This window comes from Cololabis saira, chromosome 15 (genome assembly GCF_033807715.1).
Source record: "Cololabis saira isolate AMF1-May2022 chromosome 15, fColSai1.1, whole genome shotgun sequence".
NCBI lineage: Eukaryota > Metazoa > Chordata > Actinopteri > Beloniformes > Belonidae > Cololabis > Cololabis saira.
This window is the reverse complement of record NC_084601.1, coordinates 9,836,445-9,898,401: the sequence shown is the minus strand read 5'-3', so window position 1 is coordinate 9,898,401 and position 61,957 is coordinate 9,836,445. Positions and strand designations below refer to the sequence as shown.

Here is a 61,957-nt window from a genome sequence, read left to right as displayed (position 1 = left end):
TTGGGGATGTCCCTTTTTTTTGCGCCTGCTGAAATTGGGGCGTCCCTTATTTCTATTTCTGAAAGATGGCAACCCTACCCTAACCCCTTCACGACCACTACTCTTCACAAGAACATAGACTGGCCTTGCCCTCTCCTCACACAAGGTGATCTCAGTCGAGACTGTTCTCCCACGTTGTTCCTCAGTGACAGAACAAGATACCAGTGGCCGCGAGAGCAGTCGCCCCTCTCTACATTCAAGGAGCTGTGGAAAACTGTCCTCTTTTGCTGTGAACTGCACTCCCTGTTTAACTTCACAAGCCGCATGTAACTGTCATCTTGCTGACACTTGGCTGCACCTACTTTGTGATCTACTATGTTACTGTTGCTTGATTGTGCTGCTCTGCTGTAAGTCACTTTGGATAAAACCATGCTAACCATGCTAACCATGCTAAATGTGATGTAATGGGATGAAGCTGTGCAGGGTCAGGTAAACAAGATCAATTTAAATCTATTCTGGCCTGTGAAGCTGTTGCTAGGATTTGATGTGTGAGGTTTTCCCAAGATAGGTAGATAGATTATTGTCGTCCACGGCTGGACAACGAAATTTAGTTTCACTGCAATCCTTTACATAAAATATAAATACCACTTGTATAGTAGTTGAATAACTGGAAGTGTAGAAAGAATCATATATATGATGTATTTATAGCTATACAACATCCTGCTTCTATACATATGTATGCTTAGGAGGGGAGGTAATGAAAATGTCAGAGTTTCCATCTAAATCTAAAGATGCATATGAGTATAAGATAAGTAGAATAAATAAGGTGCAAAGTAGTGTAATGTGGACAGTTCTGGTTTACATGACAAAGTCTGGAATAGTTGGTACCATATTGCAAACAATTGTAGGTCCCTATCCATCTTCAAAAGTCGCTCAAGAGAACATTTAATTCAACAGTGTAGCCAAGAAAGCTCTTGCTTTTCCCACTGTTAATGTTTCTTTTGTACTTCATATTCTGTGTTGCCACTTGTTCAGCATAATATTATATGATATATATATAATATTTTCATGATTTATAGGTCAACAGTAATTTTTTTTCCATTCATGTTCTGCATGCATTTTTATGATGTATTATTTTTTATTTTTTATTTTATGATTTTGTATCCTCATAACTAATATTCATAACTCATAACATAGCATGTATGTTTGGACACGTGTACAAACATACATGCTATCTGGACTGTGAAGGATGAAATTAGACAAATTGCTATGTGGTAAACTATGTATCTTACTGAATTCTGTTGTTGATGTGATCATGAATCTTACATAGAACGGGGCGGGACTTTGATAAGCGTCAGCTTCTCCCGTACCCTTTTCGTCATGTGTTGAGTATGCAATGTATAATGTTCTGGAGATGAAATGTGTCTATATAAACATGCCGAAATAAACGAAATAATAATAATAAATAATAATATTGTTAAATGTTATTAGGTGGGGGCTCCTCATAAGTCTACTGGCTTGCTCGCTCCTCCCTGCACAGTTTCTTTTAACTTCACTTATTTGTGTGATTTTATTTTTATTGTATGTGCTAAATAAAACTAAACTAAACATGAGAGATTTCATAGTCCTAAGGATGAAGTTGTTTTGCAGCCTCTGTTCTTGCAACCCTGAGCCTGCCAGACAGGAGGGAGTCACAAGCGTTCACCAGGGTTGTTAAGTAAGTAAGTAAGTAAGTAAAGTTTATTTATATAGCACCTTTCACAGATATAAAATCACAAAGTGCTTTACATTTAAAAAAAGGCACACAAATTAAAAGATATTAAAAAGAAAAGATACCAATAGTATACATATATATAAAAACCTAGATAAAATTAATAAGGTACAGAAAACAGCACTGGGCTGGCATGTTAAAAACATAGTCGCAACGCACAATTAAAAACATAGCAGCAACGCAGAGACACAATAAACGGTTAACCAAAAGCCTGTCTGAATAAAAACGTTTTCAGCTGCTTCATAAAGCCTTCACAAGAGTCCAGAGAACGCAGTTGTGAGGGGAGAGCATTACATAATTTTGGCGCAACAGCTTGAAAAGCACGGTCACCTCTGGATTTGTAACGAGTTTGAGGGACAGACAGTAATGATTGGTGTGCTGATCTAAGAGCCCGATTTGGCGCATAAGGTAGGAGGAGGTCAGCGATGTATTGTGGTGTTTGGCCATGCAAAGCTCTGAAAGTTAGCACCAGTATTTTAAAATGGATGCGAAATTTAATGGGAAGCCAGTGAAGAGAGGATAAAATTGGAGTGATGTGTGTTCTCTTATTACTACTAGTTAAAAGCCGGGCTTTTAAATGGCAGTTTAACTAAGTTGGAGCCCTGTGGAACCCCATAAATGGTGGAAACTTTGTTGTATGAAAACCGATGACTTGATTACATAGGGACCAGAACGGGTGAGACTGATGAGGAGGATTAGCACTTAGGGAGCAAGGCACAGACAGGAAATCCAAATATTGGCAGTAGATTAAAATGTTTTTCACATCGATTTAAAGCAACTTAGAGTTTCAGCCGCCCTGATGCATTCTAGGAGTTTTATTTCATAGTTGAGGTTTGGTTCTACGTACAGAAAGTAGGCCTGACCCTGACAACCTGAGGGTTCTCGGTGGTTCATAATGGAACAAGAGATAAAAGATGCATTTTGGCCCGAGACCATTCAGAGATTTATAAACCAGCAGCAGGATTTTAAAATGTCCTGTGTGACAGACAGGAAGCCAGTGTAAAGATCTAAGAACAGGAGTCGTCCAGTCTCTTGCTCTTATTAAGGACTCTGGTCTCTTGGTCTTAGTGAGGATTAGATTATTTTTGCTAGCTCAGATTCATATCTCTAAAGACACAAAGTAGTTCCTGTCTTTAAGAAAGGACTCAAAGCACTTTGTACTCAAAGTGCTGGACCAGAAAGTTCAACCCAGTTTTTCAAACGGTCCAGCAGGATGTTCTGGTTGGATCGTGTCGAATGCAGCACTGAGATCCAGTGAGACCGACACTAAAACGTTTTCCAGTATCCATATTGGATACATGCTGTGGCTAGAAAAATAACTGGAAGACGTCAAAGCAGTCATTTAGTCTCAGGGGGTTGTAATGGATCGAAGTTTTGACAGTTTTGTAGGCTCTCATTTCTAAAACTTATTTTCAAATGTGTGAATAACCTTGCCCCAGAAATACTCTGCCAATTGGTAAACAAACAAAACAGTGGAATCAGAACTAGGGGTGCAACAAGCAGTAATTGTAGGATAGCAAAACACAGAACAACATTTGGACAGTCATCCTTCTCGGTAATAGGTACCAAATTATGGAATACACTGCCACCTGATATCAAAATATTGACAGAGCTCAAGGTTTTTAGCACACAAGTAAAACAATGGCTGAAACTGAAACAAGCTTGTGAACATTGACTTTAACATACTGTACCACTGTATTATTTTAGTTTTCTGTCCTTATCTGGTTTGTGTTCTTGCTTTTTGTCTTTGTATTGTCTTTATTCTGTTTATTCTGTTTTGCATGTTTTGTATTTTAATGGTTTTGTACTGTTTTAACTCTGCTTTCGAATTTTAAGTAAAGGCCTAACCAGGGACAGGGGTTGCAAATTAGCTCCGGCTAGAAACCTGTATGTATGACATCTGTTTTGTATTTTTTATGAAATAATGTTTGATACATTTGTCCCTGTTCAATAAACGTAATAATAAATAATAAAATAATAATACAACTTTTGAAAAACAGCTTTTTCTATTATCCTACTAAGAAAGGGGAGGTTTTATATCCAGGCTGTTCATGAGTGACCTTTATAGACTGTTCTCCTTTAAAAGTGACTTAATGATGGCTGTTTTTAGAAACTGAGAAAAGCTACCCAAAAGCCGAGATATACTGAGGTCATATAATGTTCAACACTCTTAAAAAACCCTGTTGGCAGAGCAGCAAGGCAGCAAGTGGTGCAGTTCAGGTAGTGTGTGATGTCATCCAGGTTCTAATGGGTGACTGGACATAATTGTGTCTTGGTTTCTCTCCTGCCTAACATAGGAAACTTACTGACTGTCTGATTTTTCTGAAATTTTTTCAGTAAAGAAAGAAGCAAACGTATCGCAGGCACGGTTGGATAGACGTTCAGGGGCAACTGAGACAGGGGACTTTATCAGCCTGTCAATATTAATCAATTCAGTTGTCATTATTGTCGTTTTTAGTGATGATATCAGAAAATGTGATTGCCTTACCTTGCTTCAGCTCCATATAATATACAGTATACTCACACCCGCGTTCAGCTCTTGGACTCTTGTCTCAGCTCTGACCCGTGCAGCATTTCTCCAGGGATGCTTCTCTTCAGCAGTGATCACCTTCACCTTGGTGGGAGCGATGGTGTCAATAATGCTCAGAACTTTACCATTTAATTTAACCACAAGCTCGTTAACTGAAGATGAGTGGAGGAGGGTGAGGTGGAAGAGATCTGAATAAAGATTTCTCTGGTATTTTCATCCAGGTACCGTTTCTTGATGATCTCTGCCCGGGAGCTTCTGTTGACATTAATAAATCTTGCCCGCTGTTTTGTTTTTTTTGTCAGCGGTGAAGCTGTGCCACATTCACTTCTAGCCTTAACATCTGATTTCCAACCCCCTGAACTTCTGTAGTATTTTGTAGCTGTCATTTGTGGGGATGCATCTTGAAGTTTTTGTGGTTCAGGCTTTTGCAGCTGGATAGGCCACATTCACTAGGTAGAACTGGCAGAAAGATTTGAGAGTAGCTGTCACATTCTATCTTAAATCAGATCCTTAATCATTTGTAAGTATCCAAGGCCTAGTTTTCCTAAATGTAGTAAAGAGGTGGAAACAGGTGGGTTTCTATAATTGTGATGCTGAGCTGCATGGGTGATGAATAGGCATCTCACCCAGGTCCCACTTGGGCTCATCAAATATGGCAACCCACATGGGCAACTTGGTCAATATGGAACCAGTGGAACCAGTATATATATATATATATATATTTTTTTTTTTTTTTTATGTCACAACCACTAGGTGGCATGGAGACATTAATTTGTGACTGAAGCAACATCAAGACCCGTTAATGGCTTTTTAATGGTCGAACTCAGTACTCCTACTATGTCTACGTTTTCTGTTTGCCTAATTAAACTATGAATCACAAGATCCAAGAGTGTTTGTGGGGTTTTTTTCTGGACATCTGAGTCCTGTGGCTGAAAGAAGACTATAGCTGAAGTGGGGAGCTGGGACTCAGTTTTACTATTAGTAGAAATGTTTCATATAACAATCTCACCACCCCGAAGAGATGGGATGTTGTTTGAAATGTAAAAAAGAAACAAAATGTGGTTTTAAGCTATTCAGTGTTTTTGACATTGTTTGCATTATTGCAGACTTTCACAGCATCAACATGTCACATGTTGTGTATCAAGTTCACTAAAACAAAGGCTTTGAATGCATCCTGTAAATTATTTACATTCACATTTTCTTCACTTCTTATTTGGATTATGGAGATAATTTTTTTCATAATTTATCTTTCTTGAAATGTACTGCATGTGCTTTATTCATTTATTGGTTGAAGCATTTCAGAGCATCCAAAAGTCAAGCAACAAAACTAACTTTCTGGGCGGGGGTGGTTTAAAAGTTCCTGAAGTAAATCAGAAGATTATTCGTGCAAATTTGCACTTAAGAGACTCTGTCAGATATCATTCTCACCTTTTTATCTCTCTGCTGCAGTGGCCCTCTCCACAGCCAGCTTTGATGTGAATGCACGAGTGTGTGCATGTGTGTGTGTTTGCATGTCACCACATCAGAGCATCAAGGAAGGCCGTGTGCAGGCAGCTGCAGATCAAGAGATTACCTTCTTTTCACTGCTGCATAATCGCTTCTCCTTTGATTTAAGGTGTCTTCTCCTCCCTCTCTCCACCCTTAGCCCTTTCGCTCCTCCTCTTCATCTGTGCTTGTCAATCCTCCTCTCTACCCTCCACCCCTCCAGTCACCTGGATGCTGCACGGACACACTTACATTTCCATACCTTCACCTGCTTGTCCTCCCTTTACTTCTCTGCTGCATCGCCCCGTGCTGTCAGTAAGACTGTTAAGTTAATACGGCCACGAGACATTTGGGCTTTCATTAAGCCAGTTCAGATCTTTGCTTCCATCTGCCATCATGTCCAGCACCAGGTGGCCTTTTAGCAAAGCGCTGACTCACTTGGTAGATGCAGCCCTTGTCTGTGCTTCATTACGCAGCGTTTTGCCTCATGTTCAGTGCTCCTCCCTGATGTCGTGGAAGTATATGACTCATCATGTCACATCAGGGGAAAGAAAACCTTTTTTACCTAAAACAACTGAATCGAGCATCATTAACATTCTTCCCAGTAATCACCCAATCATTTATTATGAAAGCATACTTTGTTTATAAACCACAGGCCCATCCAGACTCTCCAGCTCTGCAGAATTTACTTTCCTCTCCTATTTTGATATCTAAAAATAAGATAATTAAAGAATGCATTTGGTTTCGTTTTGGGGACTAGCTACTCCGTCTGATTTGAATTTCTTTTTTTTTTCTAATGAAGGTTTTATATTCATGTCATTACCGTCCCTCATTTTGAAATTATAGAATAGATGAATAGATACCTCTCAGGCCCGGGGGAATGATGTGCAGTGGCTAAAAAACGTGGTCAGTTACTTAACTGAAAAGGAGCTCTGTGAAAAAATACTTGAAATGAACAAAAGGACATTGTAAGATTGCAGGAAGTACTTTTGGGCACATATACTGTACGTACAACCTTACCACAAAAAATAGATGCAAGCTACAAAGAATAGTGAATCTAGCCTCAAAAATAATAGGGAAGACAGAGAAACTTAAGTGGCATTTATAAGGAAGTGATTGGGAAAAAAAAGTTGTTAGGATAGTAAATGATCCTACTCACCCACTCTGCAGCGAGTTTAATTTACTTCCCTCAGGTAGACGGTACTGTGTAAGTATTTAAAAACTCATTAATTCCCAACGCCATTAAGGCTCTGAATGAGGGCACGTCTCGGTGGACTTGTCTTTTATGTACATGCCCTTGTTGTTCCTCCTTTTTTGCCACTAAGATGTTTTGCGTGTAAATGTTAAGTGTTTGTTGATGTGTCATGTTACTGTTGGTTTTGTATTATGAGACAAAAGACACATCTCCACTTGTGGACAAATAATTTAACTAACTAACTAACTAACTAACTAACTACATTTTTTGTCATTCTTTTACAGAAAGAGAATGAATGAACAAATAATACGAATATTTGATTTTTGGGACGTCTCATGTGCATGACCCACTCCTCTTTGGCCTGCACAGACACTTAACAGATCAAACATTCCTGCATATTAACCACAATTATCCAAACATGAACCACATGTAACTCACTAAGGACACTAAAGGGACATTTCCTCAATAAAAGATCAATCTTCATAAACAGAGCCCTGTAGCACGTAGAAATGACAGTAATCAAAACAACACAGCCTTTGTATTCACGAGCCTCAAACATTTTACTGTTTGTTTATCTTCCATGAACCATTTCATCGTTAACTAGATAGCCGAATCATTTGAGCCCAGTCTCAGTGATATGTGGGCCAGGAGGGGTCCTGAGGTCAGAATCCACGCGCAACTTGGGTCAAGGCACGTGTTGCTTTGACCAGGTATGGCCCAAAGGACCAAGGAAGCATTGTGGATTAGAGTTTTAGCAGCGACACTTGACTCAGTGGCATCAAGGCCAAACGTATGAGGAAAAATGCAAAACATAGGCTGCATAATTGGTAAACCTCCTTCGCTTAAAAGGTGTTCAATTCTGTTGGTTTCGAAAATATGTAAAATGGATAAAATTTGATCTAAACTGCAAAATAAAATCAAAATTTTATTGACTGCAAATTTTCTGGGAAGCAGACAACACTACAATATACACATATATATATATATATATATATATATATATATATATATATATATATATATATATATATATATATATATATATATATATATATATATATATATATATATATATTTATATATATATATATATATATATATATATATATACACCGTATTTTCTGGACAATAGCCGGTACTTTTTTCATAGGTTTTGAACCATGCGGTTTATACAAAGGTGCGGCTATTCTGTGGATTTTTCTTCCACCACTCGGGGCGCTCTAACCGGAATTAGACTAAGACAAAATAAGCAAAGAAGAATACGCTACTTCTTCTTTAGCAGATAGTAGTAGGTAAAGGCAGGTTTCAAACAGATAAATAGATAAATAAATACCAGTTATTTTCTCTTGGTTCTGTCCCGTTTTAATCAGCAAAGTTGCTGCCGTGTTAAAAGACAGTGTTAGGAAAGGATCTATTTAGGTACAAACATGTACATCATTTACAGTTCAAAATCCTTCTGTACATGTAGTAAATATCTAATCTAACAACATAAATATCTGCGGCTTGCATATCTTTTTTTTTAAATAGAGCGGATGTGGCTTGTATGCAGGTGCGGCTTGTATATCTTTTTTTATTTTATTTTTAAAAATAGAGCGGATACGGCTTATAGTCCAGAAAATACGGTATATATATATATATATATATATATGTGTGTGTGTGTGTGTGTGTGTGTGTGTGTGTGTGTGTGTGTGTGTGTGTGTGTGTGTGTGTGTGTGTGTGTGTGCGTGTTACAGCTATGATTAGGCTTTCTTTACAACACACTTTGAGTGCAATTTGGCAGAATAAATAAGTGAATAAAATATTAATAAAAACACCCAACTTGAAGTAAACACACAAACCCAACTTGTATAAACAAGAGCACGGCTCTTGTCTATAAAAGTTGAGTGAGGACGGTCTGAGAATCCTCCCTCACCAGGACTGTCCCCTGGACGGCCTCAAAGGATTTCTCCTTCTTCAGGTGTTGCAAAAAATACGTGGAGATCTGACACCTGCGCTCCTCTGATGCTTTTGAAAAGCTCAGCATGCGACGCTCAGCATGTTCTGGATGAGAATAAATTCACCTGCTGGGTAATCCAGTTGGCCTGAGCATTAGTCTGCTGCTCATGACGCACACATTGTTTTGTCTTGTTTTCTGACTGCTGGGGATCACTTGCTCTTCTCTGGTGTCCACTGAGCCGTGCCTTGTTTGGTTTTTCAGGAGGAGGAGCCAATATTTCAACAAATCAAGCGCTTTCTTTTTTTTTTATACAGGATTGTGATGATAATTATTGTTATAGCTATTTAACTGTAGAACATGTTAAAAAAAATAGGAAATTAAGTTGTAAAGATGTTCCATTAAAGATGAATTTCACGCTGGGTGAAGTTATATCTGATAAACTATGGGAAGAGGCGCTTAAAAAAGCTGCACACCTCCTCCATCTGTGCTATGGCCTCATCCAATGCAAATTTATTCATAGGGCCTACTGGACCAGGATGAGACTGTCTAAGATTTACAAAGATGTGGACCCTAAATGTATAAGATGTGCACAGTCCCCTGCAAATCACCTACATATGTTTTGGAGTTGCCCATCTTCAGCTGTTTTTTGGAAATACATTTTTAACACACTGTCAGAAATAAGAAATATGCACATTGAACCAGACCCCATCATTTCATTGTTTGGGGTAGTTTCAGCCACACCACAACTCTCAAGAGCAAGTAAAGATACAATTGCCTTTGTTTCTTTATTAGCAAGACATTTAATTTTACTTAAATGGAAATCTTCTGCAGCTCCTACTCATGTCTCCTGGATCAAATCTATTTTACACTGTGTAAAACTGGAAAAAAATAAGATGCACATTGAATGGGTGCACAGACAAATTCTACACTACATGGGCCCCTTTTTTCTCATATATTAAGAAGCTTGATTTCCCTGCGGTTCCATAGTTTTTTTTTTTTATTACTATTTTTTTTTCTTTACATATGTTTGTATGTATGTTTATGTATGTATGTTTTACTTGTTTTCACTCTGCTGGATGTATGTGAAGATTAGACAGTCTAGTAAGTACCATATGGTGAATAGTCTGGTTAGGAGGATTCCGTTGTCTTATCTGGTCGAACTGTAGGTAATTTAGTCAAGGCGTATTGTTGATGTCTAGTTTCTTTGTGTGCATTTCTTTTTTTTTAGGACTGTTTTTGTTAATGTCCTTTACTTAAGCATTATAATTCATATGTGCATTTATACTGTTAATGTTTGTCGTGCCAAAAATTCAATAAAAAAAGACTTAAAAAAAAGATGAATTTCACTTAAGTGAACCTGCAACTTCAGAAATCTTTTCCCTCAGCAAGATCACAGTAGTCCGCTCATCTTGAACCTTTGGTCTGCTCTTCAGCGGGGTCAGAGCACCACAAGGTTGACTCTGCCTGGTTAGGTAACAGCTAATCAGTAAGAAAAGGTTGCCAGTCCTCTGCCGTGCGGCTCAGTGGCTTCTCCGACCTGCACCTCTAAACCTCTAAAGCTGCTGTTACCTAATGTCAGAACCCGTGCAGAGCCATGGGATGACTGATTTAAACGGTAGCTGTCCAGTTCAAAGAGTCTTGGCAGTGGCGCTGTGACACCAGGCCCCGCTGCTGTGTGAGGGTGTGTGTGTATGGATGTGTGTAGAGTTGGAGATCGCTCTTCAGTGGGCAGACAGTCAGATCAATGTTATGCAAACCTATTAGTCAGAGGATGCAGTACTCAGGGACTCTCCCTCAGGGTCAAACTAACTGATGAGCTCTTATCAGTTGAGTGTATTACAATGTTGTCTAGTGGTTAAATGCCTCTCACATACAACTACGACTACGTAAGATTAAATAATGTTGCAGCGTTCAATTATTTGCCCATTAGCTGGACGAGCTCATGCAATAGTGCTGGGAAATGTTACACTCAGTTTGCACCAAAATCAAACTCCACAGTTATTTAGTGAATAAATTATGTTTATTGTATGTATGTATTACCACTGTCTCTGTGTATTGTTTGCATAAAATTTATAATTTTAACATATTTTTGTAGCATTGTGATCAACATAAAAAATGTGCAGACTGTATTACTGCATTATAAAATATGCATGATTTATTTTGTACAGGCCAGGTTAAAAGCTCCTGATGCTCATGTCCATATCCATGGTTTTGCAGGAAATAATGCAAAAATATGTTGTTGTTGTTGTTGTTTTTTAACTATTGCCAGATGACATGCAGCAACACAATCAAAAGAATTTCACAGAAGCTAAAAAGCAGCTCCATTGTTGCATTACGTTAATATTGATCATAGATTTTTATTTCTGTTTTCTTTTTGCATGCAGCAGATCATGAACTTGGTCGTATGGATCGGTATTTTGCTGACTCAGACAGAGGGAGGGCTTTCAGTGTTCTTTATAAGACCATTAAGAAAACTCTCCTTGGAAAAGCAGTCGAATAAGCCCTGTGGCTTTGACTTTCACTAAGCATCTTAAGCAAAGCATGCTTTCCAATGTGCCTGCAATGGAGCACCTGTACCGGACCACAGCAAATGTGTGGTGGTCAGCACCATAAGCTCTCATCACAATCATCTTCATCTTCATTATCATCATCTTCATTCATCATGCAATGCTCCCATAAGCTCATTGCAGTCTCACTACAGCAAAACATATAAGCTGCAGACAGGTTGGGTATAGGAAGATCTGAAGTAAAATGTTTACCTGTTACCTATCCACTTCGTGCCTTGTGGCACATAAGGCCTCAACAGAACTCCTCCACTTCTGACGAAGTAAAATGTTTATTAATTGAATGTCTGCCTTCCCCAAACCCCTGCCTGGAGATAAAATGCATGCAAGAAGGAGAAAAACAAGAATATGAGCAGTATAAGCATTCATTATTTGTGCAGCGCTTTTCAGACATAACAAATAAATCATTCAAAGGGTTTGAGGTGCTTCTTTTATGATACAATGTTGAATTTTATAATAATGATAAGGATAGTTTACATCTTGGTATAATATTTTCAAGTCTTGAAATTAAGATAAGGTAAGATGTAGGTAGATGTAGGTAGATAAGAGAAGGTAAGATGTAGGAACTTTGGGCTGGATAAACAAGATAAGTATTTACTGAAAATACTGTTAGCAAGTAGTAAAAAGGCAATAACCAAGAAATGGCTGTGCCAGGAGTGTCCAACAATTTCAGAATGGATAGAAATAGTTAAAGAAATCCACAATATGGAACAACTAACGTTCTCCCTCAGACATGAAGCAGATAAAGGAAACAAGTACTGGAGGAAATGGAGACATTCCTTGGATTTGGGATGACATGTTATAAGGATGTCTGTTTACTGTCTGAGGATATATGGAAGAACATGTATGTAAAAGCTACATGAACAAGGGATTACCATAGAAAGACTGTGGACATGAAAGGACCCCAAACTGAAGACGCTACTTCAACCTCGCCCATACTCCTAATTGATGAAGACATTTTTTCTTTTGCTCTAGATGACCCTGTGTGCTGTATTTGTTTATATAGAATAGAATAGAATAGAATAGAATAGAATAGAACTGTATTAATCCCACAGAGGAGAAATTTGCTTGTGCAGTAGCAAACATACACACTCTCAACAAATTTACAAATACACACGAAGTATGAAAGGTATACAAAAAAAGAAAGTATATCCTAAAAAGAAAAAAAAAGAAAAATAGCCAATAAATAGCTAAATAATTTAAAAAAGAGCAATATAAAAAGAAGAGCAATGTACAAAAGAAATACTAAACAGAAATACTAAACCCGAAAAAATGAATAATATATATAATATATATGTGCAAAAAATATTTTGTGCAAAAATGTCAGTGAGGTATTAATTTAGGTATTATTATGTGTCCTGTATTTGTTATTTTTACTGGTATGACATATATATTATATAAAAAAAGAAAAGTACTCTGTAATGTCAAAATACAAAAAAAAGATAAGGTAAGATGTATTTTATGTCCTCTATGAGCGTCAGTGTATATTGCTGTCAGAAAAAACTTTGGGTTAAACCGTAATTTACTTATGTTCCCGAGATATTAATCAAATTTTACTAGACAGCCACCTTTAATAAATTAAGTGCAACAACTGAACGTTAAAGCATGCCCAACAGAACCGTAAGTTAGATTAAAGTATTTTTCTGGACCTTTTTTACAGACTAATCGGCATTCGGGTGCACGGCTCCGGTTGCCAGGACAACGCCGCTCCCCATTGGCGCGCCGGCACCACGTGGCCTTGGCGCTGACGTCACGGCGGAGCTGAGCAGGGTGAGCAGCGGCTCAGGAAGCAGCTCAGAGTTGGACCGAGCACCGTAACCTGCAGCTCTCTCCTGCTCAACACTCGCTTTCTCTCAAACTTTCACCCTCTCACTCGACGCGAGCTAATGGACTACTAAAGGAGACTTTTACCAAGAATCCAAGAGCAACTTTAACCCTCGGTGAGTCGCGGCTAACGCTGCGCCCCCTCCAGTTCGCCTGTTTCCTGATACTTTTTTTATTTTTTTAAAGTTTTTTTTATTTATAAGTTTTTATATTTCTCGCTACTCAAGTGAGATAACTTTACAGGATAAACAAATACCCTTTTAGTGTTTACCCTTTTATATCAGTGGCATACGTCCGAGCAGAACACGCTGAAAGCAGCAAAACTGAAGCCTGATTTATGGTTCTGCGTTAAATCGACGGCGTAGGCTACGCGGCGACGCGTACTCTACACCGTAGGCTCTGCGTTGGTGTAACGCGGAACCATAAATCAGCCTTTAAACGTGTTGTCTTGTGAGTTGACTGCAGCAGCTTTGCCTGCACGTGTAATCGGATGAAGCTGCTGCTTTTCCTCCACCAACACGCAGAGCAGCAGCAGCACAGGTGCCGGCTGCTTTTACCTCCCACGGATGGATGAGTGGGGATAGGAAGTGGAAAAGAGAAGGATGAGTGGGTATAGGAAGTGGAAAAGAGAAGGATGAGTGGGGATAGGAAGTGGAAAAGAGAAGGATGAGTGGGGATAGGAAGTGGAAAAGAGGAGTCCTGCAGTTACAGTAGCTGCAGACCGACGTTTCCTTCACAAATGAGTGCAAATATTAGTGTTTTCCTCTTAATTAATGGATCTGGCAAACGACATTTTTTCTTTATCTATTAATATGTGTTTTCAGTTTTACTAAAATGACAATATGCAGTTGACATCCAAATATCCTCAGGAGATTTTGCATTTAAGTGACCATTTAACTGACATATCAAATATCTGCTTTTATCTGTTTACATTGTCCACCCTTCTTCTGAGCTCAAAAAGTGAAAAGGGGAAGGTGAAAGGGATGCACCAGGTTGCTTGTGGAGCAGTGATAAATCGTAGGGTTTCAAAATGAATGTCATAAGAAATTCAGAGTTTTTAATTTTCCTTTATGCATCTTAAGCAAAAAAAAAAGCATGAAAATGTTTATTGTAATTGTAAACAAATATGGAATAAACTGATCAGTTCAGTATTGAGATTGTGTTGCAATGGGGAAAAACATCCCAAATAAAGTCTTTACAGGTCTGAATATAATATAAAACATTAATGATGCACTGGTTAATTAAACCATTCGTCTGTTTTTATAACAAATTAACTTTAATTGCTCTGCTCTGATTAGCACTTTACATTAAGATAAATAATTCATGAGAAACTCATACCAATCACCCACTAAAAACAGCACTGGAAATGAAATAGGCCGAAGTACATCTCAGAGTGGGTTGGAGACAAATGCCACTCGGCCTTGTGGAAATGTAATTTTTTTTTCTTCTTTCAGCTGGTGGTTTGTGGTCATTTAATGCCTTTGGTTTGATGTGGGACGTAAACGGGAACAGATCATGGTCGAATTCCCCCCTTTAGTCCCACTGAAATTTTCATGAGGGCATTAGAGAGGGCGGTGTTGTGAGGGAGAAACATGAATTGACACTAAAACAGGCATAAAAATATGATAGTCAAAAGAGAAGATGAGGTTAACTGGTCCAGATGAAACGTTTAGATGCAGGAAATTGGAGAAAAGAGTCTCTGTCACAGAGGAAATGGGGAAAAAAGCACCAATAACGCACAGCTGTGTGGCGTCCAAATCTTTGATTAGATTTGAGTAATTCGACAACTCGAGCTGCCAATAAAACGTAACGAGCGAATCTGAAGACCTGCAGAGGTGTTGACACGAGGGTGGAGTCGAGATAATGTTCGCCTTGGCGCCGAGGGCATCTAACCAAACATTTCAAGATGCCGAAGTGTTTTCTTAAATGTGAACAGATTTTCTATATTTGTCACCGTGCGTGTCTTGTGGTTTGTTTTGGGCCGAGCGTCTTGCGCTGGCTGTGCGGCCTGTAGTTAGGCTTGTCAAGGCAGGAGTCGGTGCTCTTTTGAATTGAATTAGACCTCTTTTTTGAGATGGGGAGCGTGAGCGGGTAAAACCAAGAATAAGTGGCACATTAAACCAACGGAGGAAAGAGCAAGAGAGCGAGACATCAAGATAAAGAAGGGAAAGCTTATTATGGCCTGTCACATGGATAATAATTTTGGAAAGAAGGCAGCGTTTCTCCCATGCAGCATATATCCCTCACAGAGAGGGGTGGCAGGTGTTTAGTCATCACACTGGCATTTCCATCTCTGCAGTCTTTGTCTCTAAAATGGGCCGTTGGACAGAAAACACACTTAGATGTTCAATGCAAAATGAACGGCTTTCTCTCAGTATAATTAGTAACAATCTGCTGTGTGTTTGGCCAGACCTCCGTATGTTTTGCAGCTCCGCGCCCCTCCTCTCAGTGGATGTCAGTGATGGTTTTTTTTATCTAGTTCTCATTCACTCCCTCAAAATGCCTTCAGTGTCATGATTGTGGTTTGCTGAAGCGTCTTGACGCACAAAGCTCTCCCGCTCACAATGGAACTCGTGTGTGCTGCATTATGATGAAGTTGCTGCCTCTGTATTCTCGGGTGCAGGATGGATGGGACTCTTTAGATAACACTTTTATGGGCCTGTAGTTCATGTAAATGTAACTGTATTACCTTTTTAACTTTTAACTCATTTTTTCTTTAAATATTGACATTATTTGGTCATCATTATCAGCATCAGTAGTCCAAAGATACGTGATGCAACAAGATTTTATTTAGAACATTATCCAACAAACTGGTGAAAATTTAATTAAAGAACTTAAAGAACTAATGCAGATGAAATAATTATTACGTCTCTAATCTGGGTAACGTTCTTGTGGCCAGACAATCGGCATCGTATAATCTTCCTGCGATTACACAGAGAAATGTGGCAGCATATGAAATTGACTATTTTTGTGTTAAGGTCAGTCAGACCTCCATAGTGTCATTTACACCCTGATGTCAACTAAAAAAAAAAGGAAACTCACCAGTGTTTTATATATACAGGACTGTCTCAGAAAATTAGAATATTGTGATTTTCTGTAATGCAATTACAAAAACAAAAATGTCATACATTCTGGATTCATTAGAAATCAACTGAAATATTGCAAGCCTTTTATTATTTTAATATTGCTGATCATGGCTTACAGCTTAAGAAAACTCATATCCTATCTCAAAAAATTTGAATATTCTGGGAATCTTAATCTTAAACTGTAAGCCATAATCAGCAATATTAAAATAATATTTCAGTTGATTTGTAATAAATCCATGTAAATCCAATGTATGACATTTTTGTTTTTTTAATTGCATTACAGAAAATAAAGAACTTTATCACAATATTCTAATTTTCTGAAACAGTCCTGTAGTTGGTGTAGTTCCATTAAAAAAATTATATATATTGATTTTAGATTTCCACAGAAGTCGTGTCCCTCTCTCTGACACAGACTGGACCAACAGGGGGGTCCTGCCTGCCCTGACCTTATGTGAAATAACACAGCAGATAGAGTTGCAGTCAGACATTCAAGAAGCCGGCGAACACGTCACAGTGCATGTAATGTGAGCATGCATGCCCCCAAAGATACTCCAGGCTGCAGCTGCGTTTAATGGTGGTTTGTTCCTGCAATGGGTGGTAGCCAGTAGTTGTTTGTAGATCAGCTGAGGCAGATGCAGGTCATTACTTATAGAGCTTGTAAAGTTTGAACCAAAATGTGTAAATGTTTGATCCGTCTGTAACGTGTTTGTTTTCCCTCACTCACCACGTGAGGTTGGGGTTAAAGGCGCTCCAACATGCAGCTTGAGATGAAACCTCAAGTATGAGGTGAAATAAATGGTTGGAGGTGTAAAGTCTTGCATGTGCACTAGTTTTTGTCTTTGCATAGTACTGTAGCTGATGCTGTGATAAAACTGTAAAGGCCATGCTTTTGAGGCTCTGCTGCTCTAAATTTCAATTATCTGCAACAAAGTACACTTTCAGCGACAACGTAAAAGAAGCAGACATGATGTAAAATGATAATATTCGGCCTGGTAGCTACCGTACTTAAATCCCCTCCACTGCTTTTCTCTGACCTTGGGACATGAGCTTCTTTCGCAAGTTGATAAAGCCAAAACATTATTTAACAATTTTAAACAAAATTCCCAGCACAAGTCGCCAGCTTTCTTCACATCTAAAGTCATAGTCTGCTTATGTGTGGACACTTCTTCATGTTTATGCACGTTGCAATATGAAAGCAGTTTCACTTGTTAATGATACATTAAAAAAATACCCCACCGAGCAAAGAAGGGGAAAAATAAAGGTTTGTCAACGTCACCTCTTTTCATAAGTTGTATGTTGTTCGTTCAGGTGCAGTCTGCTTGCAGACCGAAGAGATACAAGACGGTTCAACACAAACCAACCACTGAAAGGATCTGGAGCCTCTTCAGCTGGGATTTGTTGATGTATAACTTACTCTAGAGATCCGAGATGAAACATAACTTTGGTCTGGGGGTTATCAGGTTGCACATCCCGGAGGTCTAATTATTGCTTGGCTGTGCGGTCACAAATGGCTGCTCTCAGTCAGCTTGTCGATGTGTCATGTTTCATGATGAATGAATCATTCTTAAAGTCTCTATCTTCTATCAGGCTCTTTTCAATCTCTCTAGCTCTCAGACGGCCTCCTCCAGGTGTCTGCTCTTGGATTATCTGCTGGACACTGGCGTTAAGGTTTACCTGCAGGATATAAATGGAGACTTGTGCCTGTTACATAAGTGGGCTACAAGATGTTCTGGGATGAAAGCTGCGTGGAGGGCATTTCACTTAAACGGCAAGACCAAAGACGTCACAACGCGGTCGTGTTGTTGTTTGTTGCAGCGTTTGCTTTTTGAGTACAAGGTTTTATAGTTAATATCATTCAAAATTTAAGAAAACAATAAAAAGATTTGCTCAATGAAAAATACCTGTATCAAAAGGAAAGATCTTACCTCAGTTTTATTTAATACTCACATTTATATCAGATTAATGCTTGTTTTTTTATTTTAATTTAGGCAATGCTCTTGTTATGGAAAAATGTATATTCTGAAAATGTAAACAACAATCAAATCAGTTTTGATTGTCCAAGAGCTCTGCATGTCATTACAATTTAGTTGTGACTTAAATCTTGGCTTACAAAACATTATCTCAAAAACAATGTAATTGAGAAGGAATAATTGTTCTGCCTCATATTCTTACGTCACCACCACAACTGCACTGGTCCGGAGGCGAGAGTCCTTCCTCGTTTGTATTCATAACGTACAGTAATAATGGTTTTAAGTAATATTGAGGTAAGAATGGCGTTTCTGGGTAAAATGTGTTAAGGGATTATTTGACCAGTTCTGACTTATTTTTAGTGAATTATTCAGGACTTGTTTTTTTGTTTTTTTTTTTATTCCCAAAAAAAACAGATCATGTACTACATTAAAGAAAATATCCAGCAAAAATTGATATTTTCTAGATGGATGATCCAAATAATGGTTTCAAGCCTGCATGTTTTATTGAATGAGGCTACGAAGGATTGTTTTTTTAGCCAAAGCTTGTAAAACATGGATCAGAAATGTCAAAAACATTCAAATAATGTGATGTTCTGGAGGCCTTGTTGATTTGACCAATACCTTTTGATTTAGGTTTTAGTATCTGGAAGTAATTGAACAAAAAAGATATATGGTTCTTACCGGGTCTAAAACCACATACAGTAACATCTGCTCCATATTGGAAATTGTGAAAAATATGAATTTTTACACGAAAATGCAATCGAGTGAAGTTTCACCAAAAACCAAGCTAACACCTCACACTATCAAGCCTGAGCGTGATGTGCAGCTGAATGACAAGCTGGGTGGTATTTACCTTATTTTAGTACCTGGTACGGAAGTGTGTATCTTATATTACGTCTTTTTGGTCTATTTGTGAGCAAAACTGTTCAAGAACTACAAGTTATGAAACTATATGGAAAACTGCTTAAAAACAAACAAAAAAAAAGCTTTAAACGCCATGTTGTGTTGGCAGTGCTTTTCGGATTCAGATTTCTTTATTGTCGTTGCAACAAGTACAACAGACGTAAGCAGCTTATGTGTGGTGTAAAGTGAAGGTAGACCCCATCTTCTGCAGGAGCTGTGGTCGTGCGTGCGTTGCCGTGAATGCGTTGCTGTGGTTGTGCGTTCGTTGTCGTGTTACTAGAAAAAGAAAGTGACAGTAAGTTCAGCTCTGGTTCACTAATATCTGCATAAGCTGTTCTCTCACTTGTACTGGGCTGATGAGATGGTCATGGTGGTTTTTTTTTTCGTCCGTCACGTGAACTTTTCACTTGTCAAAGCCCACTCACGTAACACCCCCAGCAGCAGGTAAGAGCTTTAGCGGCTAATTGCGGGCAGAGCCAGAAATAGTGTAGATATTCTGGCGGCTGAAGGATGTTCTGATGATGTCTGAGCTTAGACCCCGTCTGGTCTTCTGAAATGATGCTCAGCAAGGAGTGGCGTTAAGATAATCGGCTTGTTTCAGTGTCTTACTTATTGTCTCTGTTATTTTCATACAATCGGATTTAGTTTAAATATCTATTATAATTCAGAATGGTGTGGAACGAAGAAAAAACAGAATTCTTTAGATTTTAGAAGATATAACAAATATTCACATTTAGATTATAATATTTTTTGAAATTACTGATTATTAAAATATTTAGATTTCTATTTCCGTTTGTAGTTAATTGTTTATTTACTGTTTTATGTAATGGTAATTTAGAGTAAAAATTTTATGATTTATGAGTCAAATTGAAGCATACACATCAACTGTATATAACATTATTCGTGAATATATTTTAATATCAATGATTATTGGATAGTTAATGAGATTTCTCCTTCATTGGCTAGACTTAGGTTATTAAATTCACAGTAAAATATATCTAAACTACATGTAATCCTGTAACTTCTGTTGTTTGCTGAAACCTTTTTAAAAACAAGTCTATTCAATCTTTTTTTACCCTTTTGTTTATAATGATGGAGAGCAAAACATTTCAGTCAGCTGATTTCATTTTATTAATTTGTAAACAGGGTTTCTGGAAGGACGCTGCTCCAGTACGTCGAAGATAAAAACACACACTTGAACAAGCCGTGGGTCTTTTCAGGATGTTTTATTAAATTCCATTATGACTCAAAAGCGCTGCATTTAGTGAAGCGCTTTCTCCCCACTGATGAGCTGGAGTGTGTATGTGGTTGGTTGTCATGACGACACAGCCCAAATAATCACAGTAAGCCTCTGCAAATCATCAAGAAATTAAAATGTAAATTTGAGTTGATGGTGTGGTTTCCAGCCGCGGTGAGGAGAAGAATGACTTCAGGGAAGCGGCGAAAATGTCTGCAAACAGCGAGAAGCCCTGAAAAAGGCCGGTGATGAAGCAAAGTGAAGGATTGGAAATGTTTGTGTCACATGTTGCATTTAAACTTTATATTTTAGATGCATTTCTTCTTCTTCTTCTTGTGATACTTTAACATCAGCATTACACGGTGGCTGAAATAGGTTGAGATGTACCTAAAACGAAAAGTTATTTCTTCATGGATAAACTTATTGATCATGTGGTGCGATGAAGGAATTTTAAGCTCCTTTTTCAACAATCTTTGAATAACCTCCTGCGTTTTTATCCGTAATGTTTTATACATACAATCTGACGAGGTCTAACCTAGACCCTTAATAGACACTTAATTTGACGAATGTTATTAAATAAATAGATGCCATTCAAACGTTTTCCTCCGTGGTTTCAACTGCAATAATCAGCTGACTGGTTTTCTTAGTGTTTTACACAAAAACAGCTGACGGTGATTTGACCTAAGTGATAAACCTGACAGTGACTGACTTGTCCCCTGAAATAGCAGCTAATGTTGACACTGTTGTGCTGCCCACTCTTGCAGTCATGCCTGAGTGACACATGGCATCTACGCAAAAACCTGACACATATGTGAAGGCAGTGATCAGATTGATGAATATGTTTGTCTAAAAATGATCTTCTGCCGCTCCTACTTGGGTTTTAGCTCAGCAGCACGATCTCTGACCAGAAAGCTTTGGCAGGCAGTCAAAAACCAAGTGCTTTGTTTGTCGGTTTGTAGACTCTCAGCAAACAATTTCAGTTTCAGCTGATGCAGAGCGATGCCACATCTGGTCTGAATTCCCATGATGCAATTATGCCGTCTTCAGCTTAGATGAACGCTACAAGGACGGCATGTTGGCGACTCCGTGAAGCAGCAGCATCGTGTGATGTTTTGGTAGAAAACACCAGAAAGGGCAGACTGGACAGTATTGACTGGGAATTGGTTAAATGTATAATAACGTTACTTCCTACAAATGACAACATTGACTAAAAATTAATATTATTAACAGGATTTTGGTTTCTAGCTGTTTAGGCATTTTTTTATTTATTAGTTTAGATTAGATATACCTTTTATTCATCCTTGAGTGGATAAATTCGCTTTATGTAGCAGTAGTACGTACAACACACACATACAGCGAAACAAGGATAAAAAAGTAAGAAATGTATAATTACAAAATATAAACGGTATATACAGTGGAATAGAAATAAAAGTAGTGCAGTACAAGAAGAAAAAAAAATGTAAGTGTGTGTGTGTGTGTGTGTGTGTGTGTGTATATATATATATTCCTCACTTTTCCCCCATCTTTCTAAACCTAACTGTACGGTATAGTATTTTATACAACTATATGATATCATGAGTTCGTTTTTTTTTCATATTTTGTGAGCTTAATCTTTTCAAATCAAATATTTGGACTCTTTCCACAGTGCAAGAAACCAAAATGTTGATTGGAAATTCGAAAGCGACAACTCTCTATCATTCTCGTCCTGCAACGAGCGTTTTACTTCACTTTGGACTGACCCAACCTGATCTTATCAGCCATTATCCTCGTCTAAGCTGTTTACAACATTTTACAGCTTCCCTATCGTCCCTGGCTTTACTTTCTGCAACAGTTTATTTTAGAGAAGCAATTTTCCATCTTTTTCTCTTGACTGTTACTGCTGTGCAGGTGAGACAGAAAATGGATCTTAAAAAAAACTCCAACCAAACCACAAATAATTAAATAAACACACAATTACTGCAGAGGATGCACATTTGTGGGTCAACAGAGTTCTTGCAGGAAATGGAAGTTGCATCTGCAGAGATGCATGCATGGGCATATCGGCGTGCATGATTTATAAGCAGGTGTGACTGAACCAGGAGATTACTTTTATGAAACAGAAACAAATTTAATTAAAGTATCTGTAAAATTATTAAATTTATTAAATTATTACCTCTTTGAAGCGCAAATGATATTTTCTGCTAAAAAGACACGAAAGTGGACAAAATACAATCAAATGTGGATTTTAAGGAAACTGAAGCATAATTGATCTTGTATTTTGAATGATGTTGCTTCAGGCATTGATGAATAAATGATGATGCTGGTGTATATAGGATGATTTTACGAGCAAATCTTCACATCAGCTGCATATGGAGGATAAAATGTCAATGTTGAGGTCAAAGCTGGCCCAGAAATGCCCAGAAGTTTTCCAATCTTTCATCCACTCCTCTTCTTTTATTAAGAAAAATCTCAATGTGGTTTCTAACAGCATTTTCCCGTCTCGTTGATCAGCAGTCTGACGTGCCGCTCCGCTCGCATCAACCCACGCCTCACCAGAAGCAGCAGCCATGGGCAAACAGAACAGCAAGCTCCGTCCCGACGTCATGCAGGACCTGGTGGAGAACACGGACTTCACCGAGCACGAGATCACAGAGTGGTACAAGGGCTTCCTGCGGGACTGCCCCAGCGGGGCGCTCTCCATGGAGGAGTTCAAGAAGATCTACGCCAACTTCTTCCCCTACGGAGACGCCTCCAAGTTTGCAGAACACGTTTTCCGCACGTTTGACGCCAACGGAGACGGGACTATAGACTTCAGAGAGTTCATCATCGCCCTCAGCGTCACCTCCCGCGGCCGGTTAGACCAGAAGCTGAAGTGGGCGTTCAGTATGTACGACCTGGACGGGAACGGCTACATCAGCCGGGCGGAGATGCTGGAAATTGTAACGGTGAGTTTGCTTTGGGCATTTGTTTTTATTTTAATTATTTTTTTCCCCTTTTTATCTATCTCTGTGTTCTCAACCATGCAAGGTTTGTGCTGCTCTAGCACGATCCTACTCATCTGCAGTAGAAGTTACAATTCAGGACCCGTCACCACTAGGGCTGGGGATAGATTCAAATGTCAAGAATCGATTCGATTCCGATTCTTAAGATTCAGAATCGATTATCACGATTTGATTCGATCCGATTCGTTTTTGATTTGGCTTAGTGTTATTTAAAATGTTTTTTGAGCTGTTGCCTGAATTATATGACTGTAAAATAACTAGTAAATTAGTAGTAATAATTTCACAATAATTATTGTGAAATAACTAAGAAATAAATAACTCAAACAGGCCTTTCAATATCCATTTAAAGTGCAAAAAAAAGAAAGAAATTGAAACAGTTCATGCAGTAAACAAATCATTTTAGCTTGTCTAATTTATTCTCTCACCACGCACACATATTGCCATGAAGCACCTGGCATTTTTCAGAAGTGTCATGACAAACTGTGTGTCCGACTACTGGGATTAAAGTTCACCTGGCGAAAATGTAATGATGAAAAAAAAAAAATCGATCTTTAGACATAAGAATCGATTTTTAGGAATTAATATGAGAATCGATTTAGAATCGGAAAATTGTTTTTTTTCAACCAAGGCCTAGTCACCACCGTCGTCGTTCCTACGTTTGTCACTCAGCCACCTGACGGCTCAAATCAGGAAAACCAGCCGCTGGTTAATTTTAGACCACAGCCGTTCGTACGGACACCTAGAAGGGAGCGCTCCCGCTTTGGTCCTCATATCGACTCATTACTTCCTCTGGCAGCTTGGCACTTGGTTTACAGCTAACGTGTGCTCCTCATCTGATTGGAGGACTGCTTCAGACTTCGGTGTCTCACACACAAACTCACACAGCACCCTGAAATCCCATCCGCACACTACACACGCTGGTACTAGACCGGGTGTGAGCGTGAGTGCCAACCCGCCAGCAAGCCGGTGTTTCTGTCTTGAGAGTCGCCCAAAACTGGCTGACGTTCCACTTGTGTCGGACAAGCTTTTGTGCCGTCTTGGAAAAAGCCAACAGTGCGTAGTTTTAAGAGACGACAAAGTAGCATAGACAAGTAATTCCCTTCATTATTTCCAAACTTGGTTTCGCTTCACCACGAAGGAGACGCTTTGACAGCAGCGTAAAGCTGCAGGACCGACCCGACCCAGAGCAACATATAGCTCAGGTCGCTCCAATTTGGTCCCAGGCGGCACCGCCGCCGTCTTGTACGCTCATATGACGATGTGGCTCTGTGGGAACATTTACATCCTCAGCAAAGCAACATTCAGAGTTTGTGAGAAGTTGCATCCGGACAGAAAGTGGGATTTTAAATCTAATTAGTGCAGTTAAAAACTGATTTTAATTTTGAGTTTTTTATTTCGGTCCATTTGGATTCAACATAGTACAACATAAAAAAAAGGTCCAATATTTTAAGTGGCACCGAAAAGGTATAGGTTGAAGCCAAGGCTTATTATGCCTACCCTTTTATGAACCTCGACTCAGGAGGTTTTATACAAAACAAAACTAATAATTTGGGTTTAAACATTGAAAAAGAATGGATATATTGGACAAGTAACAAGTAAGCAAAGAGAAAAAAACTAAGACGAAAACAAAACAAAAAAATATACTATAAATTGCAAGAAGTGATAAATTAAGTGGTTCTTGGCAAGAGACTGTACAGCACGGAGAGCAGAGGTTTAAAAACTGACTTTTAATCATTTATTTTTGAGTCTTAACCACCTTGTTTTGACACGAACGCTTCCTGTTTGTGTCTTCTCAGGCAGTGCATCCAAAAATAAATGAAAGGAATCCTTTATTTGTCTTTTATCAGATATGTGTTGATCCAAGTGTCCAATACCTGTGTTTGTGACTGTAATCAGGCTCTACTCTCTTTTGCATCTCTTTCATGTGATATAAACATGTCTCCTCTGTCCTCGCTCTGTCTCTAGGCCATTTACAAGATGGTTTCTTCCGTGATGAAGATGCCCGAGGACGAGTCCACACCAGAGAAACGCACAGATAAGATCTTCAGGCAAATGGACTCAAATCGAGATGGTGAGACGTCATTGTCTCTTGTTTTTATTACTGCGTATGACTGAAGGTGTTCTGACGCAGACACACTTGTGATATCTCTGTTTACGCTGCTTTCAAGTCGCTCACGTTGTCTGAAGAAGCAAAACGAGATAAAAGCCCGACAAACTTCCAACAACTAACATCCCTCTGGAAAAATCTGATGAAATACTTTTAGTTGCAACAAACAAAGAAGGCGGTTTACTCATTAAGCTCTTCTCTCTGTGTTTCAGGTAAACTGTCCCTGGAGGAGTTTGTGGAGGGAGCAAAGAACGACCCCTCCATCGTGCGACTGCTGCAGTGTGATCCCAGCAGCGCTGGACAGTAAAAACCAAACACTGGACTTTTCCCTCAGAAATGAATTGATCTTCAAAATCTGGATCCACATGAGATTTCTTTCCTTTAAACATTTCATAACTTGACATTTAGAGACTTCCAGCTGTACATTTGACAACTATTGAAGTCTTATGCATATGTGTATATATATATGTATGTATGTATTTATATATACATATATATAAATATACCCTTCATACGCACACATCTACACTGTCATGCACCTCTACACTTCGTCGAAGGCTCCACACAGAAATGGGTCTCATACGTGGTACAAATATGAGTGGAAGGATTAAGATCCCATCAAAGACTTTAAAACGAGAGCTGCTCTGGCTGAGACTCCGGCCGGCGAGGACGCTCTAGCTCACTAATGTGGTACACCGAGCTGAATCCAAGTTTGCTTGTTTTTATTTCCTTTTTATATTTTTTGGAAACGTGATTCCTGATTTAAAGGGAGTTGTGTTTTCTTGGTGACCGACTCGGGTTGAGTGACGAGGGACAGATCTTTTATTAAGTGTTGCAGCGTTGACTCCGCGTGGAGGCCCGGGGAGACGCCGGGGCCGAAGCGTGAGAGTCCGGGACTAGAGTGCTCTCGGCCTGCAGTATCGCTGTTGTAGACAAAAGATCTGGAAACTCTAGTTTTTGACCATAGAGCCGTTTTTTTGTTCTTTCAAGTTTTTATTTTGTATGTTACAAACGAACCAAAACTGACTGGGATTTTTAAATGAAGGGGAATAATCTCGACTGCAGATCAAACGCATCTGCTCTTCTGAAAGTGACTTATGCCGAGTTTTGTGTCGACACACGAACGTACTCGTCCCACAAACATGTATTTCCACTGAGCTGTGATACTTGTGGGCTAACGGGCGTACAGGAAAAAAGATAGACGTTTATTGAATATATATAGTATGTACTTATATATTCTTTTATTCTGAGGTAACATTGTGGCGTTTTGCTGCAATAGAAGAGATTCACTTTGAAATTTTGATGTATAAATTATTGAAATGTGATGACAAACATTTTAATTTCTTTTACTTGACAAATATGAAAGAAAAAAAGGTTGTACAAAATATTCACTTGTATTTATGTTAGATATGTTTCAAAAAAAAAGAAAAGGAGGAGGAGAGGACCACACACTTTGCTATGCAGGCGCTTTGCTCCTGGTTTCATTATTGGCTGATTTAAGGAACATGCTAAACCTTTAGAGGTCAGTAAGTTTGACCTATTTTTTTTACATTTCAAATTAAGGATACAAGAACAATCTAAAACTCCTGTGCACGTGAAGTTTCCTGTATGTGCACATTCTTAATATTTGACTGACTGTGGGATTCATGTGCATTTCCGTGGCTTTGATTCACAGTAACGCGTTTGAATGACAAGACGACGGTGGCAAACATCTGGTATTTTTTTGATCACTCTTCACACGTCTGAGTCCCTGCTGATCTCAGAACAGCAGCTTTTCAAATGTGACTTTGGGTGAAACAACAAACTCATGACGTGATTGATTTCTCTGAGATGCTGCACATCAGTCCCCCCCCCCCCCCGCCCCGTTTCCATAGCATCTTGTGGTCAAGTGCCAAATATAGATGAATTACCTAAAAGAAGACAGTATTGTATCCGCTGTTACCTGCTGAACAAAGAAACCACAAAAACAAAAAACTTTCACTGTATCATTTTGTAGATTTTGTATTGTTAATTTGCATTAAGTGTTCTGTGTAGGATGTCCGTTTTGTTATTCAAATAAAGACAAAATGGGAGACTGGCTTTTTTTTTTTTTTTAATTAAATTACCGATGACGTGAAATCTTGAACCGACTCCCGTGGAGCTCTAGTACACGGCCTTGAGGGACTTCTTGCAACCCCGTGTTATGAATATGTTTAGAGTTGACTCGTACCTGATTTTGGGCAGCGTCAAGTTTTATGTGCAACAACTTGAGACTGCTCTGCACATCCTTCTCCAATAGTTAACGATGACATGTCTCTGTTTGTATCATGCTCAATAATGGTGCTCTTGCCACTAAACTGGCATAAATAATAGTATAAAGAAATATCAATAGACCTTAAACAGGAACTGATTTCTAGATGATAGTATTGATGACCCTGCAAACGCCAGAGTAGCGCAGTCTCCCACTCCATCAGCCGCCAGGTCCTATCAAACCTTCTCCTGAATGTGTGGGACACAATTCCAGTGCAGGATTTGAAAAATCCAGTTCACTTCCCTCTATTTGTTTCAGTAATCAATACATGCAGCCTTAAAATACAGGACTGTCTCAGAAAATTAAAATATTGTGATTTTCTGTAATGCAATTACAAAAACAAAAATGTCATACATTCTGGATTCATTACAAATCAACTGAAATATTGCAAGCCTTTTATTATTTTAATATTGCTGATCATGGCTTACAGCTTAAGAAAACTCAAATATCCTATCTCAAAAAATTTGAATATTCTGGGAATCTTAATCTTAAACTGTAAACCATAATCAGCAATATTAAAATAATAAAAGGCTTGCAATATTTCAGTTGATTTGTAATGAATCCAGAATGTATGACATTTTTGTTTTTGTAATTGCATTACAGAAAATAAAGAACTTTATCACAATATTCTAATTTTCTGAGACAGTCCTGTACTGAAAAGAAATAGATTGTTGAAACAACTCGTGGGATTTTAGTATAACAAGCTAAAATGTAGTAAACACAAGGGGATTACTTTCTGTGCAGCAAAAGAAAAAAAAAAGAAGATAAAATACTTGTGTTCAGTTCAGTCCTCCGTGTGAACTGGGAGGTTTCTAGTGGTTTCTCCGGGATGCTGCTGGACGTCCTCGCGTGGAATCGTCATGGAGATTCTCCTGTGGGCGTGGCCTCTTATTGCTCTTTAAATTCTGACAGAGTTGTTTGAACAAAGCTCTTCCTAAATGTTGAGATGTTGTAAAGATCAAACTTTTCCACACAAAGAAATGCAACTTTATCATTTTACTAAGGAAATCACTTCCTTAGAAATTAAAATCGTCATCTTGCCTAGATAGTTTATCAAAATCACCGTTTTCGTCAGCATGCTATCACAAAATGAGCATTTAGTCCAAAAAGACACTTGTTGACATGATAGCAGAAAAGTTATATTTATATTCTTTATTTAATTCTCAATATATCCAAGTTATGATGCGTCAATGATATAAAATACCGGGTGAGATCTCGTTTCTAGGAGTCCCTTATCGTTCTCTCATTTAGGCCATTTAGGCGCCTAGAGACAACTTTTGTTGTATTAGACGCTATACAAATAAAATTGAATTGAATTGAATTTAAGCCTACCAATAAACACTTAAAACATGACCACATCTGAAACTCAAGTATTTTTGAATGTGACTGCAGGAGAAGTCACTGAAATCTTATGGAAGTCCTTTTGAAATTCTTGGATGGAGTTTCTACTGAAATGCAAGACATAATAAATAATAACATCTAACAAAAACAAGTGTGGCGTGCAGATAAGCTGCTAAGTTACTTGGGATCAACAACTAATTCCAGCTACGGCTACATCGGGCATTTCATGAGGATATTCCTGGAAAATAAGTATGTACAAAATGTGAATAAATGTACAAATCCTTTTATACAGAAAACAAATCAGTAAAACTGGACATGTGGGTGTGAGGTCCATCAGTTCACCCACGTCCAGCTCACCGGAGTGTCCATTTCTTTAATTATAACCGTCCTTCTGCACAGAAAATATGACTTGCTTCATCCCGTCGGCGAGGGGTCGCCTCTTATCGTATCAGTCAGCTTATCAGAGGACGCGCCTCCGTCGTGCCGGCGAGCCGTCAGATCTCCGTCAACATGACCTTGTAGGCGTCTGCGTAGCTCTCGATGTTGAGGATGAAGGTGTCTTCGTTGGAGTAATGCTCGACGATGTTGTCGTCCATGTTCACCAGGATCCTGTCTCCAAAACACCAAACAGTCGTACAGTCAAAGATGGTAGAAGCTGAAATCGGGGCCCTGATGCTTTCATGTGCACCATCACTCACCCTTTTTTACTTTTCTTGTACACTTTGGCTATCCTCTCTGGGGGCACGCCGTACTTCTCTGATATCTGTTGGCGATAAACCACAGTGAGTGTGAGCGGGCGTCACGCTGGAAAGCGCTTGTTCCTGTGACACCCTGGAGACGGAGAGGGCGGGTACTCACCGCATCCATCAGGCCTCGCAGCGTCGGAGACTTCAGCATCAGCGCGTCAAACACCTCATCCGTCTCTTTTCTTACATACAGCAGCACTACAGGCAGCAGGATGGAGAACCACACCTTTAATCTATGTTACTGAGGCTATGCAGAACTTCAACAAGCAGAAATGTTATGAGGACTATCAGCCCATTGATAGTATCTCAGATGCATTATGGAGTTTCTTTGTGTACTTTATAGTCTCAGTGCTACGTCTCCTTGCAAGGGAAGTACCGTATTTTCTGGACTATAAGCTGCACCTGAATATAAGCCGCATCCACTCTATTTAAAAAAAAAATAATAAAAAGATATACAAGCCGCACCTGCATAGAAGCCGCATCCACTCTATTTAAAAAAAAAAAAGATATGCAAGCCGCAGATATTTATGTTGTTAGATTAGATTTTTACTACATGTACAGAAGGATTTTGAACTGTAAATTATGTACATGTTTGTACCTAAATAGATCCTTTTAACACGGCAGCAACTTTGCTGATTAAAACGGGACAGAACCAAGAGAAAATAACCGGTATTTATTTATCTATTTATCTGTTTGAAATCTGCTTCTACCTACTTTTATCTGCTAAAGAAGAAGTAGCGTATTCTTCTTTGCATTTATTTTGTCTTAGTTTTGATTCTAATTCCAGTTAGAGCGCCCGAGCGGTGGAAGAAAAATCCACAGAATAGCCGCACCTTTGTATAAGCCGCATGGTTGAAAACCTATGAAAAAAGTAGCGGCTTATAGTCCAGAAAATACGGTATATAGAAATCAGTAAGGGGATGTTTTCTCAGCTTTCGCCAGGATGAACTTTGAACGTCAAGTTTCGAGCCCACAGAGCTAAAAAAGGAATGGAAATGTGATCATCTTTAAACGGCTCCTTTATTTCATGACAATGCTCCTATAATTTACAACGATCTGAAATAAGACAGCTCGTCCTCGTATCTGAGTACGCAGAACCAAACATGTGGTTTTTGTTGGATGGATTGCCTTAATAATGACTCAAATAAATCATGATTATTGGTATTAATGTTCCAATGCAATGGAAACTGGCTGGATGGAGGGGGATAATTTGAGCAGGATACGTCTCTTGTTCAAGCCTGATTAGTTAAAAATAGCGCACTAAATCAGGAGACATGTCAAACTTTTCAGTCTTGATGTTTCCCAGCTCCTCTCTGGACCGGAGCACGTCCGCAAGCTCTCGCAGGAAGGTACAAATATAAACCAGCACAGTCGTGCGTTACCTCTTTTGTGCGTCTCCTCTTTGATCTGTTTGTGAGGTGACGAGCAGAGATCTTCGTCGGACGGCCTGAACATCCTCTTCACCAGCACGCTCCTGAAAATGTGTGAACATTTGTGAACATGCCATCAGTTTGCTCTGGACGAGGGCGGGAAATGTACCTGCTCTCGTTCGCATGCACTCAAAAACTCAAAATCTTAACAAGAATATTTGACTTATTTCTAGTTAAAATGTCTCATTTTTAGTAAAAAAAATCTCATTACACTTTAAACAGGACTCATCACTGGAAAAAAAAAACAATTTTCACCTGTTTCAAGTAGATTTTCACTTAAAATAAGTAGAAAAATCTGCCTTTGGAACAAGATTTTTTTGCTTGCAATGAGAAGATAAATTTTCTCCCACTGGCAGATTTTTCTACTTATTTCAAGTGAAAATTTACTTGAAACAGGTGAAAATTGTCAAATAAGTTATTTTTCTGGTAATGACTCTTGTTTTAAGTGTAATAAGATTTTTTTACTAAAAATGAGACATTTTAACTAAAAATAAGACAAATATTCCTGGTAAGATTTTGAGTTTTTGCAGTGTGTCCTGTCCGTGAATACTCACCCCTCTCTCTCAATCTCCTCTGTGTTGAAGGTAAACACCTGGAACAAATAAGAAGTGTTTAGTTTTCATGTTAAATACGCTGAAGCCTGAGCTCCAGTTGGATCTGAGAGGTTTTTGTTGTTTAAATGAAGGCCTACCTGTCCAGCCCTCTGCAGGTTTCCAAAGTGAACGTCAGGGATGAAGAGGACCGGCTGGGCCTCCAGGTCGGCCAGGGTCTTGAAGTAGGTGGTATCGGACTTTTTGGCAAGACTTATCACACCGACACCACCGTCTTTTCCTGGACGCAGTTTTGATAATTCACTCAGTATTCTGTACTGTAAACCTGTATGTGCATGAAGAAGTTTTCTCTGATTCTGACTTAAAACAAATGCAGCTCTCACCTTTTGACTTCTTGCGCATTAATTTCCTCTCTTCATCTCTTATTTTCCTCTCTGCCCCCTGGGGTGAAAAAAGGAACAAGAAAAAGGCAGAAATGACCAGAATGCTCAACGTCCAGCATTAGTCCAGGGGCCAGAACCCAAAATTTCACTGGTCAGTACCACTCAAGGTGACCAAACTTACTTTTGATTTTTGAAAATATCTATGTCTGTAGATGATATTTTGGTATGATGACCTTCCTGAGTGGCAGCTGGATCAGAGTTATCAGCTCATGAAGTTACACACCCCCTTCAGAAAATTACATTTTACATGCTGGTGCATATCCTAGTTTAGACTCATGTACAGGATATCTGTCAATGTTTCACAATATTGTCTTTGGTGTCATTTTAAAGGGGACCTTTTAAGCATTCATTCAAGCTAAGATTGAATCTTTCTGACCGACATAGAGGTCACTGCAGCTCTTTAAACTATAAACAACACACATTTTTACACAATTTTTGCTTAAAAGATATCTAGGAACAACAGAGACACAAAATACAAAAACTGGAATACTCACAGGACCATAAGGATTCAGGAAATGTATAATATACCCCTACTATATCATTGTTACAGGTCATTGTGAGCCTTAAACTAGAAGAGCATCATTAGGCTCCTATGAAACTATAACAGCCACTAATGTCACAAACTGGTCTTTATCCTGCAAATACAGGATGATACAGCTGACACTCAGGAAGGGTTATCATACCAAAATATCATCTATAGACATGGATATTTTCAAAAATGATAAGCAAGTTTTGTGACTTTGAGTGGTGCTGATATCTGGTCTGGCCCATGGACTGCATCTTCAGGTGTTTCCTCCCGGGCTCGGAGGGAGTTTACGTGATGGCCACTAGAGGGCGCCCTGATACCAGCCCTGTCTACCTGCCTCATCTGAATACCTGCCACTCTACACACCTAAACCTGAGCGTTTTCACATCAGAGATCACTTTTAAAAATCTGACCACATATCAACCTTGTTCGTTTGATTGTATATTCTTTATATCTCAGTTTTATTTTGAAAATACCTTAGTGGCTACCTGTGTTATTTTGCAGGGATTAATAACAAACGTATTCCATTCAGTTCAACATCAAGTTATATTGTACTAATGTTGTTATTAAAACTGTATACCAAAATCAGTACATACCAGTACTGTATACTGCATACTAGTACCACAAATTATAGGAGCTGTACATAATGTATTATGTGACAATATACGGTAGACTGAATATACTGAATCCCATAATACGTGGGGGCACAACTGGTAACAGAGGTCGTATGGCCAACTTCTTACTTTGTCATTACTGTTACATTTCTTTATTTTACTTTAATATAACTCCACCCACTGTGTCCTCTCATCCATTCTGCTCATTCTCAACACTAATAGTCAATTCTATTACAGGACTGTCTCAGAAAATTAGAATATTGTGATAAAGTTCTTTATTTTCTGTAATTCAATTAAAAAAACAAAAATGTCATACATTCTGGATTCATTACAAATCAACTGAAATATTGCAAGCTGTAAGCCATGATCAGCAATATTAAAATAATAAAAGGTTTGCAATATTTCAGTTGATTTGTAATGAATCCAGAATGTATGACATTTTTTTTTTGTAATTGCATTACAGAAAATCACAATATTCTAATTTTCTGAGACAGTCCTGTATGGTTTTGTAAGTTTGGTTTTTCCATTTCTCCTATTTCTATGTTATACATAGTACATTAAAGTGTTAGTTAGTTGGTTAGTTAGTTAGTTAGTTAGTTAGTTAAAGTTTATTTCAGTCATATATACTTTTCAAGGCAACAAGGAAGAGACACATTTTACAATTTGACTGAAAAAGGCTCAGGCTCAGGCAGAGCTTATTAATGCCCGCCTACTACACAACTTAAGCTACACAATACATGGTGTCAAGTGCATCACTGGCCGTGTCATTTCTGTACGATATATATAGTCTTTTAAAGACTTCAGTGAACCCACATAATCGTGTGAATAATCAGGGTAAACACAGCAGAATCAATGTCCGGCCACCTCTGCGATGAGAGTTTTCACAACTTAAACTCATATTTAAACCCTCGAGAAATGAAAAATCTGCCTCCTGACTCTAAAAACATCTCAATATTCTGAATCACTTTATTTGAAAGCACAATCCAGACGGTGTAATGAAAGATATTAAGGATTCAGCAGTAGTTTGTGAGGATGAAACGCAGTTTTGGGATTTTAGTCCTTTACAGGACTTTTTGTTAAATAAGTGCATCACACGTCACCTAAGCTTCCAATATGTCACCTTGTCACAGAAGACCTTGATCTGGGAGAAGGCTCTGTGGAGCGGCTTGTTGCTGCGGTTGTTGTAGCTGTAGGTGTCGATCTGGATCATCAGAGGAAGACCCTTCACCCCCTTCTGGGAGGAGAAGTCCGTACTCAGACAGTTGACCGTGATGAAGATCTTCCATGGGGCAGAAGAAGAGAGATGGGAGGTTCACACAAATCAATAAACCTCCGGATGTCATATTTAAAGACTTCTAAGCAAATAAGACAGAAACTAGTTTAATCTGCATGGATAAATCTTAACTTGATCATTGTAGAGATGTAGATAAGTGGGGAAAATGAACGAAACTCAAAGGCAAACTGTTGTTTGTTTTGTTTCTTATTCCATTTCTTTGACAGTTTTAGTTTCCTTTTACTTAAAAAAAAAAAAAATAGAATTGACTTGTAAAAAGCCTGGAACATACAAAACAACATGCAACACTTTGTTTTAAAATGTGATGCTTAAATGTTTGACTTTATTTCACTGCATTAGATCCTTTTTTAAATGATAATCATCTAAGTAATCTTCCAGATAAAATCAAATCTTATCAATCAACCATTTCAAATGTTTCAGGCAAATATTTCCCTCCCGTTGTAGTGTTTGATCACTGTGTTCAGGTCCGTCCAAACTCTTCGATCAGAATACCGACAAAAATAATCACAGAATTCCATAATAATCGTTTCAATTTTAGGGTCGTCATGGCAATGTGGGTGGAGTCAGTCGCTCTTGTGTAGGAATACGTATCTAGAATGAGACGCTACGATCCTATAAACGGATCCAAATAAGGAGATAAAGGTTTAGCGGCTGTAAATGGTGGGGATGGACTACCTTTCTTCAGCATCACCTGCAACCCTAAAGAAGCTTGAGCTGTTAACAACATCTATGAGAACTATCTGGTGACGCCAGCAATGAGGGCACCTTTTTTCTGCTTGTGCGTAAATGCACATAAAGAAGTACATATCTTCAATCTAAATGTCCAAAAACATTTTCTGATCCTTTGTGCAGTTCACATCTGTACAACCATTCAGACATAAAGTCAGGCACATCTTCCTTGCTGCAGAATATAGCAGCAGAAGAAGAAGAAACATACCCCTCAAATGAGCAAATGATCTGCAGAATTATCCAGTCAGGCAAAAATGAACTTAATTATACTTCCATCCCCAAAGGAATCTTAAAGGGGACCTATTCTGAAAAACATGTTTTTTCTTGCTTTAACATATATAAAGTGGTCTCCCCTCAGCCTGCCAACTCAGAGAAGGAGGAAAGCAACCAAATTCTGCAGTGTCTGTACAGCCGCCCGGATGAGCCGTCCAGTGTGATGTGGATCTACGAGCCGTTCAGATTCTGCGCATTTTCGTTACGTAACCAAAATGCAAACCACGTCCACAACTATAACACCGTGTAACTGCATGCGAGCGTCCAACTATCGCATTGCACTGCGTGACATCAGACGCTCTCTGTCCATCTCCCTCCAGCAGCTGCCACTTTATTGAGGTTTTTGTAGTGAAATGAGGAGGAATCATAGAGATAACTTCTCATTTAACTAACTGGATCAGCCGTTCCTCATCCGTGACTGTTTCCTACAGCGCTTTCAACCGGCTTTCAACGCGAGCGACAGGAAGAAAATAGAAGCAGGGCGTCCGACAAATGTTCAGCTCAAAACGGCGCGCCGCGCTGCGGCCAGTTAGGACAGTCCAATAGAAAATAAAGCAATGGAATTAATTTTGTCGGTGACGCTTGCTCACATCGCATGCAGTTATGACACGGTGTAACAAACCGGAGCTTCCGCCATTTTTTCGTAGTGGCGTATCGCGTCATTCAGGCAGCCAATCAGCACAGAGCCTCATTATCATAGCCCCGCCCACTCAGAATTCCTCATAGAGACTGAGATGCTGCAGACATGGCTCAGAGGCTGAATTTCGAATTTATTTAGCAAAAAAAATCAAAAGCTTGTTTTTAAGACATCCAAGGCCTGTTTAAAATAGGTATTAGATGCCATAATAGGTCCCCTTTAATTGATGGAGAAGATGATATTGATCTAATATAAACATGCATTCATTGAATAATTAGAAAAAAACTGAAAAATAAATTAAAAAGTATACAAAGAGGAAGAGAGAGAACAGTATCAAAGCAGCATGTTATTTGTAGCCATTTAACTGAGCTGATGATGCAGCGTCTCCAGGTAACGATCCAGTATCCCAGATGCAGATACGCTCCTTCACACTCCCACACCGGGCTTACACCATCTCTTATACGCTGCATATCCCTAACCCCTCGAGTTCCACACTTGTGAAGCTTTGCGATGAGACAAACACCAAGTCGGTGGGTAAAATGGGATCTGCTTGGGCGGACGCGCCTTTGACCTCCCAGCTGGACAGTTGAGGGATGAGGCAGCTTTTCCTCCCTGACCCTTGACCTTTTATGAAGTCATTTCAAACCAAACCACTTTTATCTAAATGCACGCTTTTTGTCAAAATGTGATATTTTGTTGTTTGATGGGAGACGCTTTTTTTACTTCACTCTCTTTATTTCACAGATTAAGTTGTTTTTCAGGATTTTTTCCTGCTCACCGTGAGGTATCCAACTTTTTCACCTGTATGCGGAAAGACGTGTATCTTTTAAAACAACCTGGGAACTACATTTCAAGCTCTTTCAGTCCTTCAACACACCCTTTCACTCAACTGTCAAATTTCAGTCATAAATTATGTCAAATAAGCAAAAAGAGAAAAAAAAAGGGTGATTAAGAGAAATAGAAGGAAGGATGTGGATCGAGTCAATATTGACATGAGAAGTGTGTTTGGATGTCTTTGTCTGCAGGCAGGTACTGCCGTGAAAAAGCCACATTACACACATTAAACACTCACACAGTCACCTGTGTTCACACAGAAATGAGGGCAGAGCACACAACGGAGGGTGGGGACCGGGGCCGGGGCCGGGGCCGGCGTGGGCCGGTCCCTGGAGGACTCCAGCGCTGACCGGGCTCCGGGCAGGGAGCGGCCCACGAAGGTGAAGCAACTCTGCCCGGCGCTTTCACGGCACATGCCAGTCAAAGCCGAGGGAGTGCTTTAACACTCCCGCTCCGACTGATTACAACATTGCAGGGTTTAATGATGGATGTTAAGTTGAGCTCTTAAGTGTTTATAGTGTCTACAGGTCAGATGTTGCGTCATGTTGGAAAACCGGTTCATTTGTCGACTGAGCGCTTTTGTCTGTCGGCGTCTGAATCAGCGCAAAAACAAAAAAAACCCGTCATGCTGCTTTTTCACTTTTACAACAAGCCCGCGGGGAGAGTAAATATAACACAATGACTCCTGGGAAACATTACAATGACATCTAACTCCTGCACACACAGATGAAATCAAAGGCTCTGTACCTTGGCCTCCTCGTTCACGTCCCAGGTAAAGGAGATGGCGTTGTAGGCGATCTCCTCAATATTTCCGATTGTGTTGAAACTCTCCTTGTAATCAGCTGTGGGGACAAGCAGACGCTTTAGTTCTCCACGGCCTCCAACGTACGCGCTGCTATACTGTACATGCACGCTGGCCAGCGGTGCCAAGCATAAATAGGTCATAAAAGACTAAATCTGGTAGTCCTTGTTTGTTGAGATAAGCAATTAAATGGCACGCTTCAGTTTTAGGAGATAAAGCCTTATCTGCCTGAGCAAACAAACTCTCGGGCTTCAAAGGCATTAGGAGGAAACGAGGGAGGCTGTTCGTCTCCAGGGGAGAGTCAAAGTGCACAAGTGGGTCCACTGGTATGTATGCCGAGGACCAATCAGCCATCTTACTACCAAAAACAAACAAGGTATTGTAAAAAAAGAAACAAGGGGAACAAAGACTGTTTTGATGGAAAACATCTCAGTTGATCGTTTAACTGCAATATCTCGTGGGCTTTTCCAGAAAGGAAATGTTTATCTGCTTTGCACCTCTCAGAGCATCCTCCATTCTCCTGATCGCCCATTTCATCAATACTTTTAGTTGTTGTAGCCAGTACTTGAGGGGGGATGAGGGTGGATGGCATCCCCCCCTGAAATAAAAACGGTCCAAATCATCCCCCCTGTAAAACTGCCATCCCCCCTTTCCATCCCTTATGTCATTTCATCAATGAATGAGGTTTTACTGCTATTTCAACATTTAGAGTCATCACCAGAAAAATAACTTATTTGACAATTTTCACCTGTTTCAAGTAAATGTTCACTTGAAATAAGTAGAAAATCTGCCAGTGGGACAAGATTTATCTTCTTATTACAAGCAAAAAAATCTTGTTCCACTGGCAGATTTTTCTACTTATTTCAAGTGAAAATCTACTTAAAACAGGTGAAAATTGTAGTTTTTTCCAGTGATGAGTCTTGTTTTAAGTGTAATGAGATTTTTTTTACTAAAATGAGACATTTTAACTAGAAATAAGACAAATATTCTTGTTAAGATTTTGAGTTTTTGCAGTGATCCATTTTACTTATCCTGTGAAGGACAGAATCATATTGATAAGTTCAGAAAACTGTTTTTATTTTTGTGTTTTGATGTATTTCATGTAAGCCCAGTGGATATTTAAAGCTTACAGAAGGCTGCATTTAACTGCTGCTATGTCATTCCTGCAGTATTTCTGCAGGTGTTTTGGTCACTGCTATTATTTATAATATATTATATTATTTGTAATCAGCACAAATGATCTGTCTCCATATGATAAAATCCACCATCCCCCCTGATTTGTTTTTTACAACTCGAGTTCTGGTTGTAGCTGGGTCTACCCAGCTGGGTCTCTGCATTACCAGACACTCCCAGTGAAAAAGGTTTGTCTGCATCTCTGCACATATCTCTATCTGCAGATGCATGGAAACATAAATAAATCAGCCCTCTGGGTCATTCTTCTAATTCTTCTTCATCCACGTCTGCCAGTAATAACTCATGAGAAGAAGAAGCGGCACAGTGATACAGCAGATGTTTCACTCAAGGTGCCTCACTGTAAATCATGATGATCATTAAAAAAAGGTTTGAACCCACTGAAAAAACAATGATTCCTACCTAATTACGCATAGGTTTTCTATGAATAAATGTAACCTTTATGCGACTGGTTTTCAGCTCAGTCTTGAGTTTCTGTGCTGAGAGCTGCACAGCCACGTGATGCATGAGTTCTCAGGAATATTTGTTTATTTGTTTTTGCTCCAACCTTGTTATCGTGTTTCTCTTCATGTGTATCAGTGTTTATTTTGAATTTGCTGGATCTTCATTCCACTTCTCAGATCAGTAAATCACAGTTTTTTCATTTTAGATTCCCACTGATTGTTTGTCAGTTTTTTTTGAAAACCTGCCTCTGTAAATAAGCTGTTACTGCAACTTTACAGCTTCATTGTGTGTGTGTGTGTGTGTGTGTGTGTGTGTGTGTGTATGACTGCAGCCCAAAAGTTTGGGAATCATCTACATCATCAGAATCTACTGGCGTAAAAATGCCCCCAGAGGGTTTGATTGTAATCCATTTTATAGTTTTTTACATATTTCAGTTACATTTCAGTCGAAACTGTCCTGATAGGAAGGAATAAACTCCAAAACCCCCACAGCGATTTTGTTAATCACACAGTGACATCTGTGAGTTTAGCTTCTCTAGCATCTGTAACGATGTCAAATGTGAGATCACACAGGAATTAAGATTACCATCTAAACTGAGAAGGAGAACAAAAACAGACTTTGAGCAGACCAAGAGCGGTGAGGTGACGGCGTGGCCGGCCAGCATTCCTCTCCCTGTCCCAACAAGCTCCGCAGAGCAGCGTGTTTGTGTGTCTCCCACATTCCTCCGAATATCTGCCGGCCCAGCGGGCCCGGGCTTGTCGGACGTTAACCACCCACAACCGTCTCACACGTTCATTCAACGAGGCGCCGAAGCATCGGCTCAAACGCGTCAACCCAGCGATGAAAGGTCAACGCGATCGGCACGTTTACACCCGTGGAACGTGTTGTGAGAGGGAAAGTGACGCTGCCGCGTCTCACGTTTTTTAACAAATGGGTTTTCTGCTCAGTGTCCCCACAAGTCGAGGAAATTAGAGGATTTGTGTTGTTTCAGCGACACCTCGATATTAAGACATGCAGGTGTGTGTTTGTGAGTGTGTGAGTATGTCAGCAGCGCGTGACTCAGCGCGGTTACATGCACATCTAAATCAAGCTATTGGCAACAATCTAGCTAAGGATTAAACTGGAGGTTCAGAGAAATCCAAGTCTACATGCGCGAGAAGACAATTGATTATTGAGTGAGGTGCGTTCGACTGGGCGACGCTAGGTGGCGCCTCACGCACTTTCACGTTAGCGTTCTTCCAGTTCCTTCTTTGTTGTTCGTCTTCGTCTTCTCCTATTGTGTTTATATGCTGGCTTTTGCAGTATCCGATTGATATCGAAGTTTTAAGAGTCATGTATAGGGGCCCTAGACAGCTCAGTGGGTTGAGCCGGCGCCATTTGTAGAGGCTCTAGTCCTTCAGTGGACTCCTTGGATGCAAATGGAGGACTTGGACTATGCCGATGACCTGGCACTGCTGTCACACACTCAACATCAAATGCAGGAGAAGACCAACATCGTAGCAGCCACCTCAGCACAACTGGGACTCATCATCCACAAGGGAAAGACCAAGATCCTCAAGATCAATGCAGCCAACGCCAACGCAATCACGCTGGAGGGGGAAACACTGGAAGAAATCGAATCCTTCACCTACCTCGGCAGTGTAATTGACAAAGTGGGCGGCACAGACGCAGACGTGAAAGCACGAACCAGGAAAGCACGCGCAGCATTCGTACAACTACGGAACATCTGGAACTCCAAAGAACTTACCACCAATACCAAAGTCCGATTCTTTAACACCAATGTCAAGGCAGTACTCCCATACGGAGCAGAAACATGGAGAACTACAGCTGCTACCACCAAGAAAGTACAGGTCTTTATTAACAGCTGCCTAAGGAAGATCCCCCACATCCGATGGCCAGACACCATCAGCAACACTGAACTCTGGGGGAGAACAAACCAGCTGCCTGCGGAAGAAGAAATTAAGAAGCGCCGATGGCGCTGGATAGGCCATACCCTGCGAAAGTCCACAAATTCCATCATAAGACAAGCCCTTAAATGGAACCCACAGGGTAAGCGGAAAAGAAGCCCAAGAAACACCTGGCACAGAGAACTGGAGGCGGACACCAACACCATGAAGATGAATTGGACCCAACTGGAGAAAACGGCTCAAGAGAGAACAGAGATGCCTGGAGATCACTTGTTGATGGCCTATGCCCCAGAAGGGGTAGTAGGCGTAAGTAAGTAAGTTCTTCTTCTCCTAATGTGTTGATATTCTGGCTTTCGCAGTGTCCGATCGATATCGAAGTTTTAAAAGTCATGTATAAGGGCCCTGGATATCTCAGTGGGTTGAGCCGGTGCCATTTGTACAGGCTATAGTCCTTGTGCAGGCAGCTTAAGTTTGAGTCCCGGCCTGTCGCTCTATGCTGCAATGCCCCCCCCTCTCTCTCTACCCGCCTCCTCTGTACCTACTTTCTCAATAAAGGCCACTAGTGCCACAAAAACCTTAAAAAAAAAGCCATGTATACAAGTTAGCCGGGCTGTAGTGGAACTGAACTGAAGCTCTTGAGATCGAGCTTTTAGTGCCAGATAATGCTTCCTAATCCGAGTTATTTCGATATGTATACCCAACCCCACGGTTAGCCGAGCTACTGACTACCACCTTCCGGAAGTGACGATACCGCGGGAGCGGGAATAATAACAGTCACGGCATCACAACAACACGGTAACAGAAGAAGAGGCAGAGTCTTCTCTTTAACATGACCAGGCTTAATATGTACGACATCTACAGAGCTGCTGCATCCTTAGCGTCTTTTTTCGCACATAGTTGTCCTCCTTCGCGCTTGTTTACTAATTACCGGAAGAACGCCAACGTGAAAGTGCATGTGGTGCCATGTAGCGTTGCATCATAACCTCACTCAATAATCGATTGTCTTCTCGCGCATGTAGACTTGGATTTCTCTGAAACTTTAGTTTAATTCTTAGTTAGATTGTTGCCAGTGTGAGTGTTTTCTCGTCTCTCTGCCGCAGGGTGGACGGCAGCTTCCCCGCCACAGGCTGACAGCACGGTGGAGGCTGGTTGGTCTCAGTCTGGTCACGTTTGTTCTCTGAGCGCCGCCGACCTTCACAACATCCTCTTTTACCTCGTTACTGGGCTCTTTCTCTGTTTAATTCAGGTGTTTCAAGCGGGGCTCCACGAGCTTACCGATGTCCAGGACCCGCTGTTTGGCCGTGTGCTGCCGGGAGTGCCAGTACTTCCAGTATTTGAGTTGTTCATCTCGGTTCTTATCTTCGCTGAAGACCACCATGATGACGCTCTGAGAGAGAGGAGGGACCGAGAAGACCGTCAGGGGTTTGAAACTGAGCTTTGAGGACAGAAAATGCCACACAGAGCCAGTTAGATGTATATGACCACGTCTGGGACAAGGGAAACTATTCAGGACATGATGGTTTCATGAACACCATGGCGGGGTCAGCTCGTATCCTGTTATGTTACTGCATGCACTGCAAAAACTCAAAATCTTACCAGGAATATTTGTCTTATTTCTAGTTAAAATGTCTTATTTTTAGTCAAAAGATCTCATTACACTTAAAACAAGACTCATTACCAGAAATATAACTTGTTATTTGACAATTTTCACCTGTTTCAAGTACATTTTCACTTGAAATAAGTAGAAAAATCTGCCAGTGGAACAAGATTTATCTTCTCATTACAAGCAAAAAAATCTTGTTCCACTGGCAGATTTTTCTACTTATTTTAAGTGAAAATCTACTTGAAACAGGTGAAAATTGTTGTTTTTTGCCAGTGATGAGTCTTGTTTTAAGTGTAATGAGATTTTGACTAAAAATTAGACATTTTAACTAGAAATAGGACAAATATTCCTGGTAAGATTTTGAGTTTTTGCAGTGTGAAGCTGAATGAGTTTTTCATCTTCACTAATGTTTGCTAAAAGAAGCAAATATATCAGCTGATAACCTTTAACCATAACATTGTTAGTCTACAGAACAAGACTTAAGGTAATCCACTATATTTTAATCTGGATCCAGTTAAGTGGCGCTGACTTTACTAGACCGATATCCTCTCACGTCACTCATTCACCGTACTTTAGTCTATTTTCTTTAGCAATCTGAATAAAAACGACAGCGTGCAATATTGTGTTTTTAAATGAGGAAGGAGCTGCTCACCCGGACTTTACTGATGGGATGGCGGAGCCGCTTGTTGGCGCTGAGCTCGTTGAGGGTGACGGCGTAGAACTGGCCTTTGTTCAGGTAGGTCATCGGCCCTTCACCCTGCTTCTGACGCAGCGAGCGCGTAGCGTCCAACGTGTACTGGAAGCTGTCACTGCAACACACACATACACACACACACAAATCTGTAATGACTATCAAAGCTCCGATACGGTTTTGGTTTTTTCTTACACTTTATAGCACTTTATAGCATGGTTGAATGGACGTTAATATTTGTTGCAAAAGCATTACTGGGTAAACTACCGGTGTACATATCCAATTTATTAAAATATTACTCTAGTATCTATAACACTAGATCATCAGAGAAAATTCTCCTCATGGTCCCAAGCACTCGAACAGAGTTGGTAAATCGGCCTTTTCCTTTTATGCACCGCAAGTTTGGAATGAGCTACAACACATACTCAACTTGAAATATTTACCCTCTCTTAACATGTTCAAACATATGTTAAAATCAGTTTTCACACAACAATGTCATTGTTTTTAATCAAGTGCCATTATTTGTCGTGAATTCTTTTTAGCTTTCTGATCCTTGTATGTTTTATGTTTGCTTGTTTCTTGTTTTGATATGTTTTTATTTTTTGTAAAGTTACTTGTCCTTGTATGTATTTTATTTTATATGAAACTGAATTTATTTTTCTGCCGCCATCTTGACCAGGACTCCCTGGCAGAAGAGATATTGTATCTCAATGGGACTTTCCTGGATAAATAAAGGATAAATAAAAAAATTAAAACTTTCCAGCTGTACTCCTACAGCCCCAAAGCGCTTTACACTGTAGACATTCACACACACACACACACACACATTCACACACACATTCACACACCGGTTGTCGGCGGAGCTGCCATACAACGTCGCTGGCCTGACAACTAGGAGCAACCAGGGGTTCAGTGTCTTGCCCAAGGACACTTTGAGGACACAGGAGGAACTAGGGCTCGAACCACTGACCTTCAGGTTCATGGCTAACGCTTTACCAACTGAGCCTCCTACCCCGTTTCTTACGCTGCTTCATTGCTTCACTTCCTGAGCATCCACACCTCAACTGTGATCACAAGCACACAAAGCCTCTGGGCAGTGACTTACACTCCCTCCTGGTGAAATACGAAGTCCTCCGTGGGCTGCGAGGAAGGTGAGCGGTACTTCTGTTGAGAAACACATGAAAAACAGAGAAAAAGGAAATCAATGATGACAAGTTTGCAATATTAAAAAACTTCTCAGCAGAAGTGATTTAAGGGGAAGAGGACAGAATTACAGCGACCTGTCTGTTTGTAGCTTGTTACTGAGACCGTGAGACTGTGAAACCGTACACGTCCGTTTTCACGTACAACTGAAAGTCAACGCCATCGTTTCGGATCAGACGACCTTTGTACTTATGGTTTTGCTTTTCCTTTTTTAACTTGTCTACTTTTGACAGCTGATAGTGTCGATCCTCTGCACTTTAGTCTGTTAAGGATCTTGCTAAGTACTGGCATGCACATGTTTGGACACCCCCCGCTGTGTGGTTTATGTCATAACATGTCATTTCCTAACGGGGTCAGAGCGGCGACAACGAAACTGCCGCTGGTCTTCGGAGGTTAAAGCAGCACAATGTAACTTTCAGCTTTTGTTGAGTTTGGCGGCTCCTTTGGACAAAAGCGGTAGTGCTTTACCAGAAAGAAAACTACATTTCCCATGAGCACCAGCGCGTACTGCCGGAAAGATCCTGTCCCCGTCGCTGCATTTGTTTTGATGAGAGAAGACGGGACGGACTTTCAAAACTACTTTTCTGTTTTCAGCGGTCGTTTGCAGGATGGATAATGAAGAGGTAATGTATCTATTTTTGGCTAAACAATATAATATGACGATGTTGAAAAACACTAAGTTCAACTTGGTTTTATTAAGTTGTTTCAGCGAGATAATGCGCCCTACAAACTCATACGCTCTGCACCTTTTTCCTGTCACGTTTTTTAGAGGGACTTCGTCATAAACTAGTAGTCCAACATACTTACTGACAAAATAAAAAAATACTTTATAACCTGTGAATAACTGAATGTTTTGCAGATCAGCCCTTCACAATTTTACAGTTCTCAGGAAAAATACTAGAAACCAAGACGAATCCCCTGTATGTGAAAACATTCTAATTTTGATTCTTATTGAACATAGAACTCTACATTTACATTTGTATCATAACAATTCTGTCTCTTGTTTTATCCCCATAAATCTCCGTCGGTCGGACATCCCTCCTCGTCTTTCAGCTCACGCCAGCGAGTGAACGCCGGGCCAATGTTTATTCTTGTCCGGGCATATTTTTTTAAATTTGTATTTATTTTTTTTGTCCGGGCATTTAGCTTGTTACTCTCCCGCTTTCTTTTTTCGCCTCCTCCTATAAAACTTTTATTTTCTTCGGTTTTTTCGCTGCTTCAGCCATGATACCAGCTTCTGCTGAGCTCTGCGCTCCACGCCCCGCCCAGCTTTCGTTTCAACTACGAATCTGGAAGGAGGGGGGAGTGACGTATGCCGTAAAGCAGTCAAAGCCGTAAAAATGTGTAGTTTTTTAGTGTGGCAGGGTTCCTACCATGCTCCTCAAAGTTACATAGTGCCAGTGAAGGCGATACAGACCCCTCAGACCATGACAGAGGTTCATTAAACCTGTTGGAAGTTGATGTACCATCACAATGACTTTGGAAATATTATATTAAAGTGGAAAAGTTACATAGTGCTGCTTTAACGCTACCATGTTTACTTCTGGGAATGCAACATACACAGTCGCAGCGGTTTTGACACCGTTTCTCTGTTTTTCCATCCTCCAGCTGTGGCTTTCAAAGCAACAACATCTGTCCACATCTGTTCACATGTGTTCACATCTGTTCCTCTCCCTCTCACCCCGTCCGGCTGCTCCTCAAACGGGCTGTCGGGTGGACTCTGCTCGTCCTCTTTGGCGTAGGAGTTGTGGTTGACGGTGGTGACCTCGTAGGGACTCTGCTCGTACACCACCCGGGCCGGCTCCTCCCGCTCCACCCTGTAGTGCAGCCCGCCGCCTCCCGCCATGAAGATGGGGGCGTACACCTCGGCCTTCACCACCGCCACGCCGGGAGAGTCTCCGTCGGCCGACGCCAACTCCGTGGAGCAGCCGAGCTGCTCCCGCTTGCTCTCCTGCTGCTCCATGTTCAGAGACAGGTTGACGGGGACGGACTTGAGGACCTGGACTCGGTTGTCCGTCTCGCCCTCGTTTTGAGCGCCGGGGTTGGTTGGCAACATACTTCTGAGTAGAAAAAAAACATGGATTACAAAGCTTGGCATACTTATTAGATTTGTATTTAAATCAGTGAGGAGTTGGTTTTCGGGAGGAGTTCTCGCGAGGGCTGAGTTCTCGCGAGATGTGGTAGGAGCACGAGGTACACAGAGACAGCAGCAGCATTCAATGTCGAGCTGAAAAATATACTTTTGGTTATCAAACAAATAGTAAATTGTACAGTAAGTGAAAACTTATTCAACAGAGAGGTTACATAGATATAAATAATCTGGATCAGGAAGAAACCATAGAGTCCCTGCAGGAGTATATGGAAGAAAGTTACAATCGAATTGTAATGGGGAAAAAAGACGCAGCTACCCCGAACGCCTCATCGTCAAAAAGATCCCGGGACGAGAAATCACCTGGAGCCGTCTCCCCCCCAGGTAACACCACTACAGACGCCCTGCTGTCCATCGACGCCCGGCTAAGTGGCTTTGAGAACCGTCTGTCCCTCCTGGAGGTCTTGCACAGGGAGATACAAGCGCTCCAGACCTCCCTGGAATACAGCCAACGGCAGGTGGAGTCGCTCGCGGCTGAAAACCGGGATTTAAAGGAGTCGGTAAAATCTCTGACAGAGGGGATGAGCCAGCTTAAAAGGGACAATAAGACCATGAAAGAGGCAAATTTAGACCTTCAAAGTAGAAGCATGCGGGACAATTTAGTATTCTCTGGGATCCCAGAAAAACCTGATGAAGATCCGGAAGCAGCTGTTCATGATTTCATCCGCAACCACCTGAAGCTTCCCGAAGACATGGCGAATTCCATCACGTTTCACCGCGTCCATCGCCTTGGAGGAAGAAGATCGGAAGCCCAGAGACCCAGACCCATTGTTGCCAAGTTTGAACACTTTAAGCAGAAAGAGCAGGTTCGGAGACAGGGGCCACAGCTGCGCGGACTGCCGTTCTCCGTGAACGACCAGTTCCCCCGGGAGATCCTGGACCGTCGCCGAGTCCTCTTCCCGGTCCGGAGGAGGCTCATTTCGGAGGGATGTCGGGCTGTCATCACCGTGGACCGGCTGTACGTGAACGGGGAGCTTTACCGGAACCCCAACATCACGCCCTGGCTCTTCTGAGAGATAAGTACAATTTGCCTTTTTTTCCTTTCTCTTTCTGGATCAGATATAGCTTTATAAACATTTGATAATTAGTTAGAGAGATAGCTTTATAAACACTGGGTGATTAGATCAGATAAAGTTTCATAAAAATTTTCGGCACATATTAAGGTATTTATAATTTTTGATCTGCTAGTCTCAATGAGTTACAGTCACACATCGGTGATCGTTTCTTTTTTTTCTTTTCTTTTCCCCCTCTTCTCTATCTCTTTTTCTGTTTTCTTTTTTCTTTTAATTATGGTTAGAATTATTTCCCTCCCCCTCACCCCACCCCAATTGTCACACTTCTTTTTTCCTCTTTCCCTCCATGTCTCACTCTGCTGCACTTTCCGGTTGGTTAATTGGTACAAACATACATTTAGATTAACATGGCACACACACATCCAACTCCTGCAACATTACCATTTACATATAATGTTATTTTCAGTGATTGGATTATGGATAAATTAAAGTTTGTCACCTGGAACGTAAACGGGGCCGGGAACACAGTAAAGAGATTAAAACTTCTTAATCAAATTCAAACTCTGCAAGCAGACATTGTTTTACTACAAGAAACACACTTAGTTAAAGCTTCAGCAGATGCATTGGCCACGCCAGAATTTCCGCACGCTTATTCCGCCTGTTACAACTCCAGACAAAGAGGGGTAGCAATTCTCATTAATAAAAGAGTAAATTTCACTGTAAAGGACACACACATTGACTCAGAGGGTAGATATTTAATTTTAGTCTTGCAAATTCAAAGCTTGAATTTATGTATTTCTAATGTATATGGTCCAAATGTTGATGACTCCTCGTTTTTTCACTCTTTTTTCACCTCACTTTCTGCTCACCTAGACAACACAGTCATCATCGGAGGAGACTTCAACATGGTTCTGGACCCTGGAGTGGACAGGCTCAGTAATGCAGGCGGACACAGGAGTTGGCAGTCAGCAAGTATTGTTAAGCAATACATGAATGATCTGGGTCTTTGCGATACATGGCGCTCTTTACACCCAACCCTTAGGAACTACACTTTTTTCTCAGCCGTTCATCACTCATACTCTAGGTTAGATTATTTTCTAGTCAGTAGCTCTCTGATGAGAGATATCTCAGAATCACAAATACACCCAATCAATATTAGCGATCACGCACCTGTTTCTTTCACTCTGGGGAAGAGGGGGAGCGTATCATCCTCCAAAGTTTGGAGATTTAATACATCATTACTCAAAGACCCCGACTTTACTAACTTTTTTAAGAAAGAATGGGACATTTTTTTGCAAATTAACGACCAGCCGGAAATATCAGCAAGCGTTCTATGGGAAGCTGGGAAAGCAGTAATGCGAGGCAAAATAATTTCCTTTTCGTCAAATAAAAAAAGAAAAGACAACTTAAAAACAAAAGAATTAGAAGGTGAAATAAAGACGCTAGAGGAGGCCTTCCAGACTTCTGCAGATGAACGTATCCTTAGCAAAATAAGGAAAACTAAAATAGAATTAAATAAAATAATTGACGCAAAAACGCAGTTTCTAGTACAAAGGCTTCGCCTGGAAAACTTTGCACATGCTAACAGATCAGGAAAATATTTAGCCAATCAATTAAAAATAAACAAAGAAAAAACAACCATAACATCTATTAAGGACCAGTCAGGGGAAGTTACACATGATCCCTGTTTAATAAATTCAATCTTTAGAGACTTTTACTACAAATTATACTCGTCACAAATTGAACCATCTGATCAATCCATTAATGAGTTTCTTGGAGAAATTAACCTGCCAAAGTTACATCAGGAACAGGTTACGAATTTAGATTCACCACTCTCAATAGGAGAACTCCATGAAGCTCTTCAACATATGCCCAATAATAAAGCTCCGGGCCCAGACGGTTTCCCAGCTGAATTTTATAAGGAATTCTGGAGCATATTAGCACCAACGTTTTATAAAATGATTCTAAATATTAGGGAAAATAAAAGCTTACCCTTAAATATGAACTCTGCTAATATTAGTCTTTTATTAAAACCGGATAAAGATCCCTTGCTCCCATCGAGCTACCGCCCAATTTCATTAATAAATGTAGACCTTAAAATAATTAGCAAGGCCCTTACTGAACGTCTGAAAAGAGTCACCCCTTCTATTATACATCCGGATCAAACAGGCTTTATTAAAGGTAGACATTCCTCTACTAATATTCGCAGATTATTAAATATTATAGATTATTCCAGTATCAATAAACAGGAAACTACTATTATATCCTTAGACGCGGAAAAAGCATTCGATAAGGTAAATTGGAAGTTTCTATTGGCAACCTTACATAAATTTGGATTTGGTGAATCTTTCATTGACTGGGTAAAAATATTATACAGCTCTCCCAAGGCACGTGTAAGGACAAATGATCAAATCTCTACAAGTTTTACCTTGCAAAGAGGCACTAGACAGGGTTGCCCTCTATCTCCCTCATTATTTGCAATATTTATCGAACCTTTAGCAGCAGCTATTAGACAAAATCAAAATATTAAAGGTATACAATGCAAAATAGTAGAGCACAAAATAAGTCTTTATGCGGATGACGTACTCCTCTTCCTCCAGAACTCACGATCTTCACTATCACAGACAATTGCACTTATAGAGGGATTTTCATCTCTGTCTGATTATTCTATTAATTGGTCTAAATCCACCGTTTTGTGCGTGAACTGCAATTTTAGGAATATATCCAATACTCAATTACAATCAGGGAACATTAGATATTTAGGCATAAACATCTCCCCTAGGCTGTCAGAGTTAATAAAATTAAATTATGTTCAACTTATAAAGAAAATAGAAGATGATCTTGCTAGATGGAGCTCTCTCCCCATTTCACTCATGGGTAGAATAGCCACCATTAAAATGATGGTTTTACCAAAAGTAAATTATTTTTTCTCAATGATACCATTCAAACCCCCTATTTCCTGGTTTAAATCGCTGGACTCAGGTGTTTCAAAATTTCTGTGGAAAAATAAAACTCCACGCATTAGTTTAAAGACATTGCAGAAATCTAAAGAATATGGAGGTTTAGAGCTACCTAATTTTCAGTATTACTTCCTTGCCAATAAATTACAGTATATTGTAAAATGGTCAAAGGATCATCCTTTAGATAGTCAATGGCTGGACTCAGAGCAAGTGTTTTGCAACGAACTAGAAATCTCAGAGTTACCATTTATTAGTCAAAGTATCAAACGTCATCAATGTTTCAAAAGCATTAATATTAGCACAACTTTATCAGCTTGGTGGGAATTTCTTAAAGTAGCTAAAATTTCACTTTTTCCATGTGACCGTACACCCATATGGAACAACCCAGACATCGTGAAAAATGATAAAAAGATGGTTAACTTCGTTCAATGGAGAGATCAAGGAATACGGTATTTACAGCACGTAATTGTAGGAGGACAGTTTGTACCTTTCAATACACTTATGGTTCAATACGGAGTTAGCAGGAGTAAATTTTTAGAGTATCAACAACTCAAGGCCATAATAAATAAAACATACAAAATTAGACAATTAGACTTACAACTTCCCGCTAAGATAATAGATTTATTAAATCTAAGCAATTTAAAGTTGTTATCAAAACTTTACAGGTTAGTGTCTAAACTGGACGAGTCAGTCTCTCTCCCGATCTCCAAGTGGGAGGCGGATCTCTCTCTGAATACCGACCAGCTTTCTTGGTCACAAATATGCTTAAATACGTTTACTATGACTAAAAACCCAAACTTACAACTTATACAGTATAAAGTTCTTCATAGAATACATTATACTGGACAAAGGATGTTCCAGATGGGCTTTGTCACCTCTAATATCTGTTCACAATGCACAGAGAACACCCCAGATAATTATATGCATGCTTTATGGTTCTGTACACCGGTACAGAGGTTCTGGAAGGAGATTTGTGAGGATTTATCCACATGGATCGACCACAGAATCCCAGTGTGCCCCACGGTGTGTATATTAGGTCACCTGGGAGACACTCAAATAGATCCTAATTGGACACACCGGGTTCTCACTGCCTTATGTATCGCAAAGAAAACCATTCTAGTAAATTGGAAACAAAAATCTAGTTTATGTATTAACCATTTTAGGAATCTTTTATCAGATCATATTAGTAGTGAGATAATGTCTGCCTCCACTGAACAACACTCGGCTGAATTGCACTCTCTGTGGTCCCCGATTATTGGCTTCGTTACCTAGTGGGGGCGGGGGGGTGGTGATCTCGTAGCCCTTGGGGTTGGGGGTCGGCTTGGGGGGTCTGGGGCGCGGGCCTCTGGTGGCCCCTGGGGGGCGGTGGGTGGGGCCGCGGGGTCCTGTCCCTGGCCGGTGGGGGCCTTGGGGGCCTGTGGGGGGGGGTACCTCATGGCGGTGGGGGGGGTGGCTGGGGAGGGCTCGGGCGGGGGGCGGTGGCTTGGGCGTCTCCGGGCCCCCTGGGGGGGGCTGGGCCGTGGACGTGGGGGTCCCACCCGGAGGGCCCGGTCCTGCCTGGGTGGGGGGTGGCTGTCTGCGCTGGGGGGGCATTGCTGCCTTGGTCCTCCGTCGCTGGGCGGGGGCCGAGTGCCCCTGCGGATGTGGGGACTCCGTGACCCTTGGGGTGTCCGCCGGGGTGGCCTCGGGGGGGGGTGGGGCCGGGTCCGGAGACCGGGCCTCCCCTGACCGGGGGGCGCACGGGCGGGCGCGGCGGCGGGGTGGCGCCATTCCCAGGTATCTATGTCTTATGTTGTCAGTATGAATGGGAGGATGTTGGACCGTTTCCCCCTCCGTCTGGGGGCTCCGGCGGCTCCGGGGGCGCCCGTGGAGGTACGGTGGGGCCCTGGCCCGGCTCGGGGGGCCGGCCCCCGTCTACTGGATGGCCGGTGGGGGGACGCGGGTGTCTTATCAGGGCCAGCTTTGCTGGTCCTGCCTCCTGGCTTCGGCCTCCGCTCCCCCTCTTGCCCCCCCTACACGATTCATACGCACATAGGCGAAAGGCGGGGGGTCCGGGTCGTGGGGGGCACTGTCCCGCGTGGCCCGGCACTCCCCGCCTCACGGTTTTAACAGCAAACTAGACACTGCACATTCAACACTTTATAAATACACTTGACAAGGACACGTAGTTCGGGAGGGGGGGGGGTCGGTGTCAATCGATACTTGGCCCTCCCTCCTCCCTGTTTTTATGGCATTAAACACATGCACTCAACACAAGGGGCGGGAGGGGGTCCCACATCACCCGCGTTCCCTCACCGGCCTGGGCCTCGGACGGGTGGGTCGGGTTACCCGGGCCTGGCGGGGCCCGCCGTGCAGCCTGGGGTGCCTTCTGGCGGTGCTGGACCCCCCCGGGGAGGGGGAAACGGTGCGTGATTGTATGTCTGTGTCGGTGAGAATGCGGTATGGAAGGATCCTGCCATGGAGGATTTGAGCCTCCATTGGCAGGACATCAAAAACTTAATAATTTATCAATATTATATTATACAAAGATGGTTATTATTATTATTATTATTATTATTATTATTATTATTATTAGTATTATTATTATTATTATTATTATTATGTATAGTATATTATATTATTATTAGTATAGGTATCGGATAGGTGAATGGATGAATGAATGGGATGCCTGGGTCTGGGGCCCTCCGTTGTCGGGCCTGCGCGGGTGTCGCCTTGTTGGGGGGTTCCCTCTCTCCGGGCCCGTCTCCGGTCCCCCCCGCTGCCTCTACGGCGGGGCGCCCCTCTGGTCTTGGAGGGCCACTTTCGTGGGGGACGGGTGCGCCTGCCCGCGTCGGCGGCCGGGGCGGCTCTGTCTCTCCGGGCAGGCTGGCCCCCTGCCGGGTGGGGGTCGTTGGCCTGAAGGGTGAGGGCCTCCTGGCCGCGTGTCCGGCCCGGACCGGGTGGCCGGGGATTGCCTGGGTCGCGGTCCGCCGCCGCGGGATCCCTGGCTGCTTCTTTCCGCGCCGTGGGGGCCCCGCCCGCGGGCCCCCTCGGCCGCCGCCGGGCGGGGGGGGGGCCTCGCAGGCGGTGGGTTGCCTCCCTCCTGCTTCTCCCCTCTGTGGGGTTTGCCGGTGGCCTGGGTTCTGGGCTCTTCCTTGTCGGCCTCTGGTCTCGCGGGTGGCGGGGTCGCTCCCCCCCCTCCCCCACTATAGACACACTTCAGGTGGAGCTTTGTTTGGTTTATGACACACACACACACACACACACACACACACACACACACACACACACACACACACACACACACACACACACACACACATACACACATATAGTCATTTAGTCACATGCACACACACACACACACACACGCATGATCATATACATACACACACACACACATAGACATACACACTGGCTTGTTCACCTGCATGCTGGCTCTCTAGTTTTTGGGCTTAGGTAGCGGTAGCGATAGCTTAGCTCAGACTGCGATCAGATCTCAAGATTTAGGTCGATTGCTGTTCGTGTTTTGGTTGGCTCCGTGCCGGTTTCGTGCTTTGTTTGTGGTTTTTTGTTGCAGATTTCCAGTGCTTGACGTGTGTCTCCGTGTGTTCCTGCTTCCTGGATTGGCAGTGGATGTCGTCACCCCCCCCCCACCCCCTCCCCCCCCCAAAAAACAAAAAAAAAAAAAAAAAAAACAAAAAAAAAAAAAAAAAAACACTGGGTTTGTATGTGTATATTTATGTATGTGTACGCATATGTGTGCGTATATATATGTATATATTACATATAGTAATAATGCACATATATACACTTTTGGTTTCTACCGTCATGGTATCAATCAATAATATGTGTGCAGACAAGGTAAAAAAAAAAAAAAAAAAAAAAAAAAAAAAAAAAAAAAAAAAATAAATAAATAAATCAGTGAGGTAGTTTGTTGTGCGATGTCTTGAGCAGTAACTTTATCACCTTATCTCCATAAGAGCTGCCGGAGATGGAAACCAATTCTTTACTATTTGGTTCCTTATTTTGTTTTTCTTTGGTTCAAGGACATAAACGCAAGCTCAGACGCATACGTGCCTTAAGAAAAATAACACTTAATTGGATCATCTGGGGGGACATCGCTGAACAGAAGTTCTACAGGGATTGACGCGAGTTTTAGAGCGGTTGGAACTGGACAAAATATAAAATTCATGATGCAAACAACACAAAGTGCTAAGAAAAGCATCTCTCCAATGGACTGGATCAGTGCACCACCAGGCCAAACACTTCCACACCAACGACAGACACGATGAACAACTGGAGCCTACAATAATAATGACTATAATGATAAACTTATGGAGGTAAATCTGTGTCATCGGATTTTGAAAGAAAAAAGTGATTGAATTTCTAGCACTGAATATTTATGCATTGAAATGATGTATCTGAATGTTTTTCAATGTTAAAATATTAAGCTGCAAAAAAATTCAACTGCAAAAAATTCAACCGCAACATCCGTGGACCCAAGAAAAAGCAATCAATTCTAGATTTAAGATCGGGACACGAGTCACCCCAGTACAACTTGGGCTTGCAGGCTACCACAGTGACCGGATTTTAGCCATGTCCTATAATGATGGGGCTTCGTGAGTGTTTTAACTCTTCTTTATGCCATCAGTGTGGTTTGTGTCTGTAAGATTCAGTGATAGACAGCTGACATTTGTACATTTTGAGGTTGAATTTTTTGCAGTTGAATTATTTGCAGTTTAATATTTTAGCGTTGAAAAATATTCAGATACATTATTTCAATGCATAAATATTCATTGCTAGAATTTCAATCACTTTTCTCTTTCAAAATCCAATGATACAGATTTACTTCCATATAAACTCCCACATGTGGAATGAGCTCACTGCAAAAACTCAAAAGATTACCAGGAATATTTGTCTTATTTCTAGTTAAAATGTCTCATTTTTAGTCAAAGAATCTCATTACACTTAAAACAAGAGCCATTACCAGAAAAATAACTTGTTATTTGACAATTTTCACCGGTTTCAAGTAAATTTTCACTTGAAATAAGTAGAAAAATCTGCCAGTGAGACAAGATTTATCTTCTCATTACAAGCAAAAAAATCTTGTTCCACTGGCAGATTTTTCTACTTATTTTAAGTGAAAATCTACTTGAAACAGGTGAAAATTGTTGTTTTTCCAGTGATGAGTCTTGTTTTAAGTGTAATGAGATTTCTTTGACTAAAAATGAGAGAATTTAACTAGAAATAAGACAAATATTCTTGTTAAGATTTTGAGTTTTTGCAGTGCTGGAACATGATCTACGTACGTCCTTCCAAGCAGGAGGTTTTTTTTAAATGCTGTCAATCCTCAACTTTCCTGCACTAGAACATGACGACAAGCATAAGCAGCGTAACATTAGATAATCACTCAGACTGCAGAACCACTTTCCTACAGCCCAAGGTAAACGTAATGTAGTTAGGAACCGTACGTCCACCGATGTTATCACGGTGCTTTTGAACGTGATGCAGGATTGAAAAATAATATTCTTGGTTATTTATGAGGAAGAAGTAAACAATCAAACACAGAAGTGCCATTAAGGCCCTTTTGTTTTCCTAAAACCGAGAAGTCAAGTTGGTTCGACAGTGGTTCACTGAGCGCCCCAACAGTTACGTGAAAAAAGTTATGTTTTGCATAAATGGAAATGAGTGGGTGTTTTTTTCTGTCTTGTTGCGTGTCAGCGAGTAAATAACAGGATTTAGTTCTAAACGCAGGAGCACACCTCTGGTTTCCCATCACCGGTGGGTTTCTGTGTGGACGCGGACCCGGCTGCTCCGTTCATCCAGCATCAGGGGTCAATGTGCTCATGCGGGAACATTTCCTCATTTATTATACCCAGAGTGCTCATCTTAAATCACTAAAAGGTTTAAGGTGCCTCGTTTGCTGTCATAATTGGGAGGGAAAAAACAAAAACCAAGGTTTTTCAAGGAGAACTGACTGAACTTTTACTTTACTGACCTCTTCTCCTGTTCCTCTGGAAGCTCCGCCGCTCTGGGAAATTGCAGAAGTCTCTTTTCTTTGGGCACCTGAAAGGACACCAGGAAGTTAACATTTTTAACCTTAACTTAAACCAACTTAAACGTGATTCCAGATCCTGTGTAACGTTTGTTTTTGTTCTTTAGGGACGAGGGTTCTTATACGTGATATATACCACCGTTTTATTTTATTGCCGATACTCGCTGAGGTGTGGTCACATAGTTCACTGCAAACACTCATTTCTAAGAGACTAAAAGGCTTGCTTCAAGAAGATTTGTCTCACTTTTAGTCCATGGGCCAGACTTTTCTGCCTGTTTTAAGAATTCAAGTCAAGAACATTTTTCTTAACCCGTTAGCAGAGTTATTTTAGCTTAATAGGAGACAGGTTTGTCTAGATTTCATAATATGAGGATTATTTCTAGAGGATCTGTTTTTGCAGAGTAAACAAACAGTGACTTCATTAATGGACAAACGTGGTCGCTTGTACACTCAGGTTCCACTGAAACAGGGACTGACAAGACCGATCCTCCAGGACAATGAATTCTTCCTTTTTGTCCTTCATGTGGTCTGAGTTCCTGACTTCCTGTGGGGTACGTCTCTCTTTCCCTTTGACTTAATAAACCGGGCTTTTTCACGTCTCGCCTCCTTTATGGGTATTTCAATGAAAATTCAGTTCCTACATTATTTTCCTACACATTGATTCACAGGGGTCTCCAACCTGCAATATGCTCTTTAAATGACGGACAGGATATTTTTAGAAACGTGTGCCACCTTCAGCCTTATGTAAGGAGCCTATTGCAGTTTTCCTGCTGGGATTTTCCCGCCAGCCTAAGATAACATCATATATATGATGTCTATGCGATAGATCTGGCTCAGTCCAACAAACCTTCCGGTACCACTTCTCCACCTGGAGATGCAAAACAGGAAGCTGCAAAGCAACATTGCATAACTTCCTGTGCTTTTTTTTACATTAACAAAGAAGTTTGTAAAAGTTAAAGGAATCAAAGGTGCATGGAGGTAAATACTCCCTCATCATGTTTTCAGCAGCATCGGTGAGTATTTCTGGGGCTGGTTTCAGAGTGACCCCACTCACGATGACGATGCAGTTACTTCTCAAACCTTGTAGTAGTCGTAGAGCAGGCCCAGGGCGTTGGCGCTGTCCTCGTCCCCGTTGATGCTCATCATGGCCTTGGTGGCCGCCGTCAGCGGGTTCTCCAGGTACGACCTCCATGCCTCGTCCTCGCTTGTGTAGGCGCGCCGCACGGCCGGGAACGAGGTCTCGTTGGGGACGACCACCACCAGACGCTTACTGAGGAAAACACACAAACACAAGCAGTTAAAGTCACGTGAATTGATGGATTCAAATCTCCGACACTGGAAAACATGTTTTCTGTCACTCGTCGTGTGTGATGAGGTTTGTATCAAAATTATCGATGCAGAAAAGGAAAATCCGAGGATTAACTGGGAACTCTGAAGCGGCTTCACGCCAGTTTTGTGTGTGTTTTTGTCTCTTTGCTCTTCAGTCCTACTTAAGTGGAGATCACAGAGTAGTTAAACACACATCGTGTTGCCACAACGCTTCTTCCAGCTCAGCCAATCACAGCTGGAGGCGCTCCGAGCAGCTCAGCTCGTACGGTAAACAACACAGGTATCACGCCACCGCATCATGGGAGTTATTATTCTCTATACATTTGGAGCAAGAACACAAGTCTTTAAAGTGGCCTTTTTTTTTTTCTTATTTCTATTTTTTTTACATCATCAGGGAATATCAAGAATTGGATTTTGATTGTGAATTTTCATACATCAAGCAGATATATTGTTTAAAAAGGATTTACTTGACATTTATAACTGTTTAATATCCAAATAAAACATCAAAAAGCAAACAGTTGCAGAAAAAGTGTTGAGGAGAGGCCTCATGTTGTACAGGTGTGTTTTTGTTTGTTGGTTTGTGCTATTTCCCCTTTTCAAAGTTTTGGCATCTTGCCCTGACAAGTGACCCCTCTTCTTTCATTGAGCTCAGGTTTATCACACCGCGTCACCATGGCAACCACGACATTTGGGTGGGGTTTATGTTCTGAGCAACACTGGGGATTTTTGCACAAACATGAAGGCAGCGTATCAAAATAACGGCAGACACCTGCTGCTGGCAGTGATGGGACGAGGCTGGAGACGAGGCTGGAGACGATGGAGACAGCAGCTCTGCCGGGACGGGGGTCAGCCCCAGGCAGCTGCTTCACGGCCCTTTTACTTGTTTTAATATTAACTACACAGATTTGAATCCAAGACATAAATATTACAGCTTCAAATTTGAAAATAATAAAAATGACCTTCAGGTGGAGAACAACTGATCTGTTTCATGAAGGAAAAGCAAATAACAAAAGAAAGAGATCCGTTTTAGTCATTACTAAGAAACTTGTTTTAAACAGTTTATTTTTATTTTTCATTATTAATAAACTTGTTTTAAACTATTTATTTTTATTTTTCATTATTAATAAACTTGTTTTAAACAGTTTATTTTTATTTTTCATTATTAATAAACTTGTTTTAAACAGTTTATTTTTATTTTTCATTATTAATAAACTTGTTTTAAACTGTTTATTTAGATTTTTCATTACTAATAAACTTCTTTTTAAACTGTTTATTTTTAAAATTACAGCCTTAAGAACTGAGTTCATTCAAAAAGCAGAGTTTGGTCATTAGATTGAGGTAATCATTATTATTATTATTATTATTATTATTATTATTATTATTATTATTATTATTATTATTATTATTATTATTATTATTATTATCATCATTATTATAATCATTATTATTATTATTACTATTATTGTTAGCAGTAGGAGTAGGTGTAATATTATCTATAATTGCGCAGTAATGCCTACTTTCAGCAGTACTACATCTCTTGAATATTTAATTTGATCTTTTTAAGGAACTAAAAAAGAAGTACAGTTAATTTCACGTCATTAGCACTTAAATAAAAACGTTTCCACAAGTGAAGGCCAAAGGCTTTACAATTAGTTTCCAATTTAAAAAGAATCCATAAAGCACGCTGTAGGCAATTCCTTAGAAGAGTTCAGGTCTAGACATCACTGTGATCATAAAAACTAGTATTTGCTCTTTAATTTTTTTTTTCCAAAAGTCACAAAAATGACAAATTCCGCTCTAATGAAAAGCACGGCTTTGATTCAGGCCTAAAAGGGTTTAATAATAGTCAGAAATAAACATCCACAGGTGATGGTGCAGGCAGGGGCCCGAGCCGGGCTCCCTGGAACAAACAGGTTGCTGGTGGATCTAAATGGAGGAAAACGCGCTCCTGCCTTCACGCAGAACCGGCTGATTTATGGTTCTGCGTTACACCGACGCAACGCCTACGCGTCCCCTACGCCGTAGGCTCTGCGTCGATTAGACGCGGGACCATAATTCAGGGTTCCAGATCCGTCTTTCCTGCGGCTCGATCACTTACTTGTCTGTCTCCTGTGACATAGTTTAGCTTCCTCTACGATCCTTCCTTGTGAAACTGGACTTTCAAGTCGGAGCAGGTACCAGAGCGAGTGAGCTGCCAGAAGTGGGTCTACAGGTAAGTCAACTTTTCCTCCTGCCCCTCTGCGGGACCGTCTCCCCTCCCGCGCCTCCACCTGCACAGGTAAACCGCCTTTGTCCCCCCCAGCAGCCAATCACCGGCCTCTGTCCCCGCGTTCAGTTTGTGCAGCAGATCAGGGCATATATCACCACGCACATATCCCGATGACATGCGTCGGATTATTTGCTTTTGCTCGCTTTGATGGCAGCAACTTTGGCTGAAATTCTTTCACTGCAGAAAGAACAGTGAGGGTGAGGCCGAGCCGGCCTCTGATTGGCTGCCGGGGGACGGAGCGGGGCTCCCATTGGCTCCCTGTGCAGGTAGAGGCCCACCTCACCTGGAAAAGAAATTAAAAAAATGTTCAGGGGGCAGAAGACAGGGAAACTCTGGCTGTTGCACACTAAAATAAACTCATGATCCCTCTTTTAAAGCGCATAAGAATATTGGAGTTGTCTGACGACACGGGAGACTGATCACAGTTCACCCTCCACCGACTTAACCTTTTCACCCTGGATCTCCATAATGACTTGCCTTTGTATGTGTTTGAGTGTGTGTGTGTGTGTGTGTGTGTGTGTGTGTGTGTGTGTGTGTGTGTGTGTGTGTGTGTGTGTGTGTGTGTGTGTGTCAGAGCAGACCCGAGGCAGGGAGGAGCCCTGCCATTAGCTGACACAATGCCATTGTCCCCTTAATGAGGCTATTGTATGAGGAGAATCCCAGTGTTTTAGGATTACCCTGACTGAGCAAACAGTGCATGTGTGTGTGTGTGTGTGTGTGTGTGTGTGTGCACGTGTGTGTTTGTGGTACTTCACAGGACCCTTCTGCGGCGACCAGTAATGATGCAGACCGCGCCACTTCTGAGGTCCTGGTCAGGTTAGGGTTCGAGCCAGGGTGGAGACGGAGATTAGGTTAAGCAATAGGGTGTGTGTGTGTGAGTGTGTGTTTCCAGATGAGTCAAGTGCTGCAGAATATATAAGATATGAGAAAAAGGACAAAAGATTTATTTTTTTTAAACTTTATTTTTAAAGATTTTTATATTTTTCACATTACAAGTAAAATGTAACAATGACATAACATTAAAAGCAAAGCAAAATAAAAGAAAGAAAAATAAAAGTGCACAGATTGTAACAACAGGTCAGG

At 40.8% G+C, this 61,957-nt stretch overlaps 2 protein-coding genes across 3 annotated transcripts; one reads left to right on the top strand and one right to left on the bottom strand.

The window, feature by feature from the left end:
- Nucleotides 1-13,215: 13,215 nt before the first annotated feature.
- On the top strand, nt 13,216-27,645 carry ncaldb (neurocalcin delta b). 2 transcript variants are annotated; one of them, XM_061742410.1, is made up of 4 exons: nt 13,216-13,400; nt 22,974-23,404; nt 25,427-25,532; nt 25,781-27,645. In XM_061742410.1, the coding sequence occupies exons 2-4, from the start codon at nt 23,027-23,029 to the stop codon at nt 25,873-25,875; spliced, it is 579 nt and encodes a 192-aa protein (XP_061598394.1). In that variant the 5' UTR covers nt 13,216-13,400; nt 22,974-23,026; the 3' UTR covers nt 25,876-27,645. The 2 variants fall into 2 exon arrangements, with proteins under 2 accessions (XP_061598394.1, XP_061598393.1); XM_061742409.1 differs by having other exon boundaries at nt 22,971-23,404.
- A 1,219-nt stretch (nt 27,646-28,864) lies between these two features.
- grhl2b (grainyhead-like transcription factor 2b) lies at nt 28,865-61,139 on the bottom strand. The gene is made up of 16 exons (XM_061742408.1): nt 60,704-61,139; nt 58,357-58,546; nt 57,220-57,287; nt 46,799-47,177; nt 45,020-45,078; nt 43,876-44,032; nt 42,896-43,007; nt 38,024-38,118; nt 34,630-34,788; nt 32,310-32,367; nt 32,067-32,206; nt 31,930-31,967; nt 31,328-31,419; nt 30,058-30,143; nt 29,898-29,962; nt 28,865-29,808 (listed from the first exon to the last, which is right to left on the bottom strand). The coding sequence occupies exons 1-16, from the start codon at nt 60,721-60,723 to the stop codon at nt 29,694-29,696; spliced, it is 1,833 nt and encodes a 610-aa protein (XP_061598392.1). The 5' UTR covers nt 60,724-61,139; the 3' UTR covers nt 28,865-29,693.
- Nucleotides 61,140-61,957: the final 818 nt, after the last annotated feature.

Bases quoted from the DNA above. Each gene is read 5' to 3' on its own strand.
- ncaldb (XM_061742410.1), top strand. From the start codon at position 23,027: ATGGGCAAACAGAACAGCAAGCTCCGTCCCGACGTCATGCAGGACCTG. The intron at 23,405-25,426 runs GTGAGTTTGCTT...CTCTGTCTCTAG, and splicing joins AGATGCTGGAAATTGTAACG to GCCATTTACAAGATGGTTTC. The intron at 25,533-25,780 runs GTGAGACGTCAT...TCTGTGTTTCAG, and splicing joins AATGGACTCAAATCGAGATG to GTAAACTGTCCCTGGAGGAG.
- grhl2b (XM_061742408.1), bottom strand. From the start codon at position 60,723: ATGTCACAGGAGACAGACAA. The intron at 44,033-45,019 runs GTAAGTCACTGC...TGTGTGTTGCAG, and splicing joins GTATTTCACCAGGAGGGAGT to TGACAGCTTCCAGTACACGT. The intron at 29,809-29,897 runs GTGAGTGATGGT...TTTTGGAGACAG, and splicing joins TACAAGAAAAGTAAAAAAGG to GATCCTGGTGAACATGGACG.